At 37.5% G+C, this 72,089-nt stretch overlaps 1 protein-coding gene across 1 annotated transcript; it reads right to left on the reverse strand.

The window, feature by feature from the left end:
- Positions 1-19,781: 19,781 nt before the first annotated feature.
- LOC124277809 (relaxin receptor 2-like) lies at positions 19,782-30,709 on the reverse strand. The gene is given in 8 exon segments (XM_046713524.1): positions 19,782-19,934; positions 21,347-21,576; positions 22,095-22,933; positions 23,610-23,684; positions 24,146-24,217; positions 26,484-26,555; positions 27,109-27,113; positions 30,665-30,709. Coding segments are annotated over 8 exon segments (1,491 nt in total).
- Between the last annotated feature and the right edge of the window lie 41,380 nt (positions 30,710-72,089).

Raw genomic sequence — 72,089 nt, forward strand, 5'->3', positions numbered from 1 at the left:
ATCTCCTGGCTGTTGTACTGGGCTGAAAATACACATCGTAAACAGCGTGTCTGATTTGTGTTTCATGTCGCTTTTAACACTTTTCAAGCTAAATAGGGTTAATGCATGTACATAATCGATCGGTGAATTTGGCGAGACAGGAGAACTTTTGCACCATAAGGCTGCCATACATCGTGTGAGCAGTTCTAGGTGAGTGAGTTGTGTTTTACGCCGCTTATAGTAATCCTCACACTAAATGGCTTCCTTACCATGTATCCATATAGGGTCATCGGTATGAGATATTGCGTGGCGGGCGAACGTTTCAACTGAAAAGCTACCTTACCTACCCAGCAGGTAATGCAATAGGTTAACATTGCTTTGAATTGAATTCAGTTCTGGCACAATTCACAGGTATAGATCCGACAGTGGCCGAAACCAGGATTGGATCTCATGACCAACGGATCCTGCTACGATGAGTTGATGTAACTCCCAACATATCATGCATTACCTTACGTCATGGTGGAGGAACCAGAAAGGAAATTCAGGCACTGTAACCACGTCGGGGATCAAACTCGGAAATTGGACTTGATGCTGTGGGCAATTTAGTATTTTGAATGTGTGCTGTTAAACACGATATGAAAAGGGCTGAATGTTATCGAATGTGATCTAGTGTACTGGTGCTTTCTGAACACCCTGTTTTCTCCTACATCAAACTGACACACCAAGTAAAAGTTATACTATCAGTTCTCAGAGAATCCTTGGTCAAGCCCTGTCATTGTAAACGATCTAATGTTGGTTAAACATAAATGTTGACGAAGGGATTCTTCATACCACTTTACTGAATACCATCATGAACAATATAAATCACAAATGTGATCTTGAAATATGATTAGTTTTAATCTGCAACTGTGTTATTGGAATTAGTATCATCCATTCACCGTATTATGACAGTTGGAGACGTTATACTCTAGTCTACCACTGTGATACTACAATGGGATTCCTTATAATCGATATTTATCCCAACACATGCTACAAAATGTCATGAATACACCCTACTGCTCTGAATCTATTTCATAACTTTTTCTGGTAAAAGAGTGAGTGAGTTTAGTTTTACGCCACTTTTAGCAATACTCCAGCAATATCACGGCGGGGAACACCAGAAATGGGCTTCACACATTGTACCCATGTGAGGAATCGAACCCGGGTCTCGGCGTGACGAACGAACGCTTTAACCACTAGGCTACCCCACCGCCCAGGGACACCAGAAAGCCTCTCACGAGTATCTGTAGGTATAAAACCTCTTATAGTTGTAGGTTTTACATCTACAACTATGATAACTACCTCACTGTTTTATTGTCCATTGTAGACATGTATTTAATGATAACTAACTTGTTCTCATAGGGATATAGTTGCAATATTGCCGATGCCATGTGCACTTTTAACGCACTCACTCACATACAAGCATGAGCAGCGGAAGATGCTTTTCTTCGTGAGTACCTTATGTATGTAAGCCATAAATAGCCAAGTCACGGATCTAAAGAAGTGAATAATTCAAATCAACTGCATAATGGTATAATGGCAGCTGGTATATCGTTGACTGACCCACCGCCCGTCATAGAAAAGGTAAAGGCAAAACCTCGTTAGGATGAGAAAGCCACAATAACTCGGTGCGCCCAGTGGCTGCAAGAGTTGTATACTCCCCAGGGAGTTCAGATTGATAATGCGATGTGCCGTTGAGATTGACATCCAACGATCGAGGGAAAAAATACCAGCGCATTGAGCATGCACTAGTGCGTGGATATGTGCGCTATATAAATAAACTATAATATAATATAATAAAAAATGTATGTTAATATCATATGAATCTATCCCTGCAAATCAGCGATGTTCGCGAGAAGCTGCCCCATCATCCTCAAGTCCCACAAGTTGTAAAACAACCTAATAGTTTGTTGCTACAATGGCCTAAAAACAAACCAGACGAGAACACTCAGTGACTGGATAGCGCATTTGATTTATGTATTTCGTTAGAACTAAAACTAATAAATTATATTTATATTAAATAAGTGTTGACTACAAGAGCAAAGATTCTGCCCATGAAAAGAAAGGCAATTAGTACTTTCGATGCTGTGAATGGACAGTGCCGTGAGTCGTCATAACGTTTGAAACACTTTCTTGGATAAATAACACCCAAAGCGGCATAAAATTCACTCATGAGAACATACATCAAGATGAGTGAGTTAGCTGAGTGTGACACCAGTATTCCGTTATATCAAGGAGTATCAACTTTATGTAGAAAATAAACAGTGGGAGGATGTCGGAGGAACGTGATGAGGACTTCGCAAAAGCCACGACCAATGACATCGTGAGACAGATCTAGAAACATAACTGGGCCAAAACGTATTATTCGAATCACCGATCTTCAGTATATGTTTGTTATTTAACACCGCATTCAGCATTTTCCAGCTATATGACGGCGGTCTGTCAGTAATCGATTAGGAACCAGAAAATCCAGTGATTGACATCATAAACATCTACCTAATCAATTGAATGCGATCATCATCAACCAAGACAGCGCGCCCAACTAACCGATCCGTTAGTTGCCTCTAACGACAAGCATGGGCTGCTAAAGACTAATACTAACCGGGATCTTCACAAGAAGGTTTACAGACAAAGTACATGTACAGATAAACACTTACTGAACGGGTACATATGAAAAGCCATTCCGACATAAGGAATTGCACGACGATGATATGCTGGCACTGTTTCTCCGCACAGATATACATGACTTAACTGAAATAATTGACTATGATACATGGGAATACATAATACTTTCATTTTCTCACTTCGTATGGAATCTAAAGAAACATCTGATGTACATCTATTAAACACAGCCCTACTGCTCACAAATTGTACATTGTAAATTATCTATTAATGAGCAGTCTAACATATGCTTCCACTTTGTTACAAATGTTGTTCCATTTTGTTCAATGTATGTGATGTATTGTAAATAATCTATTTGCCTTTGTACGATTTTCGGATTCAACTCTGGAGGAAATAAAGACATTCAATCATTCATTCATTCACTCATTCATTCATTCTTCACGAGCAGGTTTACAGACAACGTACATGTACAGAAAGCACTTACTGAACGGGTACATATGAAAAGCCATTCCGACATAAGGAATTGCATGGACACCTCCAGGACCGGGCATAGCCTTGAAATGTTTGGGCTCATATTGATCCAGAAGGTCCACGGCAGCAAACGTAGACTTTAGGCTTGCGTTGAGAGTAGAATGTAAGGGACTACTGATGAGGTTCTTCAATACCAAATGTCTTGTGTGCTGGACTGCTCTTGTTAACAGATCTAGAGGCATGATTTACTGGAAGGAAAACGTCAAGGAAAGTCATTAAACTAGTAAACTATGGCGACATGTAAATATATTCTTGAAGCTGTTCGTTACAAACAGATTATTTGACTCTTCTTGATGACATGGTGAATAAGTAAACTAAAATTCAAATTGAATCAAATGTATTAAAATGTTAAAAGCATTTCAAAATAAACATTCATGTAGGTGTAAACTTCATCTGAATTTCATCTGCTAGTTTCGGAGACTTTAAAATCTAACCAAGGTGTTACCAAAAAGCATTATCTTTCAAAACGTGAGATGGGTTTAAAAGTATCTAAGTTATATCCCAAGGTGATGCAGATAACGTTTAAAAATCTTTGGTGAAAACCACCAGCAGTGTGTTCACAAACTCAGAAACATGATCAGGGCCAAAAGGAATTGGAACCCAAAATCATCAGTTTCTGGCCCAAGGGACTCATAACATATTGCCGCACATTATACCGGGACACTCGTCCCCCTATTTACGTTGAACCTTATTAGTATAATCCGAACCAAAGACACAAATAATACATGTTATCGAATCCTACGTACATATTCTGTTACAGTGGTATGTTTACATGTGAAAGATAAATGCCCAAGGTGTCATGACATTTGAAGACAGTGCTACTTACAGCTGTGTTTACCTTTAGGTTGTATCGTCAGAGGACTGTGAGTTTATATTAACATAACGAGTGGTGTGTGTTATTTAACATCCCCTTTCTTTTGTCCACTGACGTCTGAGGTCAGTCAGAGGTCTTGTCGTGGGTTGCCATGACGTCTTGACCATCTTACCCTCGTGTAATCACTAAGCCTATTAGAATACCCAAGGTCAGGAACCATTGGACAAGTCAATCCTCTGGCTAGAAGGACATGTACATGTTTCATATGACGTTTGATGTTTCCGTCGATCAATATGTACGTTTGTAGACTGATAACAAGCAAGTGTTCCTGAAATGAAGGATGAAAATCTCTGGCTGAGAATTCACCCGATGGTGAAACTTGTGGAAAGCAAGATATACATACAAGAGCAAAATGGCCTCTAAAAACGCCAAAGAAATATTTGACGTTCTGCCCTAAAATATTTACATTTTGTACCCTGTATTATTGTTTTTGTATTGCATTGTTTATTGTATTTATTTACTAAGAAGTTGCACTTATCAATGTGAGTAAGGTTACAAATTTCGTGATCGTTTGCTTGTTCAATTCCAAGAAAAATGTTACTTTATTTTCTTTAATAATCCTATTTATATTGTCTTAAGTCTTAGTTTAGCTTCAATGGGTATCTTGTATTGATATTCAAGAATACCGTTGATCACGATTTAGTAATTAGCAGTCGATGGACGCACAGATAATTGTAAACTAAACGCCTACAGTTCACACTGATATATGTTCATCAATGAAGAGTTGTTCAATATCTGACCTACCATCCTCGATGATAGATGGAGCGACATCCGAGTCATTTGTAGTCTAGTTTCAGTTCATTCCTCTCAGATCACGCCAAGGCCGACTCTGCATGCAACAGAGATCTAATATTGTTCATAATGTTTCATGGGTTTCATTGATATGTTCGAAGCTGGTAACTAAAGAAACAGGTAAGATGTTTTATGGATATAAAAATTACAAGCTATATTTCATAAAGTATCTATCCATTCTTGTTCAAAAATGCTCAAACAGCCAATTCCCTTCCACTGACTTACCTACCTACATCGACTGTTTCACACGTGAATTTATGCACAAATACTCAGTGACAAACCATATGATTGTGTGACTGGGGGGATGACGTCAACTTTTCAATTGTCAACTTTCATTTTATTTCGAGCAATATTCCAACAGTTTCAGTCCAGGCGTCTACATTTTACAACTACTAAGGTTCAATCGAGCATGCTTCTTTGATGCGAAGAATGCGTAACAGGACTTTTTGTTTTATCAAGGTCCAAGAAGGCCCAAGAGAACCCTTTCAAAGATGTCTAGAAGCATTGAAATGGGTTAAAAGGCCTGAGACACCTGTACGTCTTCAAAAAATTGATGAAAATATGACTGAAAATAGTAAAAGCAGTGGTGGATTAAATAGAGCTTGCGAGAAAAGCAAAATGCTAACAAAAAATGTGTTTCAGTAGCACTTTCACTGAAGTATTTACAAATAAAATGCGCAAAGATGTGATCATGCTATACACGAATGGTTATTTTCTCTCATAATAGAACCCGTGAAGATCCCGGTTAGAATTATTCTTCTGCAACCCATGCGTATCGCGAGATTAAAGTACTGTAAAATAATTGTCCTCCTGAGAGGGTACGTAAGTCCCAAAACATTCAAAGTAAATTAAACCGTTCCACTTTTTTAATCGTAGAATACCTGTTCTTTTAATGTATGGCTAGATTTGCTAAATTGCTAACGGCTGAAGGGATGGTGTAAATCCAGCTAGGGTCCATGTAGGAAGCAAATGTACTGTAAGTCCCCATGGTCCCTAGTGTGGTGATCTATCTTCAGTTGTTGGCAATATATAGCCTGTTTTTACCTTGTATTGTCATCTATAGTTAAACTGTTTTAGATCTAATTACTAGTTTAAAATTCGAATCTGTGATAATCTAGTTATTTTACTGTCCTTCGTTGACAGGTTTTTACAATTTACCATTAATTACTATGTATAAAATTAATTGTTCTCGTCACGATGTGGCTGAAATATTGCCGATGTGACGATAAATTTTAACTCACTCACTCACTTACCGCGAGAGGCGACTAAAGGGTCAGGTGGTCAGGCTCGCTGACTTGGATAACACAACCTAGTGGCTCATGACGTTGATCACTGGATTTTCCGGTCAAGTTTTGATTATTTACAGAGCACAGCCATATAGCTGGACTAGTGCAGCGTTAAAGAACACACGAATTAACAAATCTGTCGTAATGACTCAACTCTGTATTGACTTTTTCTTTCCAAATGGCTAGTGTTTCATCATCACAGAGGGTTAACCTGATTATCTGACCATAACAACGAAGGTCATCTCATTGATGAGTTGTTTGTTTTGATACATTACCTCCCAGGTGCCATGCGCGGGAGCTGATTAAGACCACAGCATGCTCGTTGAAGTTACTTCTAATCCTACTAATGTGATTACCCGATGCGTCATGAAGATGCGCAATGAACCTTCTAACCCAGCATGCCTATGTCATTGATCGAAAGATCCCTGCTTCACAATTAGTCAATGACGTGAGCAACGGAAAAACGTCGAGTTAGTAATGTGCTTCACTTAACAATAATCTTTTTCTGTTATTTCAGTTTTATTAAATCAGTGTAAACAAACAATTCATTAATGACAAATAACTATGTATCGATAGATTTATTAATATATTGCTTAGTTTGAACACACACCCTTCAAGACAATGTTGATTGAACATGCATGCAGTCCTTCATAAACGACTGTACCTGCCCTGACTTTAATCCTCCTTTGCATCATACCCGTTGGTAATGGTTTAAAACCATATCCTTTCGTCTAGACATGCGCTGCATCTAACATAACTGACACAATGGATCAAACAGAAGCAATACCAATCATTTATAAAAGGAAAATCATAAATATTGTAAGCAGTTCATTTACGATTCCCAAGTTACACATTTCTGTTTTAATTTGGAACAGGTTCGGCACCTCTGTCCTGACTGAACCCGAACTAGACGATTACTGTGATTGAATAACTTTAGTTTCACGATAGTCCAAGAACATCACCCCAGAGGAATCAATTCCACGGATCTGAAGAAAACATGAAGTCGTCGTGAAAGTTAACTTGTTTTGTCAAAGAAAATTTCAATGTACATTATAATTGTTCTTATTATATTTCATCTGTCATTTCGGAAATGTCATGAAAGATGGATTATGTGGTTCAGCGGGGTTATGAAAAAGGTCAAACACGACACCAATGTAAACATCTTGATACAGCTTCAATAAATGATATGATTCAGAATTCACGTATTCATTGGGTGCCTGCTTTTATGGGTTTATACCAGCATGAACTGTTTCTACAGGAAAGACACCTGAATAAATTTAAGAATGAATCCTTCAGTCGCAAATGTCCACCTCACTATACAACGACGAGATCGAGATTAGTGTGGCGTCGTATGTTTGACATGATAGAACCGTTAAAAACAAAAGCAAAACGTTTGCAGCAAACATTCCAATATGCCAACCAGAGCTTTGGAAGGGACCATATTTTACTGAACTGAAAACTATTACATTCTGTTGGTTTGATGAATAGACTGCTACCATAACTTTACTATTCGTGTATACATATTCGGACAATATGCCAGCAACCAATACGAGGAATGAATCGATATGTTCATGGTCTGTCTTTAGCGATGTGTTAGCCTAGTATTAAACTATAAGTATATATCTATAAGTATAAGAATACTCTGATACTGTCCACATTTTGCGAAAACACCTAGAACTGTTCCGACCATCACCCACTTTCTGTATTACATTGCATCTCATCACACCGAAGACCCGGGTTTGATTCCCCACATGGGTAGTATGTGTGAAGCCCATTTCTGGTGTCCCCCGCCGTGATATTGCTAGAATATTGCTAAAAGCGGCGCAAAGCCAAACTCAGTCACTCACTTCATTGCATCTACAGTGTATTGAGTCACACGATTCGAACTGATGTAAAAATATAAATAAATTCAGATTAATCATTGCTCAGGGTATGTTTCAACAATACAATGTCACTCTGCTCTTCCTGGTTGAACGATTACAGATACTCTAGCTGATGAGGATGAGGACAATAACTGATGTTTTACAATGTTATATATCCACGTCGATATCCACGTGACTGGAAACCCGCGGGTCGTGGTGGATAATGTGAGGATGATTAAAGAGATCGATTCATTTTTTAACGAAGTGTGTCAAAGCCACCTTGAATCAGTAATCAGCGCATGTTCTTTATGCAGGACGGGGCAGGGACACTGAACGATCAAAGGTATGTACAAAGAACTTCAATGGCTTTAAAGCTTCAGATACTGAGGCACAATAAGGGGAGAAAAAGAGAGAACGAAATCTTTGCTGAAAAAGCGTGCTCAAATGTACATGCTCAGTTGGAGACAACAAAGGCTGGAGCTGTTGGAATATTGCTTGACATACATGTGGCAGGAAAGTCAAATATTGAACAATTGATTTCATCCCTCATGTCATTCTTCATAATGCATAGCTCCAGACATTAGTAGTTGTGGCGCTTTCCCTGGTTGTATTTCGTTTCTAGGTACGTGGGTTAACATGAAGAAGTAGAACGGATATTGGCTATTTGATTATTACTGGACAATACCAGTTTATTAAAGAACAATTACAGAAACTTCTTTGCCACATTCCGCTATTTACATTTTGCCAATCTGACTCGTAAGAAAATCAGTAATTAAGTGGGCACACCGTTGTTTATGCTTCTTGACTAAATGTTCTGTCGCCAAATGTTGCATATAGGTTTGCAGTCAGGAAGTCCATTCCTTACAGCCTTTCCCAGTGAATTTCCGTATGATAACGTCTTTTATCACATATTGTGAATTTTACAGATATTCTTTAACATTGCACTAAGGCGTGACTCACTAAGTAACTTTTAGTGCAATGTTAAAGAATGGGAGTTAAGGTTAACATATTTTCCTGAACCTTTAAAGATACAGAAGTAACTTTATCGTAAGTAACCACATATAGTGACGTGTGCGCTTGAATTTTATTTTGTGAAATAATGGTATACGAAGTGGAACTTTTAAATGCCATTGAATGTGGTTCTTTTCAGTGATTTCTGAGGGTTGTTGTACTTAACGTTATGTCAATGGGTCATGAAGGAGAGCAACACATCTTCCAATCAGTTTTAGCATTTAACCATCGTCCTTTCTTTGTTACTAAGGCTGTGTTTAGGACGCCAATACCACACACTCAGTACATTGGGCTTGCTAGTTTGCAATACACGAGGAGTGCATGGATGCTGCATATTTCTTTGAGTGCTGCTGGTTCTACTGGTAGGGGACAGGCTTACCATCTTCACTTACCCCCGGAAGTTATCTCTGGTTTTCAGTCCTCCATTCACATTATTTTCACAGCTTCTTTGCCCTTTACACTAAATGGGATCTATTTCTGAGGATTGTCAAAACCGGGTACTCATTTGAACTTTACGTTAAATTTAGAGGTCATCAAATGCTCACTGGCATATTTACGTACACCGAGTCATGTTTTCGGATACATTAATGCTGACAACTATTGTACTGTAAAACTGGGGATAGTCAAAACGGAATTATTCCTTCTCACTGACGTTATATATTTCATGTCCTTTTCATACAAGTGGTGGAGTTAATTTCAAAGTTGAAAAGCTTTTTAAACAAATTTGGAATTGTTCTTATTATATTTCATCTGTCATTTCGGAAATGTCATGAAAGATGGATTATGTGGTTCAGCGGGGTTATGAAAAAGGTCAAACACGACACCAATGTAAACATCTTCATACAGCTTCAATAAATGATATGATTCAGAATTCACGTATTCATTGGGTGCCTGCTTTTATGGGTTTATACCAGCATGAACTGTTTCTACAGGAAAGACACCTGAATAAATTTAAGAATGAATCCTTCAGTCGCAAATGTCCACCTCACTATACAACGACGAGATCGAGATTAGTGTGGCGTCGTATGTTTGACATGATAGAACCGTTAAAAACAAAAAGCAAAACGTTTGCAGCAAACATTCCAATATGCCAACCAGAGCTTTGGAAGGGACCATATTTTACTGAACTGAAAACTATTACATTCTGTTGGTTTGATGAATAGACTGCTACCATAACTTTACTATTCATTCGTATACATATTCGGACAATATGCCAGCAACCAATACGAGGAAATGAATCGATATGTTCATGGTCTGTCTTTAGCGATGTGTTAGCTTAGCATTAAACCATAAGTATATATCTATAAGTATAAGAATACTCTGATACTGTCCACATTATGCGAAAACACACCTAGAACTGTTCCGACCATCACCCACTTTCTGTATTACATTGCATCTCATCACACCGAAGACCCGGGTTTGATTCCCCACATGGGTAGTATGTGTGAAGCCTCCATTTCTGGTGTCCCCGCCGTGATATTGCTGGAATATTGCTAAAAGCGGCGCAAAGCCAAACTCAGTCACTCACTTCATTGCATCTACAGTGTATTGAGTCACACGATTCGAACTGATGTAAAAATATAAATAAATTCAGATTAATCATTGCTCAGGGTATGTTTCAACAATACAATGTCACTCTGCTCTTCCTGGTTGAACGATTACAGATACTCTAGCTGATGAGGATGAGGACAATAACTGATGTTTTACAATGTTATATATCCACGTCGATATCCACGTGACTGGAACCCGCGGGTCGTGGTGGATAATGTGAGGATGATTAAAGAGATCGATTCATTTTAACGAAGTGTTATCCAAAGCCACCTTGAATCAGTAATCAGCGCATGTTCTTTATACAGGACGGGGCAGAGACACAGAACGATCAAAGGTATGTACAAAAAGAACTTCAATGGCTTTAAAGCTTCAGATACTGAGGCACAATAAGGGGAGAAAAAGAGAGAACGAAATCTTTGCTGAAAAGCGTGCTCAAATGTACATGCTCAGTTGGAGGACAACAAAGGCTGGAGCTGTTGGAATATTGCTTGACATACATGTGGCAGGAAAGTCAAATATTGAACAATTGATTTCATCCCTCATGTCATTCTTCATAATGCATAGCTCAGACATTAGTAGTTGTGGCGCTTTCCCTGGTTGTATTTCGTTTCTAGGTACGTGGGTTAACATGAAGAAGTAGAACGGATATTGGCTATTTGATTATTACTGGACAATACCAGTTTATTAAAGAACAATTACAGAAACTTCTTTGCCACATTCCGCTATTTACATTTTGCCAATCTGACTCGTAAGAAAATCAGTAATTAAGTGGGCACACCGTTGTTTATGCTTCTTGACTAAATGTTCTGTCGCCAAATGTTGCATATAGGTTTGCAGTCAGGAAGTCCATTCCTTACAGCCTTTCCCAGTGAATTTCAGATAACGTATGAGTATTTTATCACATATTTTCCTGAACCTTTAAAGATACAGAAGTAACTATATCGTAAGTAACCACATATAGTGACGTGTGCGCTTGAATTTTATTTTGTGGAATAATGGTATACGAAGTGGAACTTTTTAAATGCCATTGAATGTGGTTCATTTTGTGATAATCTAGTCATTTTACTGTCCTTCGTTGACAGGGTTAATAAATTTTGTGTATTTATCATGAATACAGAATTTGTTTTAGTCACGATATGGCTGAAATATTGCTGATGTGACTTTAAATCTTAACTCACTCACTCACTCACCCATGCGGGATTCGAACCCACACCCTAAGAGTCAGGCACCTAATCGCCAGCACACAAAGTCAGCCGCCTAACCCGCGACTTTCACGTAGCTCACTTCGTGTACTGGCGGATAGGTGCCTGACTCTGTTGGTGTGGGTTCGAATCCCGTATTGGACTCAACCAAACAAAAGTACTAGAATCTGTACTTTACTGAGAAAGTGTAATCCCAAATATAACATATGTTATATTTGACCACTTTCTATATGGCATTGTGTAATCAGAAGTGTTGCAATGTTTCTTTGCCACACAAAGAAACACAGCACTGATATGGGATCACCAGAAAACTTTACTGAACAGTTTTAATGATGCGCATATTTAAGAATATATGTCCCAAGCACAGATTGTTCTGTGTATGTTAGTCACGGGAATTGGTGACAAGGGTTCATCGCATACAACACTAAGGTCATCTATATGTAAGAGAATCCATATAATTCTGATTACATCAGTTTCCCTTAGCCGAGAAGACTTATCACCAATTGCCCTCACTCACTTATGTTTTCTGTACCGTCCAGGAATACATGATCATCAATATTCATCACTATCACAAATCAATAACACGTGGATGTCCTTTTCGATATAAAGTCAGAAAAATGTGTATACAGATCCACGGCCAACATCGACATCTTTAGACTTACGAACAACTTGTATTTGAAAAGAAATTTTCAATTTTCAAATTGGTTTATTTAACTGTTTAGTAATTGTAAATATTTTGTATTTTCCAGAATGTGTAAACAGATCCACGGCCAACATCGACATCTTTAGACTTACGAACAACTTGTATTTAAAAAGAAATTTTCAATTTTCAAATTGTTTTTTTTAACTGTTTAGTAATTGTAAATATTTTGTATTTTCCAGAATGTGTAAACAGATCCACGGCCAACATCGACATCTTTAGACTTACGAACAACTTGTATTTGAAAAGAAATTTTCAATTTTCAAATTGTTTTTTTTAACTGTTTATTTTGTATTTTCCAGATGCAGCTGAGACGATAATGCTACTGTTTTGGGTTGATTTCGAATTGAAGGTTCGGTAGAATATGTTTTGGACAGAAATTCGAGACTGGGTAATTACTGGCTTTTATTTAGAGTAAGGTATGACTGTAATATAATTCAAACAACATATTACAGGGATGTAGTATAATCCGGTTCTGGGAGAAACTAACATATCGACATTATTAGGAAATAATTAAGACGAGAGTATAAACTAGCTCACAGTACTACTCTAGTTACAGAAGTAGTTCGCTTAATATAATATGATCACTCATCCCCTAAATGGGCACCCAGGAACTTTTAAGGCAATATTCTGATTTATAATCAGTTAATGATCTTAGTTTAATCAGTTAATGATTAATCTTCGTTTTTGAAAAAGACGTTGCAGATTTCCTTAAGAACTTCCATCTGCTGTAATGTTCCAGTCACCATCGACCTGCAGACATAAACTAGGCCTGATGATGTCAGGCTTCTAATCATATACCCCCAGACCAATCGTTCTGAAAAGCACTTATTAAGTACCGTGAGGCAGACTCGGTTAAATATGTTGACATATAAAACCTTGGCCGACTTCGTTCAAACGATTACTCCTGGGGTATTACAAAAGCTGACATTTGTTACGTCTCTTATTCAAACATGAGTCTTGACTTTCAAAAGGAATGCGTTTTCGACGGTCTTCTTTGCCCAAATCAACACAGTACCTTAGGATAGCTCGTTACATTCTGGGATGAATCCATGCTGGATCTCGGTTAACGAGTTTCATCCTTTGACGTGACGAACAAGACAGCCTGGCAGTCGGGACTCTAATTTAAAGTGTTTATATTAACTTTTTTTTAAATCAAACTTTAGACCTATTTTCTATCATCGGAGCTCTATTTCCAGTAACTGCATGCTATGGAGTCTGATGTTTTTTCGATATAACAATGTAATCGTGTCACATCATTGGCCAGTTGCTGCCCTAGTAGTCGTGATGAATCTTCATGGAGTTCGACCCGTGAAGATCCAGGTTGGAATTGGAATCCATGCTTGTCGTTAGAGGCGACTAACGGGATCGGGTGGATAGGCTCGCTGACTTGGTTGACACATCTCATCGTATCCCAGTTGCGTAGATCGATGTTCATGCTGTTGACCACTGGATTGTATGGTTCAGACTCGAGTATTTACAGACCTCCGCCATATAACCTGAATATTGCTGAGTTAAACAACCAACCAACCAACCTGCCAATTTCATGGAGTTCACAGTCTGGATATTACCACCTCAAAGCGTAAACCTAAACAGTAGCGATACCTTATTCCCTTCAGAAACTTCTCATACGCAAAATGCCTATGATCATGTAATTATTGACACGGTGAATAACTCTGAAGGGCCTTGGTTTCAGTTAACGTCCCCAAGGTTAACATGTAAGGTTCTTTTAAACAAGAAAGGAAGTTGTGAAATATGAAATGTGATTAAAGATAGCGTCTTGGGAGCGCGTTGATTGCAGTGTGTTGCGTTTTACATCTCATTAAAGGTCGCACACTTTGATGTTGATTTAGCGGCATATCAAACGCTTAAGAAACGGGACGTAGGGGAGTATTTCTGTTGTCTTAGATCGGTTTGACGAGATGAACCTTCACAGGTTTCACATTATGTTTAAAGTTTCTAAAAGAACAAAGTAAGATTAAATATTTGAAAAGAGTTGACGGGAAGACAAAATCTTCGTTTAAGACAGGAATCAGAATATATTTCTTGAAATGATAACGTTGTAAACTGCCATGAAAATGTAATGATTGACAGAAAGCAAATCATGAAGATTGTACATCTTTCAATCCTTCATAGTGGGGCAAATTTAATCAAACGAATGAGTTGAGACCAGGTCGTTCTAACAGTATATGAGCTGTATAAAGGTGAGTTGGCTTGATGCTGGCGAAAAGATCTAAGCAATGCAGGTTTTAAGATCTGTGAACACGGGTACATCGATGACAACCAGTTTTGTAAACTAAAACCTTCTAACATATTTTTCATAGTTTTTCAGTAATTCATAAAGGTAGAGGGGTAACGTTTCGTTTGGCGGCTAGTGTATGTAGGTAAATAGATCGAAGCAGATGTAGATGAATAGACGGAGGTGGATGTAGGCCAATAGATGGAGGTGGATGGAGGTGGGTGGATAAATAGATCAGTGGGTGTAGGTGAATGAAGAGAATCGAGGTGGGTGATAATGGAGGATGAATAGATGGAGGTGGATGTAGGTGAATAGATCAGGGATGTTAATGAATAGATCGATGTTGATGAAGGTGAATAGATTGGAGTTTGATGTAGTGAATAGATGGAGATGTGGATGTAGGCATAGATGGAAATGGGTGTAGATGAATGGAGGTGGGTGTAGGTGAATGAATGGAGGTGGATGTTGTGAATAGATCAGTGGATGTTAATGAATAGATGGAGGTGGATGAAGGTGAATAGATCAGTGGATGTAAATGAATAGATTGAGGTGGATGAGTAGGTGAATAGATGGAGGTGGATGTTGTGAATAGATCAGTGGATATTCCAGAATATATCACGTGCGGAAGGACACCAGAAATTGATGTTCACACATTGGAGGTGGACCCAGGTGAATAGAATCGAACCCGGGTCTTCGGCAGTGACGTTAATGAACGATTTGAACCACTGAATAGATGGAGATTGATGAAGTGAACAGATGGAGATTGATGTAGTGAATAGATGGAGGTGAATGTAGGTGAATAGATGGAGGTGGATGTTGTGAATAGATCAGTGGATGTTAATGAATAGATCGAGGTGGATGAAGGTGAATAGATGGAGATTGATGTAGTGAATAGATGGAGATTGATGTAGTGAATAGATGGAGGTGAATGTAGGTGGATAGATCGAGGTGGATGTAGGTAAATAGATCAAGATGGGTGTAGATGGATAGACACAACGGGGTGCATGTGTATAGCTAGTTCGGGGTGGGTGTGGATAATAGATCAAGGTGGGCTGATTACGCTAATCGATAGACCGGAGTAATGTTGATCTAGCGGTATGGCTGGTTTGGAATTTTGCTCTACAGAACTGTACTCGTAATGTTTATTTATCGTTTATGTCAAAACAAACTCAAAATGACGTCACGATAAATGTGACGAGAGCCTCCCGCTAGAACATCGGCATTGCAAATTGTACACCCCAGACTCGACAAACAACAATGGGTATTTAAACAATTTATTAACCAACAATATACATAATCATGTCAACGTAACACATATTTATTATCGCTTCATGTTTCTCACCAGGCCTTTCAAAATATGACTGACAATGTGCATGTACAACTATTGCAAATTTCTTAATTAGATATGAAGCCAGTAGGCATGCCAGTTCCCCACAAATGTATCAATTGCGTGCTTTGACAGTCTTGTAAAAGCTAAATGAGATTCGAACGGTCAAAGAACGCAGTTCCGTCCTGATATTGTGTATATGTATACATTCCCCCATGCATTAATTCAACAACAATTTGTCATTTGTGGGAATGACCACTGTTATCGGTTTGTTTCCAAACACTCTACTTGTACTAACAATCATCTGATAATCTTGCACGATACTGAACAAGTGATGAGGCAGCCCTCAATTGTAGTTTCAAATTATAAAGGTGTATCCACAGATATTTTTATGTTTTCCTGGATGTCTTATAAAGACTTAACTGTTATTAAATCATTAGGTAGTGCTTATCGGTATGTACTTCAGATCTGTTCACCGAGATTCAAACACAAGAGAGAGACTGAACATTACCCCCAGTGTTTCGGTGCTATTTCAGCGACAGAGGCAAGACTGAAACAGTCAAACACAGTTGTGTCGAAGTCGAGTTATCCCAGATTCGATACCACAGAACAGTAATTAAATAGAGAAATACGAAGGGAAGAAACTTTAATTTGAGACAACCGTGAGTTCGAGACAACCGTGTTCGACACAACCGTGTTCGACTGTAACCACCAACCAAATATTGTTTAAGGCACGCTCATAGGCAAAAGTGACAAAGATCCCATAATTTATCTTACAACCATCTTGTGAGACAGACATGGGAAGGTATAGGTGACACTTTATTTCTGGCATGGATATAACATATTGAAGATACATTGAAGAGTCAAATATTCAAAACGCCGTATATCTTTAGACCATAAGCCCTCATATAATTATTAATCCTTGAGTTACAGATCCCTTTTAAACCGTATGAGTGAATGAAGTGGCTTACACGTTGCTTTGAACGACAGTTTTGTTATATCACGTCATGTGGTCAGCTTGACTTGGGAAGAAGCGATTCAGTTTCTGGATGTTCATCCTTTGCTGAAACCTACGGGCACGGATATGGCGGTGACAAACGAAGCGGCACAAGCACAGCTAACCAGGATTCGAACCCACTTAATTGATCCGCCTCAACTTAATTGCAATATGAGTAATACAAACATGTCACATATACGTTTGACGATGAGCACATAATAGTGAGTGAGTTTAGTTTTACGCCGCTTTTAGCAACATTCCAGCAATATCATGGCCGGGGACACCAGAAATGGGCTTCACACATTGTACCCATCGAACCCCGATCTTGGGCGTGACGAACGCACGCTTTAACCACTAGGCTACTCCACCGCCCTTAGTACATAATAAGGTTTCAGGTACGTTTATATAGGTTACAAGAATATCAAACGTGATTCCGTCAGTTAAAATAACTGCGTAACAAAATGAAAAAGTAAGATGTGGGGGCGGAGATAATGTCCAAGAATGCCTACCATACAAGCACAACTAGATGGCATCATGATTGAATTAGGCGCTTGTGGGAGGTGATATTGATCCGATTTAATTAACTTGCAGAAATGTACAGGCTGTCGGGAAGTGTGACACAACTGGAAGTACCATTATTGCTGCCAGTTTTAGCGAAATACAACAGAATAGTTTGAACCGTGTCACCTTGATCGATTATCAAATCATTTGGCTAGGCGCGCATATAAACTATAAGCATATTAACAAATTTCATTCTCCTTCATTTTCGTAAAACTGGGCTTTAGAATGCGGGCGGAAAGTACAAGTGATACATTGCAAGTTAAACCATTGAACCTGGATAACGTTCTGTCAAAATAAAAATCAGGATGAATTCGAAATTTGGATTCGAACCCACGCCCAGTGCGGGCTCGGGAACGGTTAAGTCCTAATGCGCAAATAGGCACATATGTACTTCTACGACAATAACAACTTTATCTGGAAGAAAAGTTTTCAAAGAATACGAAGGGAATTTTTGCATTTTAGATCTAACTTATGACGTGATTTGCCAAAAGTATATGTAAATATTTCATAAAATATTGAAAGGTAAGATACTTTGATATTATTATAAAACGTTTTCCTGCTATGACGATATTTGCCAAAATGGATATTGAAAGGTAAATATTTCATAAAACGTTTTCCTGCTAAATATTGAAAGGTAAGATACTTTGATATTATTATAAAACGTTTTCCTGCTATGACGATATTTGCCAAAATGTATATGTAAATATTTCATAAAATATTGAAAGGTAAGATACTTTGATATTATTATAAAACGTTTTCCTGCTATGACGATATTTGCCAAAATGTATATGTAAATATTTCATAAAATATTGAAAGGTAAGATACTTTGATATTATTATGACAGGTTTTCCTGCTATTAAGCCTTTAATAAGCTCATAATTTTTGAATTTTTGCATTTATGGATGTTACTTGTCATTATGACAGGTTTTCTTGCTACTAAGCCTTTAATAAGCTCATAAGCTTAAAAAGATCTTAAAAGGATCTCATACAAGATGGATAAAAGTTACATTGTGAAATGGCAATGCTATTTGTAAACTCTGTACTACACCATTTTCTTACGACGTAATGCTACGAACGCTTTGTAAATACGGTCCCTGGACACTTCTAGGAAACACGGGTTCTGCGACAAACCAAAGGAGCAATGTTCAAAATACCGCAGTTCTATATGAAACTGAACAATGTTAAATTTGTTTCCGTTTAATGTTGAAACAGAATTGTGAAGTATTCACGCCATGCTTTATGCGGAGTGATAACAACGTAACATAATGTGAGGATAAAACAAATAGATACAATGGTTTACTGGAAGTAAATGTTCCACACGTGTGTGACCGTCATGTCAGAATGATTGAAAGCCATTGTATAATGATGCTTTGTTATTTGTGCGTGTGAACTATGTGGGTGAAGCGATTTATCACTGTCAACCACTTGACATCACATTTCAGAACTTACTGGAAACTTTAGTATATGTTTGGGTTTGATCAGGACGTAGAACAGCCTGTTGAAACATTTCTTTGGTAAAAGAAGTTTACAGTACAACACAACATGTTCCAATGAACATATTCGGAAACTGATCCACCGAAATTTCAATTTCGTTTTGGTAATACATGAATAATGAATGAGGTGAGATATTGTTAGTGTCTAAGGTCTAAGACGCATGACCTGGGTCTCGATCCCAAAGCATTCGTAGCGCTACGGTATTCGTAAGTAAACAATAGAGTTGTGATAGGTCGTAACGTTACGAACGCTTCGTGGATCGGGACCCTGGATGATATGTTTACATCAAATAATCAGAGCAAATCGAATATAACGTTAGAATCAATTAGCAGTGTCACATTGTCAATACAATAATGCCTATTCTCAAAGGCAGCCCTATTTCAATATCCATATTTTCACCGGCCTCTTCAAGAGATACCATGCCATTGTCTTTTTGTTTGCGACAGGTCTCAAATCGAAAACTATTCCGTCATATGAAGAAATTGTCACAGCTGGATTCTTCCACCGTCGTCATATGCACCAATGTCATGTCTGTATATCATTACAAAAATAATAATCATTGTTTTCATTTTTCTTCTCAAGGAAAGGAATTCTGTGCATGACATCATCCCGAATGTGCGTTCTTGAAATCCTTTCGGAACCGTTAAGAAACGTCATTGTTGAACGGATCCGGACTCTTTCTCCGATTGGAAGTTGGGATTGATACAGCAATGGTTATATGGCCAATTTCACCGGTTTGTAGCCACTCGGAGCATACTGTTGTCCACTCCAGTTAGGATAGACAACTCGGCCGTGAGAATATTTGTACTTCATCTTGCCAGTCCATGTGTTATTGAGCCCGGATTCTCGGAGTGCGCACTGGTCAAGCTGAAATATGAGTTGTGTCATTATACACGAGAAGAAGCTTTTGCATAATAGAAACCTATGAGAATTCTGGTTGTAAAGAGCAAATAAATGGATCTGTTTGTCAGGCTCTGGGACCTGCTTGATTGCGTGTCAGATCCGTTTATTGACAGAACACTGTCATATAGCTGTGGCGTAAATCAACCATTTTAATCAGGAATCAAAATATTTTTAGAACTACGCCAAAGTTTATTATGTAATAATTTGAGAAGTGTTTGGTTCAGATGCGTAATCAGCGAACCAATTCTTGGCATTTGGACTTGATCATTCAATAATAATAACGCTGGGAGTATAAACGGAAATCAAGCTCAAAGACACATGAACAACGCACAAAGATATACAATTACAAAAACATTAAGAGTGAGAATGAAAGAGTGACTATGGTTTTACCCGCCGTTCTAACAATATCCAGAAAAGGGCTTCACACAAAGTAACCGTGTGGGAATTGAACCCGGTCTTTGAGGAGTGAACGCTTTAACCACTGGGCTACCCTACTGCCCTGTTAAGCATACTAATGTGACTAACAAAACAGTTTCTTGAAATGAAAGGAGACTATCACAACTTGACCTATGCATTTGTAAAATCAAATTAGATACATTTGATACCTTGGTTACGTTTACAGGCAAATGTGACTGCATTGTGGCTTTATCTATATAGCAGAAAGTACTAAAATGCCTCCTCTCATTTCTCAAGGTACATGATCCACAAAACCCTTCTTCTTCTTCTTATCTGAAATTTATCAATCTAGATCAATCTAAAAAACCTTAACATCCTCAGCAACAGCGAAACTGGCAACAAGGATCGATGTGTGCTATAAATCGAAAAAATGGTAACGAATATGACTCGACAGTCAACCATTTTATATGCGGAGTCTCAAAAATTTCAAAATATTATAAAACCGTTGACTTGACTTGCAATACTTTGCTGTACTTAGTTGTGGAATATCAGCATTGTCGTATACGCACACACAATGTGTATATGGTGTACGAATACTACCTGATCGAAATACCATTTTACTCCCTTGTTTGGGGAAGGTTGAACATAAATAATCTAAAATACAATCATCAGTAATATTTTTATATAAACTTAAAGTTTCAATATTTGGATAGTCAACTGACCATCTTCAAAATAGAAAATATTTGCATAAAGGATTAAAGTTCCTGTATGTGGATTGCCAAGTGACATCTTCAAAATTGATAATATTTTCATAAAGGATTAAAGTTCCCATATATGGATTGCCAAATAACATCTTCAAAATTGATAATATTTACATAAAGGAATAAACTTCCTATTTATGGACTGCCAAATGACCATCTTCAAAATGGGCAATATATAAATAAAGGATTACAGATCTTATCTGTGGATTGCCAACTGACCTCTATGTCCGGTATGCTCCGTCTTGAGAGCCTGCTCTTAGATGTGGAACTGTCCGAGCTGTTGAAGTCGAACATACTTCTCTTCCTCCACATCAGGTTGGAGAGGCTGTACAGAAACTTCTGTTTGAACATCGTGCAGGTGAGGGTGTAGAGGAGGGGGTTCAGAGCACAGTTGACAGGAAGGATGAACACGACCACCCAGCCGTAAAGGTAGCCAGGTATTTTGAAGCCTGCAAGATAAAAAACCCGAATAATAATAAAGAATTATCGATGGCGTTGGAATGAGAGTATGTTCCTGACACCTACATAATCGTGGGGAGGGTTGGGATGACTGGGGAGGGTTGTGATGGGGAGGATGAAACCGTGCATTCTTGCATTCCTGCCTTAGAGTGAGTGAGTTATCTTGTAGTGAATCGGGATTTTGCCATATTCCAGCAGTATCAGGGGGCACCAGAAAAGGGGCTCAGATATGTGGAGAATCGAACCCCGTCCTTTGATGAGACAAGCTCCCGGACACCCAACCAGCCCCATTATTCTTTCAATTGTACAGAGGGGGACAACAGAAATTAGTTTCACCAAGTGTACCCTTTTGAAATGTCAAATCCGAGCATCCTGTGAGACGAGCGAACAGCAGAAGAGAGGCATTAGGTTAAATGATCTTAAGGTCGTACTTGTATGCAGATAACATCGACAACAAACTGTCATTAAGGAATCTCTGCTATAAACACTTCTGTTTATGTGTCCTTACCCAGTAGTGCAGCCACTTTGAGAGCAATAATTGGAACCCAGCAGGCGAAGTCAGTGATTACAATGAAGAAGAACCTCTTCATCAGGGACCGTTCTTGATTCTCGTTGGTTGACCGGAACAACATACGTGATCTCCGTATGGACACAAACATCGCCACATAAGCATATGCGATAAACACGAAGGACACCATGTTTATTCCCAGGAAAATAAAAGCCGAGTATTCCCATCCTCTGTTGCGCGGCTCATGAAGCAATAGAGGGATACAGACAGCATTGTTCCTGTAGAAATACGTCCCGAAGTAGTTGAGGCCAACGATGGGAATGGTCGCCAAAGCGAGACTAAACAACCAGATGGATCCCATTAAAACATAGGCAAGCCGTAGGTGTCTCCTTCTCTCAGACAGAGGGTACATGATGCACAGATACCTGTCAAGGGTGATGACGGTGAGAGTGAGGACCGACACCTCGCTGCTTACGGTGCTGAGGAGGCCGCAGACGTCGCAACCCCAGCTGTCCCTCCATTGGTGGTCAAAGGAGAGGTAACGTCCTCTGTATCTCATGTCGTGGACAGCGATGACCATTAAGTAGATGCCCATCAGAAGGTCCGCCATGGAGAGGTTCTTGATGAAGAAGGAATGTATCTGGTTGTCTTCTTTCAGGATGAAACGGCCCATGAGGACAGCGCAGTTGCCGAAGCAGGCGAGGATTGCGACGATCCAGACGGTGACCCTGAGGATGATGTTTTCCAGGAGGTTCTCCCTGCTGGAGATACCGTCCCCGCGGGGTTCACACACGTCGATGTTCTTGATGTATACGCACAATTGAAATCGATCGAAGTATCTATAAAAAATAAATGTAGAAATAAAATAATAACATGATAAAAATATATTAAGCATTTACACCAGGTTAGTTGATTATGTACAGGCAAATGCATATTAACATTTTGTTGTTGATTAGGCAGATATCACTGAAATTGAGGGTGCAAATGAGAATGAACAGTTCTGCAAAAATGCCACAAATTATATTTGGAATTAGATATTTTCTTTCAGAATAGGCTGGGTTCGCATCGATAAGTTTTTCTAGTATGAAGGTACCATGAATTCCCTCAAGGAAACATCTGCATTTACAACATGTGTCAGATTTTTATACATTATGCGGTGGGGGTGCCTAGTAATTAAAGCGTTCTATCATTAGGTCGATGACCCGGGTTCGATTCCCCACATGGGTACACTGTGTGAAGCCCATTTCTGGTGTCCCGTGCTGTTACATTGCTCAATTAATGCTAAACGCGGCGCAAAACCTTTCTCACCCATTTATACATTAGACTAAATGCCCTGCCATGTCTAAATAAATTCCAAATAGCCTCCAAAAAGCCATCTTTAACGACTGAAATGTACAACAAATGGTTTGGCAAGACGACAAGTTCGTACTGACGCCCACCACTACCTTACCAGTAAAGTGAAGAAAACGGATTAATTTTGCATTGATCAAATTGTTTCTCATGTTCGGTACTCACATGTTCTTCAGTGTCGACAGATCGTCAAACGTCCCTGGCTGCACTCCATGGAAGTGAGTATTATCTCTCAAGTCTCTGAACATTGAAAAATGAAATTTACTTATTGTATTATATATTCCATTTCAAATCGTGATTCCCATCTAGTCATATAATAACACTCGTTCAAAGACGTATTATGTGTAAATTAGTGTAAACAAATTTTGAAAACCTTTTCAATATTCATAAGAAATCTCTGCCAAATGCAGAATCCATTGTGCGATTCTAACTATATTATGCATCCGTACATGAATCCCAATCAAATTACGACGAAAGCAGGTGAAAAGGTGAGCGTATCCCTCCCACCGTCTTTTCACCGTCAAAACCAATTATATGAATATGTAATCTTTGCGACCAGAAGTATTTTGTTTTGCATTTTGATATTAAACATGACGCGTTTAAGCGTATGTAATCTGTTTGGATTAGTATACCATACACGTTAGTGACATTGATGCAGTTTCAGAACGTGACCATCCAAAGGATTATCTTACTGTACGTACATTGAGGTTATTTGCTCCAAAGGTTTAAACACGCCCTTTATTATGTAGTTGAGGCTGTTGTCCCTCAGATTTCTGAAAGAGTTCACACACAAGTTTAGAATTCAACAACAAAATGATCTTCCTCTTTAAACGACCACAGCTATTGTTGAAATAAGAGTTATTAATATTTTTCAGTGTTTTAACTTTCATAACCATAGGGTATAACTGATTAATAATATGTACAATTTAGTATTGTGATTGCCCTTTCGTCAAAATGGAAAATTGCTTCCCGTTTCGTGCCAGGAAGTCATGGTCGTGGATTAATATACTTTGAGGGTTCCATAAAGTGAAAAGTGAACTGTTCAGAATTTGAACGCAGTTTAGATTATCTTTAACCTCAACCCGATCCCACTAAAACAGCGTTAGTGGTCAGCTATGTATTCAACCAGTGTTTGTTGATGATAGCACTGTACTCACAGTTGCGTGAGATTGGTTAGGCCCACCAATGTGTTCAGACGGAGGCTGGAAATGAAGTTTCCGAACAGGACTCTGCAAGGTGAAATATACAGGTATAACTATTGATGACCTGTGTGTCTAGGGTGACGTACTCCAAGCATATACTATACATCTTTGTAGAATGTTAAAGTACTACATGTATGTGAGATCATGTTCTCCAGGTATTGTGTTGATGTTCTCTAGGTATTGTGTTGATGTTCTCTAGCTATTGTGTTTATGTTCTCTAGCTATTGTGTTCATGTTCTCTAGCTATTGTGTTCATGTTCTCTAGTTATATGTGATAGTGTACCCAAGGTATGCACACTGATAGCAAAGATATATCGACCTAACACACTTACATATACATGAATGAGTACCGTTTTGTTAGCTTTTCCTCACACATATTGAAGTTCCAATCAAAACACGCACCTTGATATTAGAGTGAAAAGAGTTACGCCCCTTTCTACCGCTCACACGCCGCAAGCATCACTCCAGCCATTATGTCTAGCCTCGTGTTATAACGCACACTATTTACAAGGAAAGGAAAGCGGTACTTACAGATGTTTTAAGCTCTTCAGAGTAAGAAAGGAACTGGATTCTATAGATGCAATTCGATTTCGAGATATGATTCTGAAATTAGAATGAAAAACCTGATAAATGAACTTTCTGGTACAACACAAGAAAAGGCAATTACATACATACATTAGAATTTGTACAGTATTCATAACTGGTACAAAACACCAGTCGTTTTCAAAGATGGAAGCAGCTACGGTATACACTTTGCATAGTGAGTGATCGATACGTTCTTGGGAAGAGGAGTTTCAATTCGCTGATCAGAGTTGCGTCCCTTAGAGGTTGATAGGATCCGATGACGGGGTGATACGTCATCTTCTGGTGGATTTGACCAGGCTACTGTTGGATTTGACAACCTAAGCCCAGCATCACTTTGGACTCAACTCCCACATCTGCTGACTGTGTCGCCTTGCCGTGGGAGAAATCGACTTTGGACCAGACAAATCAATTGATTTCATCGATCAGTAACGATCGAAGCATCAGGGAACAATTACACTTGATCTCCAGTGTCTAACCATTCAAACATTTAGTGGATTCTCATCTGAAATACCATCTCTCAATACCAGAGGGAAATGGTTAATATACTGAGAAAATATACTCACAAAGTCTGTAATTGTCCCAAGTTGTTGAAATAGTTCTGTTCGATTTTGTCCAGGTTGTTGCCATCAAGTAACCTACGAGGGAAACAGGAGGAAGTTGCTAATTCTGAGATACGAAGTCTATACTCAATACAAATAATTACAACACATCAGTTTATTACCAACTTTAATGCATATCCCTTATGATGTTGGCTATATCGCTTTGCAAACTGATCAATTAAAATGTTTTTAAAGCTTCTGAAATCTATAACGGGTACTTTTGAGGTGTATGCGTTAAATCACATTGAACACAATGACAATACTATACTATGCAGAACAGATCTTAAGGTTCTTAAAGTTATGTTACATGTATGGACGATGGCGTTATGCCTTTCTACACGCCTGCTTTTGTACCATTTCAATTCAGTTAATTCAAAGCTTCATCTCGAAGCTCTATAGAGCGAGATGTAATTCATCAACGAATTGCACTGCAACATTCTCAACCTTACGGATCTATTTCGAAAATCTTTTCAAATCTGACAGCCCACCTGACTAATCTAGTATTCCGTGTCTGCATCGTCCATTCACCGTGATTGCTCTTGATTAACTTAATGCAACACAACTAATTCAATACTCGCGTCAGATTCAACATAGCAATACCATCTTGTTTCCATCAAGGTTAAATGTAGAATTCCCAATAGCTAATTACTTACAACGACAGCAAATTGCCCGTGTTAGCGAATGTCATCGGGACTATATCTCTGATGAGGTTGTTATCAAGCTTTCTGAAAACATGAAACATGAAGGACACATTGTATTATAATAGTAGAGTTTGGCTAATCAATTGCAGTGAGTGAATATCGTTTAACGACAGTCAGCAATATTCCTGCTGTAAAGCAGAGGTCTATACACATTCCTGGAATAGTCCAACCAGTGCCTGATATCAGTGGCTAATCACTGCGCCCATCCTTCTAGTCCCCAGATACGCTTTAAATGTTGGGAACGAAAAACTACATGTTTGGAATGTATGTACATGTACCAAAATGAATATTACAACCGATACGATTTGTGAATATTCTGAAGCTGGAAGTTATATTTGTTTGTTGTTTAACGCCGCACTCAGCAATATTAAAGCTATATGACGGCGGTCTGTTAATAATCGAGGCTAGACTAGACAATCCAGTGATCAACAGTATGAGCATCGATCTAGAAAATTGGGATACGATGACATATGTCAATGAAGCAAGCGGGCCTGACGACCCGATCCCGATACTTGCCTGTTAGGACAAGCATGGGTTACTGAAGACCAAATTTAACCAGGGCTCTGACTATGTTCACTGATTCTGAAAATTATAACAGGCAAAATATGCTAACATATAATCAGCATACACAGCCAGTGGTACTTACAAATGTTTTAGCTTTGTAAGCCTGTTGAAATATTCAGGTTTCAGAATGGTTAGACGGTTGTGGCTGAGATATCTGGAAGGAAAAACAAACCGTCCATCTTAAAACGTTCCTTTGCTGTTTTGCTTTGTTTGCTACGTGTACGTATTGGCCTGTTTGATACGTACATTGATGTTACTGTGTATTGGGTTTTACTGTACATGAAAGTTTATTCATCGATTACTCACATACATACATACATACATACATACATACATACATACATACATACATCAGATCCAAAAGTGAGTGAGTGAGTTTAGTTTTACGCCGCAGTCAGCAATATTCCAGCTATATGACTGCGGTCTGTAAATAATCAAGTCTGGACCAGACAATCCAGTCATCAACAGCATGAGCATCCATCTGTGCACTTGGGAACCGATGACATGTGTAGATCCAAAAGTAAAACCACCAAACGATCGACATGAAGTGGTCGAATAGTTAAGAATGTCTGCATCAACAATGTGTCCAACAGTCGTACATCGTATCTTGAATCTTCAAAGTGTCTCACAGAGTCTTACACCGTAACCTGTCTAACTCTTCAACCACTGTAACTTGTCTAGCTCTTCAAAGTGTTTGACACAGTCATGGAATGTAACGTGTCTATCTTTTCAAGGTGGTCTGACAGTGGTATAGTGTAATTTATCTATCTATTCAGGGTATCTGATAACACATGTTATATTTGAGATTACACTTTCTCAGTAAAGTACAGATTCTAGTACATTTGTTGGGTTGAGTCCTACGTGGGATTCGAACCCACACTCTCAGCCATCACGGCTTCCACATAGTTAGGTGCCTGACTGGTTAACGGATGGGACTCAACCCTATACAAAGTACTAAAAAAAGTTCTTTACTGAGAAAGTGTAATCCCAAACATAACATGTGCTACATTTGACCACTTTCTATATGGCAGTGTTCGTATCTGATACAGTTGTACAACATGCATTGTCGAACTCTTCAGCTACTGTATAGTCCGTTTGGCTCAAACGCGGACCGATGAATTGCAATCTAACTCGAAAACTAATAAACATATAATACTCAATGAAACGCTGATCATAATCAAAACATCAGACCAACTCTGTGATTTGTTTGCAGAATTTATAAAGTTATTGATTCATTAACCTGTGCTGTGCCGTCTCCATCCTTTCTCGCACACCTGGCTGTCCCTTTCTCTGCACTCCTCCCTCGTAACACATAGTGAACTGTGTCAATATTTTAATGATAGTTTGTTAAACAACTTTTTTATTTTTAGGACATAAATTCTGCAAAAACCTCACAGAGTAGGTCTGACGTTTTCATTATGATCAGTGTTTCATTGAGTATTTTATGGTTATTAGTTTTCGAGTTAGATTGCAATTCATCGGACCGCTTTTGAGCCAAACGGACTATAACTTGCAATTGTCCAGCTCTTGGAAGTTTCTGACACGGTCCAGCTACAGAATGCGTCAGACAAAACCCACACTGCCTCTTGTCTAGCTCAACAACCTGTTAACAACCATACTCTGTAAGATGTTTAAAAATCAATGTGTCTGACACACCATGACACACTCGCACAAAACATAACCTGTCTCATTCTACAATGTGTCTTGTACACACATCCAACGTAACAGCAGCCAATGCACAATGCATTGTACTTTTATCACGCATTCAATCAATTACAACTAATTCCCCCCCAAAAAATTTCATTTCCATGTATACTGACACAAAAATATTCAATATACATTATTCGTGCTCCCTAAAAATGTTTTATGCATGGACTGTCTTGAATTGGAGATCTGGCCCCGATTTCTCGAAACAAACTTAAGTTTTGACTCAAATTTCAAACTGAGTTTGACAATTTGAAACTGCTGAATTTTTAACTCAACTGCATTTTTTAAATAAAAAAATCCGAAACAACTTAAGTAATCTATCCACCAAACTCAAATTGTCTACGAAGTTTGAGTTTAATATTGATTTCAGTTTATTCTGGGAAATGCATTTTCCTGTGTTTTCTCAAATTTGAGTAAAAACTCTGACTTAAGTCAAAACCTCAGACTTAAATTTGTTTCAAGAAATCGGGGCCTGATCTTTTTCTACAAAATAACATATTGCTGAATGTCATGTCAAGACATATCTGCAATCTGTTGAACTAACATGCCCTTTACAAGAATTTGTTTTAAGGAAAAGCATATTCTAAAAGAGACAAATGGAATAGCAAGACGTCAAATTCTAGTTTCGCCTTAACACCTAAGCCCACACACAGGCCGTTACAAAGAAACAGCTGCAACCATCGATCAAACAACGCAATAAAATGATGAAGTTTGAATGTCAAACTGTATTGTTGAAGGACATGAATAGAATCTAATCTGATCAGCACAGATATGAGAAGGAAGTGTCCTGACCGATTTCCTGTGGAGATATGTCTTTGAGCTAGCGAGACTTTTTACTGTCTTCATTGTTGTCCTTCAAGAGAGTCAGAGCGCCCTACCACGGCTTTTTGGAGGACGCGGAGAGCGTCGTTTTGTTTGTGCTTTAGTGCCGCCATTAGCAATATTTCAGCTGTATGGTGGCTGCATGTATGATAATGGAGTCTAGACTGAGCAAATTAGTGATTGATATTATGAACGACAGAGGGATAGAGAGACACAGAGACAACCAGCCAGACAAGTAGACAGACAGACAGACACAGAGAGACTAACAACGACACAAAGACAGATATTATGTGATAGCTGCCTGTTAAACCATGGATGATGGAGTCACAGAGAGAGATATATACCGACAGAAAATGATGGCGGCCTGCCTGTAATAATATAATAAGCAAACCGTTGATTGATATTATGAGCTACAGACAGAGGCAGACAGACAGAGAGAGACAGACAGAGACGGAGTATGATGGCGGTATGTAACACAATGGAGTTTGTTTTGGACAGCACATCTAATTGATGCAGCTGCTCGGAAGTATTAACCCGTGAAGATGTTCAAGGCAAACAAGAAGTTGACATCTTCCTACTTTTAAAAATAACAGGCTGTTCTTTCAGCCATATTCTTTTAAAGTTAACAGTTATACAAAAGTATAGAACTATCAACTCTTCCTGCAGAGTAAGTAAAGAAAAGTAAGTCTAAGTCTGTATTCTAAGAGCACAAAACACATACACAAGAGCAGTATCTCAAGGTCTACATTTTCACACCCTAGGTACGCAATACAACTACCACCATACAACTTAGAGGTTTTAAATTATAATAAAACCATACCCTGATGCCATGAAGAGAATAATTTAGTTTTAGTCTGCAATCCAAACACTATCTCTTACTGGACGGTTGGTTGGTTTGGTTGGTTGGTTGGTTGTTTAACGTCGCACACAGCAATATTCCAACTATATGCGACGACCTGTAAATAATCTAGTCTGGACCAGATAACATAGTGATCAACAGCATGAGCATCGATCTACGGAATTGTGTCAACTAAGTCAGCGAGTCTGACCACCTGATCCCGTTAGTCGCCTGTTACGACAAGCATGCCATTGGGTTACTGAAGACCAATTCGTACCCGGATGTTCACAGGCCTTTTAGAAGGAAATGAATGACATTGTCCATATAAGGGCCATGCCTTGCACCTTCAATAAACATGATGTTCATAATTCATGACACTTTATGATACATGTGTCTCATACTTACAACTCTTCTACGTTATTGTTCTCGGGGAACATGTCTTGCGGGAGGTCTCTCAGCAGGTTGTCTGTGAGGTATCTGCAGGAAGAACAGGTAATCAGCGGGATGTCACAAAGCTCGAGGATAGATTCAACAAGTAACCTACTCCTTGTTAAGAGTAACCTTACTTAAAGAAGGTCATATCTCCGCGGGATTAATGTAATACAAACACGTTAACATATACCTTGGTTTTATTAAATTATACCATAAGAATAACTTTCTCATGATACCACTTAAGCAAATATGGATGGCGCACACTGACAATGCAATTATAAACCCTTCTCTTAGAATGGTGTTATGGACAGCGACGTATAACGTATGGTGCCTTCAAGCAACAACGCAACATGAGTTCACAACGTTATTATTGAGTTATTTTGTCTGAGAGCAACAGCCCTCGATCCCGAAGTCGCTCTATTATCGTTCTTCGCAGAGGACGCCGACGATCCGTAACCTATTGGATAACTTTGTATTGAGTACAGATTATACACAAAGGGAACGCTGATACTGATTGTGTGTCCGCAGGGATGGTGCCATATCATTTATATCATGTTTGTTTCTTTGCACAAGTACAGAAAAACATGTTCTCGATAACACATTGAAGTATCAAAGCAATAAAGGAGTTAGTAAACGGGCATTGTTCAATGTGGTTGTTGATATCTTGTAGTTGACACTCAAGCTAAATAAAATAACAAGCGCATATCCTTGGAGGAGAAATGATAATGGCGGTTTATCAGATTCAGACTACATTGGTTGTGTACTTTTCTGATAAGACCAAATGAAACTGAGAATTATCTGCAAGCTTTAAAGGAATTGGTGACTCGTTACACTTTCAACCTACGCACAACGGCCTTACGAAACCGAGGTAGAAAGGTTGTTTACAAAGCAACGTGAGATAACATTGCTGATAATTATTATGACATATATGTACCGTTAATACACGAGGTTCAAAGAGAATTGACGGAAGACCGTAACTCTATCCTGATAAGGACATGTGACGTTTATGAAGGTGTTCACTCGTTTGAATCTGAACGTGAGGACACTGGTTCAAACTCGGCCGTGTTAACTTCTCAACTGTCGTAATGTTTGAGTGACTTCAGAGAGTTAACCGCATTCAACCATTGTCTTGCAGTATCACGGCGGGGGACACCAAAACGTGATCTTCAAATATTGTACCGTTGCATTGTGGGGACCCTTGACCTTACAAAGACGAGCGAAAGTTTTAACACCCCCATCCAATTTGGCCAGATTGTTGCTTTCATCTGTTTTCAATCGTTCACTTCGACCATATCGAATTGGAGGCACATCCCCCATATCCCACATGATGTATACCAACGGATTGTGAAGTATCATTATGTTAACCCCTGAGTATGTATCCCACATGATGTATACCAACGGATTGTGAAGTATCATTATGTTAACCCCTGAGTATGTATCCCACATGATGTATACCAACGGATTGTGAAGTATGATTATGTTAACCCCTGAGTATGTATCCCACATGGTGTATACCAACGGATTGTGAAGTATGATTATGTTAACCCCTGAGTATGTATCCCACATGATGTATACCAACGGATTGTGAAGTATGATTATGTTAACCCCTGAGTATGTATCCCATGAAACATGATGTATACCAACGGATTGTGAAGTATCATTATGTTAACTTGAAAATGTATTCACACTGATGTATACCAACGGATTGTGAAAATGTTCCATGATGGGGTGATTACTCATTGAGAGTCAAACTATTGCATACAGGGTCGTTCCTCCTAGAAAATCCATAAATTATGAATGTCAGATTGAATTTAATGGAACGTACTTAAAAGTGTAATACATACATATTTACAAACATGTATACACACACCATACACACATTCATTCATACATACATACATACATACATACATACATACATACATACATACATACATACATACATACATACATACATACATACATACATACATACATACATACATACATACATACATACATACATACAAGGAGATGACGTTAAGAAGACAGTGGGTGAAACTTTTGTATTTGTTCAGTACATCTTTCATTATACATTATACTCACATCTTCCGTAGCTTTGAGCAAGTGTAGAAGGTTTTCCTCTTTATTTCTTCCAGATAACAGTGAGTGATTATTCTGAAAACGGATATGTATTCAGGTATTTATATACAAATACTATTCAAACACATTATACCTAAATGCAAAACAGATTCTACCCCCATCCCCTTTCTTTCGATGATACTCCGATTTTACCATGAGCTTTTCGTAAACGACACCGTTCTGATAGCTGGAATGAAGACCAACATTTATTTGCACAAGAACATGACAATAATCTTAAAAATCATGTCATTATACCACTCCTGTTTTATCTTCTCTTTCACATTAAATTTTACGTTTATGTCATCAATTGAATGTGAGGACGTTATATGCACCCCAGTTGTCTCAGAGTGTGTAAGAAGTTGAACAGACATGAGAAAACTCGGAGTGACTTACAGCTCCTCCAGATCCTCCAAGTCTGTAAAATCGCTGCGTGATACAACTTCAATCCGATTGCCCGACAAATCTCTGAAATGAGGTTATTGATCACCTGTTACATTACGTGTAGCTTAATATAAATATAATCCATTTGAAGATTCCTAGTGAGAACAGAATATTAAGTATTACATCTCAACGTTAAAGTCTCTGAAATCGTATACAACATCAGCTCTTTGACTTGACACATGTTTATGTTTATAAAGTGGCATATTGAGGCGTAATGGCTCATCTAATCACGTCTTATAAGTGTTCTGAGTCTTGCGACATTCTGGACAAGCATGTTGTATTCTGCATTTCGAGAAGGAGAACACGAAATATATCACACTGTATATACATATTACAAAACAACATAACTGGTATATAGTCTACTAAAGACTATACATGTATACAAATTCGAAGTACAAACAGATATTGTTCGTGAATCCAAATAAACACGACAAAAACATTTTTATCATATCAAAACAATGTTTGCTGAAGGCAGACTCAGTATTACGGTTCCGAATAGATCATGGGCAAGGGTATAGAAGTTACTATCAGATAGTGATGATACCAGGGCCTCCTTTCACAAAGCACTAAGGTGATCGTAAGTCACTAAGGTAACCTTAGTGCAATGTTAAAGAATGGGAGTTAAGGTTAACCTTAGCAAAGGTTGCTTCGTGAAAGGAGCCCCAGGTTACGAGACAAATCGAACTTATCCCGTCCCACTAGGACAGGAAACTGCCTGAAACTGACAATCACAGTTTCCGTGAGCGGAAACCTACATGACTCTGACATTACCCAGTTTCACGTAGGTTTCCGGAAATCTGGAATAGTTGTTATTTTTGCCGTGGCTGATGGCAAACATCACAAACACATGCAAAGGCAAGTTAATTGTCAGCCTGAAGAGAAAACTGTTCTGACCGTGCAACATATTAGTACTTTCCCATGAACTCTGTCTGTTTAATCTTTGTGAGACTAATCTTTATGCAACTAATGCGATGTGCCAGTGTGAGGTCGCACCTTTTACGCAGGCAACGTCCGACTGTTGGCTTCAATCTCAAGTCAAATCATTAAGCTACCATATTAACCAAACAGATGAAGAGAACAAACACGGTATCTGTTTGGAAATCCACTACATGGTTATACATAGATCATATTACATGGATAACCAATTGTTTCCTCTTCGTAATGGCGTTTCAGAACTACTGTGTAACCCTTCATCAGGTAAATATGTTAATTTCCCTTCTGTCAATTTATAACTCGACCATGATATATCGCACAGCCAGTGACCTTGTAATGGACATCTATGAATCATTTAAAGAGGTTATGTGGCTCTGCCAGCTATCAAACTTCTTTAACGAAAGGCTAAATCTATATATAATAAGCATTTTGATTGACGTTTAGTAGGAATAATTTGAATACATGACACCGTTTTGGATGGACAGGTTTGTTGTTTTTTTAAATTGACATTTGAGGTCTTGTCCTATCATCAATATAATAATACGGAGCATGCGCACTGCCAAATCTCCTTTATTTATTTATTTATTTATCACTTGTTATATGTATATATAGGGACCAACAAGTACCATATTTTAACGTCTTATGGTATGACGCGGTCGGGGATCGAACCCGCGACCTTCCGCTCTCCGGGCGGACGCTCTAACCACTACACCACGGAGGCGTCGTCACAACGAAGACACGAGTGTGATTCCCCAAATGGGTGCAGTGTGTGAAGCCCATTTCTGGTGTTCCCCGATGTGATATTGCTGGAATATTGCTCAAAGCGACATAACACTATACTCACTTACTCACTCATGATACAACATAGGGTTCATGGACAAATATATATCAACGAGAAGGCTGATGGGGCGTCGACTGGGTGGTTGTCCATTGTTGAATTCCTATCAAAGACTTCATCACAGCTAGTGCAAGAGAAGGGACAAAAGGCTTAAAGAACAATCGAGTGATTAATCGACGTATGCCACGAAGACAACGATTATACCGTATCATGACTGTGATATACGATTTCAGAAAGGAAATGATAGAATCACGATTGTTTCAAAATCGCCAGTGCATGCTTGCCATTATGGTCTTTGTGTTGGAGACACATCATTCACGTAACAGGTTGTGATGTCTGCCTGCGTCCACGTTGATTGTAACAACAATTTATACTTACGACCTCGTGGGCGACACCACAGAACAAACAGAAAAGGGATATATGATTCTGTTATCGTAGCCCAAGGCTCAAAAGGTGAAGGGATAATGTTTAATATTTAAGCAATTGCTTCATCAGAACGTCTCCTGCAGAGTAATGCTTTTAAAAGCGATCAAGGGGACAATTGTTTATAATTTAGACGCCATTGCTTGTAATCTGAACCACACAAGAAACACACAGCCCCCACGATTACATTATTGTTATAGCGGGAGATAAAGTGGACCACTTTGAAAAAACTTCTGTCTGCAATAGTTTTTACATTTCTTTCTATTAATACGTAAATGAATGAACGTATTTTTTTGTAATGAATATAATAATATGACGAAAGCAATTGGTAAATTCCAGCATCGAATAAAATGCGAAATTACAAAAGCAGATAGTTTATTACAATCATGGCAGTATCTAAGTTCCAACATCAGAAATGCTGATTTCAAACATCAGAAAAATGCGTGACTCCAATATCATATGAAATACGTCATTCAAGCAGTGAACGTCACAAACAGGAAGAACCTAAAGCATAAAAGCCTCAGGCTAAATGCGTCATTCAATCCAATGAAAAACACAATATATGATGCATCTCTATTTCCGAGCAATTGGATTACATAAAAAAATCTGGGGTCACAAATGTTAAGGGGCGGTGGGTAGCCTAGTGGTTAAAGTGTTGGCTCGTCCGCCGAAGACCCGAGTTCGATTTCCCACATGGGTACAATGTGTGAAGCCCATTTCTGGTGTCCCCCGCCGTGATATTGCTGGAATATTGCTAAAAGCGGCGTAAAACCAAACTCACTCACAAGTTATTTCTAATGTTGTTTTGAACTGTTTGTGACAAACTCCCGTTTTCTAAAAATCTATATCATAACTATTTGATAGTGGCACCTAAGCACAAGCTCATGATACAATTGGAAGCGTACAGCGAATTCTACTTCAACAGATATTTCGTATGATTGTGTACATAGTTTTGTCGATTTATGAATGATCCGCCAACTAATGATGTAGACAAACCCATCAGCCCCATTAACATATAAGAGAATATCTCTTTGCAATTACCTTAATGTTGTTTCACACTAACTTTATGATAACATAATCTATATCAGGACGAGTTCATTACCCCACATATCAGAATACCAATCTAATGTAATCTAATGCCTGAGTGGAATGCCAACATCTTAACGTGCGTTCCCACGGGAATAGAACCATCTCGTGTGAAATAATACACAAACACATTCTTTGACATGTATATATACTTCCTATACTGCCGATACGAGCAGATTTTGAAGTTTTGAATTTTAATTTGTTTAAAATGTATTTGAATTTAAGGGGTAATACGAGAATGGGGTGCATTTCAATTTGCTTCCGTAAAGTATGAACTGTGATAAGGGAGAAATACTAAACATCTGTGTGGAGAGGGGTTACTGTATTCAGTCTGTTTATTCATATTGACTCAGACTCAGACCACTGGGTTCAGTCACAGACCAGAGACCTCAGACCACAGACCACAGACCACAGACCTCAGTCCACCAGCCCCAGCCCTAGTCACAGTCACAGCCCACAGCCTGCCCGACCTTAAAAATGGCACGAAGACTCAATACCTTTTCAAAAGTGGTCAGATGTAGTGGCGGTGGTGACCAATAGACCACTGAGCTACGTGAGGACTCACATACCTTATTGATGGACTCAGGAAAACCTACAGACCTCTAGTGTTAGTTATGTCACACAGACAATGTAAACCCGTATACCAGTGACCTAAATGACGACTTGATGGACTACGGAAAACCTACAGACCTCTAGTGTTAGTTATGTCACACAGACAATGTAAACCCGTATACCAGTGGCCTAAGTGACGACTTGATTGACTACGGAAAACCTACAGACCTCTAGTGTTAGTTATGTCACACAGACAATGTAAACCCGTATACCAGTGACCTAAATGACGACTTGATAGACTACGGAAACCTTACAGACCTCTAGTGTTAGTTATGTCACACAGACAATGTAAACCCGTATACCAGTGACCTAAATGACGACTTGATTGACTACGGAAAACATACAAACATCTAGTGTTAGTTATGTCACACAGACAATGTAAACCCGTATACCAGTGGCCTAAATGACGACTTGATGGACTACGGAAAACCTACAGACCTCTAGTGTTAGTTATGTCACACAGACAATGTAAACCCGTATACCAGTGACCTAAATGACGACTTGATTGACTACGGAAAACCTACACACCTATAGTGTTAGTTATGTCACACAGACAATGTAAACCCGTATACCAGTGACCTAGATGACGACTTGATTGACTACGGAAAACCTACAGACCTCTAGTGTTAGTTATGTCACACAGACAATGTAAACCCGTATACCAGTGACCTAAATGACGACTTGATGGACTACGGAAAACCTACAGACCTCTAGTGTTAGTTATGTCACACGGACAATGTAAACCCGTATACCAGTGGCCTAAATGACGACAGGATCATCAAAATAGATAGTTCTGGATATTTATTCCTTTGACGTTTTTGTCTGTTCCAGTATTCTCAACCGGGGAGTGTCAATGCAATATTCCATTAAAACAGCGTCCCTGTTTCCATATACTGCTGTATCGCCTTCCCTGTCAAAGTATCTCAGCACCTCAAAAGCGTGAATGTACATCATATGTATGACGTTCATCAAGGCATCTAAGACCAACTTCATGGAACCTGTTACAGAAGAACATTTCCCCTCCTGTATTAGATACCCATCGGGCATTCCACTTCAAGGATCAAATACCAGGATCGAGCAATGCTGTAGGCAAAAGTGCACAAGATATGACAGAATCTTGTTCAAGAGCGTCTCCAACAAAGATGGGGGAGTATGCTCCCTGCTGACGTCTTCAAAATGTCGTGAGAGTACCATCCACGTAGATAGGGAGAGGAAAATACCATTCACGCCCTACAGTTTGTATGTTACCAAAACATCTGCACGCCCAACAGTTGTAAGTGTGCCTAAACCTTCTACTTCCTAAAGTTGGCATTCTTCCTTTACCATTCACTTGCTACACTTACACGTACTTCCTTACGGGTGGGAGGGATGTGTACAGGGGAGTATGAAGTTTTTCAATGTATGAAATGACACCTTTAAGGAAAGAGTATGCCAAATTTATTGCATTGTCCAACGAAAATTTTGCAAGGTCTAATCATAACACTCTTCTCTGTTCAATAATTATTTCATTCAAACATATTTTCCAAGCACTTGGTAAAATTAAGATTTCCCATACTAATGACCGACACCGAAAATACACCCAAAAATACAAATATAGAAATTTCAGAATCTTTTAAAATTGTTTTACCCGTAAGGAAATAAAGACAGGGATTACATTTGCCAAAAATATCCAACCGAATGACCACTTCTCCAGCCATAACTCTCGTAAGGTTTAAAGGTATTTGTCTGCCAATTAAGGGAGAATTACTTACAAGACTTTCACGTTCCTCGAAAGGCCCGACGGCACCGAAGAGAGCTGTGCATTCCCACATTTAAGAATGGTTCTGTTTCTACACTGGCATCCTTCCGGCACTTTATTTAATCCTGAAATAGAAGCACAATATGATGAGCACGACCTTCTAACTTTTATCTTCTGGGTATTAAGATAAATTGAATGTTATTCAATGAATAAGATTGCGTCCATTTATAATATTTAAGAACAGCGAACGTGTTATGGTTAACCGAAGGCCGGGCAAGACAACGTATATATGGTCTGCAGTCCCTGCTTCATTATACAGGAGGGATCGCGCTACAAGAACAAACGGATGGGAGCAATTGATCTGGTTTACATCCAAACTTGCATTTAAGGCCATGTGCCCACACATGGGCTTAGAAAATGCATTTCGGCAGAAAATTGTGTCTGAATATTAAGATTGGTTTTCCGCCAGATATTAAAGTCAGTAATAATGAATTGGCCCACCGCATACGTCTGTCAGCTCATCATCTTTAGCTGATGGGAGTTTGGAATAGATGATGTTCCAGTATTCGCCTTGGCCCTTGTCATCTGCAACAGAACCGACCTATTACATGATGAAATCAGTACGTTGTAAAATATGGAACATTGCTAGCTATTCAGATACTTTTACAATCCATTTGAAGACAATCTTCGTGAAATATGAACATAGATTAAGAGCTTTGTTCACACCATTTGAAGTCAATATTTCATACAGAAGGAGTTGTTTTACTTTGCACTCAACAATATTCCAGCTATATGACGGTGACCAGGTGATCAACAGCATGAGCATCGATCTACCCAATTGGGATACGGTGACATATGTCAATGAAGCAAGCGGGCCTGACGACCCGATCCTGTTAGGACAAGCTTGGGTTACTGAAGACCAAGTTTAACCAGGGTTCTGACTATCTTCACTGATTCTGAAAATTATAACAGGCTAAATATGCTAACATAAAATCAGCATACACAGCCAGTGGTACTTACAACTGTTTTCTGACCGCCCTAGTCGCCTCTTACGACAAGTATGGGTTGCCGATGATCAATTCTAACCAGGATCTTCATAAGTCACCCACGTATTAAACCAGGAGCCAGGTGTATTAAAGAAAGTCCTACTGTACGTTCTGTAGAATGAAACGTTATCCTACCGTCCATTGTTTCATCTGAACCATCCTTGCAGTCCTTCTTCTTGTCATTCTGTAGCGCGTTGTCCAGGCACTCTCCTGACCCACACCGGAACTGACCACGTGGACACACGATATCTTGCCAAGATTTTCTCGCGTTTATTGAGTCTGTGGATATAGATATCAATGAAGAGCATACGAAAAAGAAAGAAGAAAATATATATTAGGATAACTTGTATTTCACGTCAGTGGACCACCCGTATAGTAAATGAGGCACAGGATTTCGGTTCATTTAAGGGTAATCTTTGTCACCCACCTCTTTTGAGTGTCCAGTATCAGCAGAATATAAGCTTCTAGGGCATGTTTATAAAATTCACAAAATTGTCTTGTTTTATTTAATCAACAGAGACAAGAGTAGTAATTAAGTTCCTGAAATTGTTCATTTTACGTTTTTTGCGATTCTTGTTTTCCATATTACTACAAATCAAGGAATCTCCACTAATTATAAAATCACCACCATTGTACAATCCTGAAATATCGTATGCATGTGTCAAGGAATCACCATCAAATAGTGATGATACCGGCTGATGATACCAGATGACCCGTCACAAAAGACATCTATTCACCTAAACACAATAGCAATTCAAATCTCATACATATTATTTTGACCTGGAAATCGCGGTACGTTCAAGATATTCATTATGCGAATGCTTTTATGACATTTTTCTAATTTGTTGCTTTGATTTCTATACATGATATACCTCAATAACATCTGTGCTAATGAACTTTGATTATCCTCAGAAAAGATTGATTTTTGAAAAGAGTAAAATAGCTGTGAATTGAATATCAGTGTTAACATTGATGTTTCTAATTTGTTGTTTTGATTTCTATACATAATAGAAATACCATAAACAATAACATCTGTGCTAAGGAACCCAGTCTTGACGATCCTCAGAAAAAAAGATTATATTTTGGTGTAAAGGGGAAAATAGCTGCGAAATTAATATGAATGGTCCAATGAAAATCAGTGTTGACACCTTTTGTTCGCGAAAACAGTAAGCATGTCCTGCTCTAACAGAACACCTGTCATAACAATTTGGCCTATACGTTGAAGCATTTACTTCTCGGCGACCCACAGCAGTACTCGTGTCATGCCTGTAAACAAACCAGACAATCAAGTGATAGGTGAACCATACAATCTCGACCTCCGAGAGTGGCCAACTTCCCATGACCAGTCAAAACATACCTGAGAAACAATACCAAGACTCGTTTCCAGCACCACATACAACTCATGACGTATATCGGATGGCAACAACGTGTGGCATGGCCTTAATGGCGTATGTTTTGATGTTTGTTTTTCTTGCCCAAACTAGATGGTTTACAATCTGGAAAATTGCTTATCGTGACTAATGGAATCGAATGTTCAGGGTCACTGTCTAGGTTGATGTATGTCATCATGTCCCAAATGCGTAGATCGATGCTCATGATGTCAATCACTGGATTACCTGGTCCAGACTGAAATATTTACAGACCGCAGTCACATAGCTGGAACATTGCTGAGACTGTTTATCAACACACAAAGATACTGGAATAGTGCGGCACAAACCAGTATTCACTCCGCCATACGTCCGAAGAAGCAGGAATCGGAAATATTTTTCAGTGTGACAAAAAATTATTTTTACAGTTTAATTGAATAAGGAAATGCATTACTATAATATACATATTGTTGCCGTGATATTAACCTGCGGTGTGGGCGTATGGTAGGGCGGGTGTTGGGGAATCCTTTAAAGCTGGCGTGCCCTTTTGTGTTTGCTTGAAAAACATGAAGGTACGATGAAGATGAAGATGATCCTGGCAATAATATTCCAGAGCATCAAATGATTCAACTGTCGTTGTCAAGCAGCAACACTCTGTTGGACCCTAGTGATTCAGAGATGATTGTTTAACGCTAAAGTGATGTACTTTGGTCTGTGTGTTTGTTTGCCTGTCCTAACGATCGTGATGTAAACACGCCAAAATCAATTTGTGTTCTGTTATATCAGTCAGATAAATGACACTTTACTTAAATTGTTTACATTTGTTTATTCATCAAACCAAATGAGATAGTGGTATTTGCATATTAGTGAAATACAAGCTGTATATGTTTCTATAAACCACTATAACACATATGACTTAAGTAAAAGGGTCCTTCTTTCTAAAAAGCAGCGAGTGAGTTTAATACGGCTTTGTACAGTATTTTAGTTATGTTACTGTGTATCACCTTTTTGACCACCTTAATATCATAACGTGTGAGCCTCTGAATAAAACACACAATCTGCGTATCCTGGTACAGCGTATCAACCATCGATGAAGATCATTATCTCCTACCCTACAACCACCCCATCCTTCCTCTCTCCCCAATCGTGTACAAAGGTTTATGGAGAAAAGGTTCTGTTAATCAAGAAATGGAAGACACGCTGGTCTCTTATAAATCGACTCCAAAACAAGGAAAAACATTAAAAACACAAACGTTATCTACACATTGCATGTCAAATTAAAATTAAAAAAACAATACAAAACGCATAAAAATTCATAGTTCTCAAATCATTGTATATGTCAGTCTAATTATCATTTAAGTTTAAAAAATTGGAAAAGCAATTACTATATAGAAATGGATCTGTATTTGGGCCTCAGGTGGAACCAGCGAAAGTAGCCCCACTGACGACTTGACCTGGGCTTTGTCTAGAGTGTTGACACCACATGTTCTCAATGAGAGGTAATATTAATACCCAATTTAGGTTATGGTAGGTTTTGAAGTATCGTCTAATTTTTCATCTCGAAATGGCTATGTAATAATTAAAACTTAAAACGTTTTATTCCAACAAACAACATGTTTGTAATATGTCCACTCCGAAGGCTTTAAACGTCCAAGAATATTCTTCAAAACATCATCCAGAAATGACAACACCGAGGTAATGACATGTAGAAATAGTAGAAATAAATAATGATTAAATCGTCGCATAAATCGCAGTTACTCTGTCAATATCATCCCACACATTACTATAAAATTTTCATAAATTGTAATAGGGTATTTCAAACAAACACACATAATATCTGGATAGTAGAAATGCAAAAGTACTTACACAAGTTCTCAACGATCCCAAGCATAAGGAGACAGCTGCGTGCTCCCAGTCTCATAGCTAATCCAAGGTGTATGTGAGCCGTGATACCGCGGCGTGTGGAAAGCCTGCAACAGTGACGACACACGCCATCAGTGACGTTGTTGTAGACAAGATTAAATGATTGATCGAACCTCATTTATATACAGAGACACACGCGGATGTGTATTGTTTTAAGACAGTAAATGCTAAGTTGTTGGAGGGTGTAAGGGCGATTGTATATCCAGTGTTGGAGGTGGCTAATCGATACGATAAGTGATTAAGTGCAAACATACATCTTCTTTACGGAGTCAGAGTTTTGTCCATTAGGATTTGACGTGTCACCTTGCGGTACTCTATACTCGGTAATCAACATTATTTACATCTGTTTTAGTGCAGGATAGTTTTATTTCCCATTTAATCCATAATTTAATGCATCTTGTGTAACTTTAGATTATAACAACATGTAACAGTGGTGTTTTTTATGTTACATGTGGTGTTTGTGTTTCATTACATGACTTAATATTACGGGCAGTACCAAAGTATAGATTAAGGCTCAAGGACTCGTCCATCATTGTCTTGCATCTGGGTTATGGTCCAACACAACAACGGTCAGGTTTGATGTAACTGAAACTTAATGTCAGTGATTTTATCGTGGAAACTATTCAGTCGTGTAAAAATTCGACATGCATGCCTACAGATGTTGTTTAATTTAACATGAAAGGACAGACATAAACTTTCAGCCAAGCTGGCGAGATGTCATAAAGACGATTGTACATAAAATTTCCTTCAATCAAAAGCACGAAATGAGCACGATATCTTTAAAAGTGAGACTTTAAATTTGTTTGTTGGATTGTTTCCACAAAGGCGCAAAGGAACCTACACAGGCTATGGACGTGTCTATCACGGAGGGTTGTTTCATGTAGGAATCTTGTGTTTAATTTTCGAAAGTTTTAATCTAATATTACAATAGACATTTGAAAGATTGTTCTTCGTTATCAGTTCACTACACACGCAATGTTCACAGAATCGAATGAAAATACAAAATGTGTTGGTGTAGGTTTACAAATGTCAGCTTCATCGTTTCTAATTGATTATTCTCTCCGGAGTACATCAGCAAGACTGTTATGCTGAATTGATCGATATGTTGGTAGCTTACTGTGACGGACATCAACCTGTTGCAGATGGAGATAGCAACCATCCACCAATGGGTGATGAAGTCACTGAAAGACAGACCGAGGGAAGCCATGATAAGATTTGAACACATCAGTCAGCTGATACTCATCAGTATCACATACTGTAGTAGGCGGTGTGGCGATTCAATTACGACTAGCGGAGAGACAAATATGTGATATTAATTCTTGCTGAATGAATGACGTAGAGGAATCATGAGAACAAATACACCTGAGGACCCACCATTCTGTACTCTAAGGATTGCATTATTTTGTTCGTTTCAATTTAAAAAATTGTTCCAGAAATGTATTGAATCGATCGTTTAGTATCCCTATTTACAAACTTATGTAGTTGTTGATTCAGCACGCTGAACCGTAGCGTTGTCTTTGAAGAGAAGTGAGTTTAGTGTTACGCCGCACTCAGCAATATTCCAGCTATATGGCGGCGGTATGTAAATAATCGAGTCTGGGCAAGACAATCCAGTGATCAACAGCATGAGCATCGATCTGCGCAATTGGGAACCGATGACATGTGTCAACCAAGTCAGCGAGTCTGACCACCCGATCCCGTTAGTCGCCTCTTACGACAAGCATGGGTTACTGAAGATCAATATTCTAAACCGGACCTTTACGGGTTTTCAGAGAAGAAAGCCCAGAGGAAGTATTCTGTCTACGAAAACTCAGCGTCACGTGAATATAAGACAGATTTTAATCGCAGCATGCAATGTGAATCTAATTCTAGTGCAACGTGGGTATTGTCAACTAAAACGAAATAATATTGTGAAACTGAATATAGGTGAAATTAATGTTGTTGGATAATTATGTTTATTTCTTATAAGAGTTCTGATTTTTTTAAATTCTGAGATTGTTGCAGGGGGCTCCTTTTTATGAATGGTACCTATGGAGGAGAAAGTGGATACTGGGCTTAATCGTGGATGGAACGTCGGTGCTTCGATCCCCAACCATATCATACAAAACGCGTTAAACAATGGCACTTGTTGTTGCTTCGCCTGGCGCTCGGTATTTATGGGATATAGCAGTTAGAACCAGCATAGTGGGCGCCGTGCATTCACGTTAATCTGCAGCATCTCAACGGGCCGGCATTAGTCCGATTAGTACAAGCCGCCATGCATACACTCACACACAGAGACACGTATCGGCGTCAAATAATACTCACTCACTACTTGGTTGACCAGTGTTGACATCAAGAAAACACTTATTATTTAGAATAAAAGCGACAGAACTACTTCCATACATCCAGAGTACAAACTCAACTACACCGTAAGCATTTGGTTTGGAATTAACACTGAACAGTTATGATATCAGGATGAACCTCGACCGGGGCAAATCATAAGATACTGACTCACTCACTCATACATCCAGAGTACAAACTCAACTACACGGTAAGCATCCATCCAGAGTACAAACTCAACTACACGGTAAGCATTTGGTTTGGAATTAACATTGAACAGTAATGATATCAGGATGAACCTATCCTTTCCATCGGTGATCCCAATCACTGAGATAAGGTGAGAACTTAAGGTAAGGTCACAGTTCTTATCGAAGGGATCGTTGGTTAACTATGACAAGTATCGCACACGACACACGAAAGCAAGGCGTACAGGTAAAATATAGTTGGCTGCTTATGTGTGTAACTAATGGCTCGACATCATATTCAAAACTGGAAGCCGCTGTCGGTGAATATTTCGACGTCAAGTGACGTTAATACTGATGAAAATATAAAGTGCAATTCTGACCAGTGTTTCTTGCTTATGCTTGTTTGTTGTTAACGCTAGTTTGTTGTTAACGCTTGTTTGTTGTTAACGCTTGTTTGTTGTAAATGCTTGTTTGTTGTTAACGCTTGTTTGTTGTTAACGCTTGTTTGTTGTTAACGCTTGTTTGTTGTTAACGCTTGTTTGTTGTTAACGCTTGTTTGTTGTTAACGCTTGTTTGTTGTTAATGCTTGTTTGTTGTTAACGCTTGTTTGTTGTTAACGCTTGTTTGTTGTTAACGCTTGTTTGTTGTTAACGCTTGTTTGTTGTTAACGCTTGTTTGTTGTTAACGCTTGTTTGTTGTTAACGCTTGTTTGTTGTTAACGCTTGTTTGTTGTTAACGCTTGTTTGTTGTTAACGCTTGTTTGTTGTTAACGCTTGTTTGTTGTTAACGTTTGTTGTTAACGCTTGTTTGTTGTTAACGCTTGTTTTGTTGTTATTTGTTAACGCTTGTTTGTTGTTAATGCTTGTTTGTTGTTAACGCTTGTTTGTTGTTAACGCGTGTTTGTTGTTAACGCTTGTTTGTTGTTAACGCTTGTTTGTTGTTAACGCTTGTTTGTTGTTAACGCTTGTTTGTTGTTAACGCTTGTTTGTTGTTAACGCTTGTTTGTTGTTAACGCTTGTTTGTTGTTAACGCTTGTTTGTTGTTAACGCTTGTTTGTTGTTAACGCTTGTTTTGTTTTGTTAACGCATGTTTGTTGTTAACGCTTGTTTGTTGTTAACGCTTTGTTTGTTGTTAATGCTTGTTTGTTGTTAACGCTTGTTTTAACGCATGTTAATGCTTGTTTGTTGTTAACGCTTGTTTGTTGTTAATGCTTGTTTGTTGTTAATGCTTGTTTGTTATAAATGCTTGTTTGTTGTAAATGCTTGTTTGTCGTTAATGCTTGTTTGTTGTAAATGCTTGTTTGTTGTAAATGCTTGTTTGTTGTAAATGCTTGTTTGTTGTTAACGCTTGTTTGTTGTAAATGCTTGTTTGTCGTTAATGCTTGTTTGTCGTTAATGCTTGTTTGTTGTTAATGCTTGTTTGTTGTAAATGCTTGTTGGTTGTAAATGCTTGTTTGTTGTTAACGCTTGTTTGTTGTAAATGCTTGTTTGTCGTTAATGCTTGTTTGTCGTTAATGCTTGTTTGTTGTAAATTCTTGTTTGTTGTTAACGCTTGTTTGTCGTTAATGCTTGTTTGTTGTAAATGCTTGTTTGTTGTAAATGCTTGTTTGTTGTAAATGCTTGTTTGTTGTTAACGCTTGTTTGTCGTTAATGCTTGTTTGTCGTTAATGCTTGTTTGTCGTTAATGCTTGTTTGTTGTAAATGCTTGTTTGTGTTAACGCTTGTTTGTTGTTAACGCTTGTTTGTTGTTAATGCTTGTTTGTTGTAAATGCTTGTTTGTTGTAAATGCTTGTTTGTCGTTAATGCTTGTTTGTTGTAAATGCTTGTTTGTCGTTAATGCTTGTTTGTTGTTAACGCATGTTTGTTGTTAACGCTTATTTGTTGTTAATGCTTGTTTGTTGTAAATGCTTGTTTGTTGTTAATGCTTGTTTGTTGTTAACGCTTGTTCGTGTTAACGCTTGTTTGTTGTTAACGCATGTTTGTTGTAAATGCTTGTTTGTTGTTAACGCTTGTTTGTGTTAACGCTTGTTTGTTGTTAACGCATGTTTGTTGTTAACGCTTGTTTGTTGTTAACGCTTGTTTGTTGTTAATGCTTGTTTGTTGTTAACGCTTTTTTGTTGTTAACGCTTGTTTGTTGTTAACGCATGTTTGTTGTAAACGCTTGTTTGTTGTTAACGCTTGTTTGTTGTTAACGCTTGTTTGTTGTTAATGCTTGTTTGTTGTTAATGCTTGTTTGTTGTTAACGCTTTTTTGTTGTTAACGCTTGTTTGTCGTTAATGCTTGTTTGTTGTTAACGCTTGTTTGTTGTTAACGCTTGTTTGTTGTTTACGCATGTTTGTTGTTAATGCTTGTTTGTTGTTAATGTATGTTTGTTGTTAACGCTTGTTTGTTGTTAACGCATGTTTGTTGTTAACGCTTGTTTGTTGTTAACGCTTGTTTGTCGTTAATGCTTGTCTGTTGTTAACGCTTGTTTGTTGTTAATGCTTGTTTGTCGTTAATGCTTGTTTGTCGTTAATGCTTGTTTGTTGTTAACGCTTGTTTGTTGTTAACGCATGTTTGTTGTTAACGCATGTTTGTTGTTAACGCTTGTTTGTTGTTAACGCATGTTTGTTGTTAACGCTTGTTTGTTGTTAACGCTTGTTTGTCGTTAATGCTTGTTTGTCGTTAATGCTTGTTTGTTGTTAACGCTTGTTTGTTGTTAATGCTTGTTTGTTGTAAATGCTTGTTTGTTGTAAATGCTTGTTTGTCGTTAATGCTTGTTTGTTGTAAATGCTTGTTTGTGTTAACGCTTGTTTGTTGTTAACGCATGTTTGTTGTTAACGCTTATTTGTTGTTAATGCTTGTTTGTTGTAAATGCTTGTTTGTTGTTAATGCTTGTTTGTTGTTAACGCTTGTTTGTTGTGAACGCGTGTTTGTTGTTAACGCATGTTTAATGTTAACGCTTGTTTGTTGTTAACGCATGTTTGTTGTTAACGCATGTTTGTTGTTAACGCTTGTTTGTTGTTAACGCTTGTTTGTTGTTAACGCTTGTTTGTTGTTAATGCTTGTTTGTTCTTAACGCTTGTTTGTTGTTAACGCTTGTTTGTTGTTAACGCATGTTTGTTGTAAATGCTTGTTTGTTGTTAACGCTTGTTTGTTGTTAACGCTTGTTTGTTGTTAATGCTTGTTTGTTGTTAATGCTTGTTTGTTGTTAACGCTTTTTTGTTGTTAACGCTTGTTTGTCGTTAATGCTTGTTTGTCGTTAACGCTTGTTTGTTGTTAACGCTTGTTTGTTGTTAACGCATGTTTGTTGTTAATGCTTGTTTGTTGTTAATGCATGTTTGTTGTTAACGCTTGTTTGTTGTTAACGCATGTTTGTTGTTAACGCATGTTTGTTGTTAACGCTTGTTTGTCGTTAATGCTTGTTTGTTGTTAATGCTTGTTTGTTGTTAACGCTTGTTTGTTGTTAACACTTGTTTGTTGTTAACGCTTGTTTGTCGTTAATGCTTGTTTGTTGTTAACACTTGTTTGTTGTTAACGCTTGTTTGCTGTTTTCGCTTTTTTGTTGTTAACGCTTGTTTGTCGTTAATGCTTGTTTGTCGTTAACGCTTGTTTGTTGTTAAAGCTTGTTTGTTGTTAACGCATGTTTGTTGTTAACGCTTGTTTGTTGTAAATGCTTGTTTGTCGTTAATGCTTGTTTGTCGTTAATGCTTGTTTGTTGTTAATGCTTGTTTGTTGTAAATGCTTGTTGGTTGTAAATGCTTGTTTGTTGTTAACGCTTGTTTGTTGTAAATGCTTGTTTGTCGTTAATGCTTGTTTGTCGTTAATGCTTGTTTGTTGTAAATTCTTGTTTGTTGTTAACGCTTGTTTGTCGTTAATGCTTGTTTGTTGTTAACGCTTGTTTGTTGTTAACGCATGTTTGTTGTTAATGCTTGTTTGTTGTTAACGCTTGTTTGTTGTTAACGCATGTTTGTTGTTAATGCTTGTTTGTTGTTAACGCATGTTTGTTGTTAACGCTTGTTTGTTGTTAACGCATGTTTGTTGTTAACGCTTATTTGTTGTTAACGCATGTTTGTTGTTAACGCTTGTTTGTTGTTAACGCATGTTTGTTGTTAACGCTTGTTTGTTGTTAACGCTTGTTTGTTGTTAACGCTTGTTTGTTGTTAACGCATGTTTGTTGTTAACGCATGTTTGTTGTTAACGCTTAATTGTTGTTAATGCTTTGTTTGTTGTTAACGCTTGTTTGTTGTTAACGCATGTTTGTTGTTAACGCTTGTTTGTTGTTAACGCTTGTTTGTTGTTAACGCTTGTTTGTCGTTAATGCTTGTTTGTTGTAAATGCTTGTTTGTTGTAAATGCTTGTTGGTCGTTAATGCTTGTTTGTTGTAAATGCTTGTTTGTTGTAAATGCTTGTTTGTTGTAAATGCTTGTTTGTTGTTAACGCTTGTTTGTTGTAAATGCTTGTTTGTCGTTAATGCTTGTTTGTCGTTAATGCTTGTTTGTTGTTAATGCTTGTTTGTTGTAAATGCTTGTTGGTTGTAAATGCTTGTTTGTTGTTAACGCTTGTTTGTTGTAAATGCTTGTTTGTCGTTAATGCTTGTTTGTCGTTAATGCTTGTTTGTTGTAAATTCTTGTTTGTTGTTAACGCTTGTTTGTCGTTAATGCTTGTTTGTTGTAAATGCTTGTTTGTTGTTTGTTGTAAATGCTTGTTTGTTGTTAACGCTTGTTTGTTGTTAACGCTTGTTTGTCGTTAATGCTTGTTTGTCGTTAATGCTTGTTTGTCGTTAATGCTTGTTTGTTGCTTTGTTTGTGTTCACGCTTGTTTGTTGTTAACGCTTGTTTGTTGTTAATGCTTGTTTGTTGTAAATGCTTGTTTGTCGTTAATACTTGTTTGTTGTTAACGCATGTTTGTTGTTAACGCTTATTTGTTGTTAATGCTTGTTTGTGGTAAATGCTTGTTTGTTGTTAATGCTTGTTTGTTGTTAACGCTTGTTCGTGTTAACGCTTGTTTGTTGTTAACGCATGTTTGTTGTAAATGCTTGTTTGTTGTTAACGCTTGTTTGTTGTTAACGCTTGTTTGTTGTTAACGCATGTTTGTTGTTAACGCTTGTTTGTTGTTAACGCTTGTTTGTTGTTAATGCTTGTTTGTTGTTAACGCTTGTTTGTTGTTAACGCTTGTTTGTTGTTAACGCATGTTTGTTGTAAATGCTTGTTTGTTGTTAACGCTTGTTTGTTGTTAACGCTTGTTTGTTGTTAATGCTTGTTTGTTGTTAATGCTTGTTTGTTGTTAACGCTTTTTTGTTGTTAACGCTTGTTTGTCGTTAATGCTTGTTTGTCGTTAACGCTTGTTTGTTGTTAACGCTTGTTTGTTGTTTACGCATGTTTGTTGTTAATGCTTGTTTGTTGTTAATGTATGTTTGTTGTTAACGCTTGTTTGTTGTTAACGCATGTTTGTTGTTAACGCTTGTTTGTTGTTAACGCTTGTTTGTCGTTAATGCTTGTTTGTTGTTAATGCTTGTTTGTTGTTAACGCTTGTTTGTTGTTAACGCTTGTTTGTTGTTAACGCTTGTTTGTTGTTAATGCTTGTTTGTCGTTAATGCTTGTTTGTTGTTAATGCTTGTTTGTTGTTAACGCTTGTTTGTTGTTAACGCTTGTTTGTTGTTAACGCATGTTTGTTGTTAACGCTTGTTTGTTGTTAACGCTTGTTTGTTGTTAATGCTTGTTTGTTGTTAACGCTTGTTTGTCGTTAATGCTTGTTTGTCGTTAATGCTTGTTTGTTGTTAACGCTTGTTTGTTGTTAATGCTTGTTTGTTGTAAATGCTTGTTCGTTGTAAATGCTTGTTTGTCGTTAATGCTTGTTTGTTGTAAATGCTTGTTTGTGTTTAACGCTTGTTTGTTGTTAACGCTTGTTTGTTGTTAACGCTTATTTGTTGTTAATGCTTGTTTGTTGTAAATGCTTGTTTGTTGTTAATGCTTGTTTGTTGTTAACGCTTGTTTGTTGTGAACGCTTGTTTGTTGTTAACGCATGTTTGTTGTTAACGCTTGTTTGTTGTTAACGCATGTTTGTTGTTAACGCTTGTTTGTTGTTAACGCTTGTTTGTTGTTAACGCTTGTTTGTTGTTAACGCTTGTTTGTTGTTAATGCTTGTTTGTTGTTAACGCTTGTTTGCTTGTTTGTTTTGTTAATGCTTGTTTGTTGTTAATGCTTGTTTGTTGTTAACGCTTGTTTGTTGTTAATGCTTGTTTGTTGTTAATGCTTGTTTGTTGTTAATGCTTGTTTGTTGTAAATGCTTGTTTGTTGTTAACGCTTGTTTGTCGTTAATGCTTGTTTGTCGTTAATGCTTGTTTGTTTGTTAATGCTTGTTTGTTGTTAACGCTTGCTTGTTTGTTGTTAACGCTTGTTTGTTGTTAACGCTTGTTTGTTGTTAATGCTTGTTTGTTGTAAATGCTTGTTTGTTGTTAATGCTTGTTTGTTTGCTTGTTTGTTGTTAATGCTTGTTTTTGTTGTTAACGCTTGTTTGTTGTTAATGCTTGTTTGTTGTTAATGCTTGTTTGTTGTTAATGCTTGTTTGTTGTTAATGCTTGTTTGTTGTTAATGCTTGTTTGTTGTTAATGCTTGTTTGTTGTTAATGCTTGTTTGTTGTTAATGCTTGTTTGTTGTTAATGCTTGTTTGTTGTTAATGCTTGTTTGTTGTTAATGCTTGTTTGTTGTTAACGCTTGTTTGTTGTTAACGCTTGTTTGTTGTTAACGCTTGTTTGTTGTTAATGCTTGTTTGTTGTTAACGCTTGTTTTAATGTTGTTAATTGTTAACGCTTGTTTGTTGTTAATGCTTGTTTGTTGTTAACGCTTGTTCGTTTAATGCTTGTTTGTTGTTTGCGCATGTTTCGCTTGCTTGTTTGTTGTTAACGCTTGTTTGTTGTTAACGCTTGTTTGTTGTGAACGCATGTTTGTTGTTAATGCTTGTTTGTTGTTAACGCTTGTTTGTCGTTAATGCGTGTTTGTTGTTAACGCTTGTTTGTTGTTAATGCTTGTTTGTTGTTAATGCTTGTTTGTTGTTAACGCTTGTTTGTTGTTAATGCTTGTTTGTTGTTAATGCTTGTTTGTTGTTAACGCTTGTTTGTTGTTAACGCTTGTTTGTTGTTAATGCTTGACGCTTGTTTGTTGTTAATGCTTGTTTGTTGTTAATGCTTGTTTGTTGTTAACGCTTGTTTGTTGTTAACGCTTGTTTGTTGTTAACGCTTGTTTGTTGTTAACGCTTGTTTGTTGTTAACGCTTGTTTGTTGTTAACGCTTGTTTGTTGTTAACGCTTGTTTGTTGTTAACGCGTGTTTGTTGTTAACGCTTGTTTGTTGTTAATGCTTGTTTGTTGTTAATGCTTGTTTGTTGTTAATGCTTGTTTGTTGTTAATGCTTGTTTGTTGTTAACGCTTGTTTGTTGTTAACGCTTGTTTGTTGTTAACGCTTGTTTGTTTTAATGTTTGTTTAACGCTTGTTTGTTGTTAACGCTTGTTTGTTGTTAACGCTTGTTTGTTGTTAATGCTTGTTTGTTGTTAATGCTTGTTTGTTGTTAATGCTTGTTTGTTGTTAATGCTTGTTTGTTGTTAATGCTTGTTTGTTGTAAATGCTTGTTTGTTGTTAATGCTTGTTTGTTGTTAATGCTTGTTTGTTGTTAAATGCTTGTTTGTTGTTAATGCTTGTTTGTTGTAAATGCTTGTTTGTTGTAAATGCTTGTTTGTTGTTAACGCTTGTTTGTTGTAAATGCTTGTTTGTTGTTAATGCTTGTTTGTCGTTAATGCTTGTTTGTTGTAAATGCTTGTTTGTTGTTAAACGCTTGTTTGTTGTTAATGCTTGTTTGTTGTAAATGCTTGTTTGTTGTAAATGCTTGTTTGTTGTAAATGCTTGTTTGTTGTTAACGCTTGTTTGTTGTTAATGCTTGTTTGTTGTTAATGCTTGTTTGTTGTTAATGCTTGTTTGTTGTAAATGCTTGTTTGTTGTTAACGCTTGTTTGTTGTTAACGCTTGTTTGTTGTTAATGCTTGTTTGTTGTTAATGCTTGTTTGTTGTTAACGCTTGTTTGTTGTTAATGCTTGTTTGTTGTTAACGCTTGTTTGTTGTTAACGCTTGTTTGTTTGTTAATGCTTGTTTGTTGTTAACGCTTGTTTGTTGTTAACGCTTGTTTGTTGTTAACGCTTGTTTGTTGTTAATGCTTGTTTGTTGTTAACTCTTTGTTTGCTTGTTTGTTGTGTTAACGCTTTGTTTGTTGTTAACGCTTGTTTGTTGTTAATGCTTGTTTGTTGTTAACGCTTGTTTGTTGTTAACGCTTGTTTGTTTTAATGCTTGTTTGTTGTAAATGCTTGTTTGTTGTTAATGCTTGTTTGTTGTTAACGCTTGTTTGTTGTTAACGCTTGTTTGTTGTTAACGCTTGTTTGTTGTTAACGCTTGTTTGTTGTTAATGCTTGTTTGTTGTTAATGCTTGTTTGTTGTTAATGCTTGTTTGTTGTTAACGCTTTGTTTAATGTTAATGCTTGTTTGTTGTTAATGCTTGTTTGTTGTTAATGCTTGTTTGTTGTTAACGCTTGTTTGTTGTTAATGCTTGTTTGTTGTTAATGCTTGTTTGTTGTTAATGCTTGTTTGTTGTTAACGCTTGTTTGTTGTTAACGCTTGTTTGTTGTTAATGCTTGTTTGTTGTTAAATGCTTGTTTGTTGTTAACGCTTGTTTGTTGTTAACGCTTGTTTGTTGTTAATGCTTGTTTGTTGTTAATGCTTGTTTGTTGTTAACGCTTGTTTGTTGTTAATGCTTGTTTGTTGTTAATGCTTGTTTGTTGTTAATGCTTGTTTGTTGTTAATGCTTGTTTGTTGTTAATGCTTGTTTGTTGTTAATGCTTGTTTGTTGTTAACGCTTGTTTGTTGTTAATGCTTGTTTGTTGTAAATGCTTGTTTGTTAATGCTTGTTTGTTGTTAACGCTTGTTTGTTGTTAACGCTTGTTTGTTGTTAACGCTTGTTTGTTGTTAATGCTTGTTTGTTGTTAATGCTTGTTTGTTGTTAACGCTTGTTTGTTGTTAATGCTTGTTTGTTGTTAACGCTTGTTTGTTGTTAACGCTTGTTTGTTGTTAACGCTTGTTTGTTGTTAATGCTTGTTTGTTGTTAATGCTTGTTTGTTGTTAATGCTTGTTTGTTGTTAATGCTTGTTTGTTGTTAACGCTTGTTTGTTGTTAACGCTTGTTTGTTGTTAACGCTTGTTTGTTGTTAACGCTTGTTTGTTGTTAACGCTTGTTTGTTGTTAACGCTTGTTTGTTGTTAACGCTTTGTTTGTTGTTAACGCTTGTTTGTTGTTAACGCTTGTTTGTTTAATGCTTGTTTGTTTGTTTGTTGTTAACGCTTTGTTTGTTGTTAATGCTTGTTTGTTGTTAATGCTTGTTTGTTGTTAACGCTTGTTTGTTGTTAACGCTTGTTTGTTGTTAATGCTTGTTTGTTGTTAATGCTTGTTTGTTGTTAACGCTTGTTTGTTGTTAACGCTTGTTTGTTGTTAATGCTTGTTTGTTGTTAATGCTTGTTTGTTGTTAATGCTTGTTTGTTGTTAACGCTTGTTTGTTGTTAACGCTTGTTTGTTGTTAACGCTTGTTTGTTGTTAACGCTTGTTTGTTGTTAACGCTTGTTTGTTGTTAATGCTTGTTTGTTGTTAAACGCGTTGTTTGTTGTTAACGCTTGTTTGTTGTTAATGCTTGTTTGTCGTTAATGCTTGTTTGTTGTAAATGCTTGTTTGTTGTAAATGCTTGTTTGTTGTTAACGCTTGTTCGTGTTAACCCTTGTTTGTTGTTAACGCATGTTTGTTGTTAATGCCTGTTTGTTGTTAACGCTTGTTTGTTGTTAACGCTTGTTTGTTGTTAACGCTTGTTTGTCATTAATGCTTGTTTGTTGTAAATGCTTGTTTGTTGTTAACGCTTGTTTGTTGTTAATGCTTGTTTGTTGTAAATGCTTGTTTGTTGTAAATGCTTGTTTGTTGTAAATGCTTGTTTGTTGTTAATGCTTGTTTGTTGTTAATGCTTGTTTGTTGTTAATGCTTGTTTGTTGTTAATGCTTGTTTGTTGTAAATGCTTGTTTGTTGTAAATGCTTGTTTGTCGTTAATGCTTGTTTGTCGTTAATGCTTGTTTGTTGTAAATGCTTGTTTGTTGTTAACGCTTGTTTGTCGTTAATGCTTGTTTGTTGTAAATGCTTGTTTGTTGTAAATGCTTGTTTGTTGTAAATGCTTGTTTGTTGTTAACGCTTGTTTGTCGTTAATGCTTGTTTGTCGTTAATGCTTGTTTGTCGTTAATGCTTGTTTGTTGTAAATGCTTGTTTGTGTTAACGCTTGTTTGTTGTTAACGCTTGTTTGTTGTTAATGCTTGTTTGTTGTAAATGCTTGTTTGTTGTTAACGCGTGTTTGTCGTTAATGCTTGTTTGTTGCTAACGCTTGTTTGTTGTTAACGCATGTTTGTTGTTAATGCTTGTTTGTTGTTAACGCTTGTTTGTTGTTAACGCTTGTTTGTTGTTAACGCTTGTTTGTTGTTAATGCTTGTTTGTTGTTAACTCATGTTTGTTGTGAACGCGTGTTTGTTGCTAACGCTTGTTTGTTGTTAACGCTTGTTTGTTGTGAACGCGTGTTTGTTGTTAACGCTTGTTTGTCGTTAATGCTTGTTTGTTGTAAATGCTTGTTTGTTGTAAATGCTTGTTTGTTGTTAACACTTGTTCGTGTTAACGCTTGTTTGTTGTGAACGCGTGTTTGTTGTTAACGCATGTTTGTTGTTAATCGCTTGTTTGTTGTTAATGCTTGTTTGTTGTTAACGCTTGTTCGTGTTAACGCTTGTTTGTTGTTAATGCATGTTTGTTGTAAATGCTTGTTTGTTGTTAACGCTTGTTCGTGTTAACGCTTGTTTGTTGTTAACGCATGTTTGTTGTTAACGCTTGTTTGTTGTTAACGCTTGTTTGTTGTTAATGCTTGTTTGTTGTTAACGCTTGTTTGTTGTTAACGCTTGTTTGTTGTTAACGCATGTTTGTTGTAAATGCTTGTTTGTTGTTAACGCTTGTTTGTTGTTAATGCTTGTTTGTTGTTAATGCTTGTTTGTTGTTAACGCTTTTTTGTTGTTAACGCTTGTTTGTCGTTAATGCTTGTTTGTCGTTAACGCTTGTTTGTTGTTAACGCTTGTTTGTTGTTAACGCATGTTTGTTGTTAACGCTTGTTTGTTGTTAACGCATGTTTGTTGTTAACACATGTTTGTTGTTAACGCATGTTTGTTCTTAACGCATGTTTGTTGTTAACGCTTGTTTGTTGTTAACGCTTGTTTGTCGTTAATGCTTGTTTGTCGTTAATGCTTGTTTGTTGTTAACGCTTGTTTGTTGTTAACGCATGTTTCTTGTTAACGCTTGTTTGTTGTTAACGCTTGTTTGTCGTTAATGCTTGTTTGTTGTTAATGCTTGTTTGTTGTTAACCCATGTTTGTTGTTAACGCTTGTTTGTTGTAAACGCTTGTTTGTCGTTAATGCTTGTTTGTCGTCAATGCTTGTTTGTTGTTAATGCTTGTTTGTTGTTAACGCTTGTTTGTTAATCTGTCAGCACTATTCCGTATGTTTGTTTGTTGTTTTACGCCGCACTCAGCACTTTTCCAGTAAATAATCGAGTCGGGAGCAGACAATCCAGTGAGCAACAGCATGAGCGTCGATCGACGTATTTGGGGTTTGGTTTGGTTTACTCGGCAATATTAAGCAATCGGGCCACGATGACAGGCATCAGCCAAGTCAGAGAGTCTGACCATCCGATCCCGTTAGTCGCCTCTTAAGACAAGCATGGGTTGATGATGACGTATTCTTACCCGTCACTGATCAGTGAGTGCGTGTGGCATGCCGCCGCTGTGAAAAGTATTGTAAATATATCACAGCATGGCAGGAAAGGTCGAAGTGGTCAGTTTCGTAGGCGTTTACCATTTATCTTACCAAATCAAATCTGTAAATATGTGATTTGATCCATGCTCATCGGATCCTGTTTCGCTCAAACAACGGAACTCTGACAATTACAGAGCCATAGCCAAATATGTCATTTATTTTGTGACCGAAATATAGGATTCTTGCATGTCTTTGGGCCTGACACAGCGAACTGCAGCGCATTACACTACTGCACCACGGTTTCTTGTGAAGTGAGTGAGTGAGTGAGTTAGTGTTACGCCGCACTCAGCAATATTCCAGCTATATGGCGACGGTCTGTAAATAATCGAGTCTGGACCAGACGATCCCGTGATCAACAGCATGAGCAATTATCTACGTCATTGGATACAATGACATGTGTCAACAGATCAGCGAGCCTGACCATCCGATATTAGTCGCCTCTTACGACAAGCATGGGTTACTGAAGATCAATATTCTAACCCGGATCATCGCGGGTGACGTTAACGGTCACTGACATACATAACATGAGTGTTTGATCTGGAACGTGTTAATATACAGCTTCTCACGAACAGGTCATACATTTATGAATATGTGCATGAGAAGTGACATTGAGAATACATTGCACACCGACGTCGGGGTCGACCCTGATTCAATGCGTCAAGGACATTCTTAACGTTTTTTATCACGTATTCGCCATGTATCTTGCTGAATAAGCTGATAAATGCGCAGAGACGTCAAAATCGAACAATGCATTTACTTGTCACATGATGAAATACGGGGATGGCTTAACATTAGCAGGAAGATGTGTGCTATTTACGGACCGAAATAATGTACTTCGCATTTCGTGTAAAATTATCGATCATAATTTTACAGCTTCTTCTCTATAAACTAAGCCTGTGTTTTCAAACTTTGTAAAATTTTATTTTTAATAATTATTTTATATCATAAATGCGCATACTTAATACGTTATATAACTTCTAAAATTGTCTTGACCGAATTCTTGACACGAGGACAGTTAGTTTACTTGCGGAGATCATATGTATTTCCACACGTGAAACATGTATGACATTTATGAAGCATAATCGTGACGTGATTCCAAAATTGACAAAAAATTATAATTGATGAATCCACATTTTGAAAACCATCTTGCGGGAATATTCTGATTGTGCAGAAAGTGGTTTTTGTATCTAGTTCTCTTCACCTCCGTTAACAATGGTTGCATAGGCCAAAATTATAAAACATCGCATGATCATAAGTTGAAAGAAATAGGATTTGGCCATAATCCCAACTTCCGGAAGATAATATGTTTTCACCCCTGAGCCATACATATGTAAAGCCGAACTTGCATTACATTTTTTAGTAAAGATTAGGTGAATAGCTTATAAAGAGTTCAAACGAGAGGCACATATAAGGTAACTGCTAAGAAATGTCAAGTTACGTGAGTTAGGGGTCTGCCAACCTTTACGTTGTGGGGTAGGATATGTTTATAAAAAATAATTCGTTCAAATACTTTGCTGGATGTTGTGAAAATAATGTTTCTGCCTGGTATACTGTTTTTGGCTTCTCAACGCAGTTCTGACTGAATAATATTGTATCAAATATACAAAAGAAACAAAACTATGTAAAGTTTCATAGAATTCGTACAACAGAGTCAATTGTACAATTCCGACTAAATTCTAAGTATGTCTTTGTGTATCTGAATGAAGTAGTGTTGATACCAGGTGCTGGAAAAACGAGCGTATCCTGCTCCTCCGGTGCATCCGTAACAAACACATGCAAATGCGAGTCAAGTGTTCAGATGAAAAATAAACCACCTCGGTAATTGATAAGGTTCAAGTCACAATAAGATACTGCATCGACATAATGTTTTTCAATGACGCGTCAAACTTGGAAATGCTGGCCAATATGGTATATGTTAAGTTGAAAAAGGTGTACACGACCTCAAAATGACATGAGGTTGTGAAAGAAAAAAATTATATTAAATAAAAATACATTTTATGAATAAGACACTATGTACATATGTTAAACAGTCGGTCATCACACCGAAGGCACACGTTCTATTTCCATGGGTAAATGAGCGAAATCAATACAGCCAAAGAACTCCGTGATACTGCTTGGATATTCATAGAAGTAACGTAAAACCACTCACTCACTATTCCCTCACAGAACCAGTTATATTAATTTATCTTAAAATACCATCTTTGTGACAAAATCGTTTTCCTTCAGATGAATAACGTTTCAATGATGTTTTTGGGACTAATAGTTTGTATATCATATGAAACTCGAAATGGATGGGATTTTGTGTGAAAATGAATTATGTTTCACATTTACTGCGGTGGTACAAGATCAGCCAGGGGTTGGTCTGGTTTGTGTTGATTTGAAGTCAATAGTGTTTCTGTATGAAGCTAATGTGCTAAATCGATCGAAATGTAATCAGCAAGTATCCTTGTACTGCGATACAATCTGTCAACATAGCATCCAATTAATGCTTGTGATTGTTTGACTTAAAATACATTTGCATTTATTTGCGTATAAGAATAAAAACGATGTTCACTATGTGTACATTTGAGTTATTAGATTTGAGTTATTTTATCACGAAGACTTCAACCAAAGTTCACACAGGTGGCCAGATTAATTTGTTTGGGTCAATTTTGGAATCACGTCAAGATTATGCTTCATAAATGTCAAACATGTTTCACGTGGGAAATACACGTGATCTCCGCAAGTAAACGAACTGTCCTCCTCCAATGAAAATGATATATAAAAATATAAAAATATCTGCCAACATGTTTTTGTTCTGGAACAGTTTACATAACAAACTTTACTGGCACCTATTGATGCCGAAGCACGATGTATTTGTTACGATATTATTATATTATTATTATTATTATTATGGTTATGATACACATTATTGTGGTATGTACTTGTCCCATTTTTTTATATCCGGATAAAAACCTTCACAAAAAGTGTTCATGTTTATCGTAACCTTAAATATAGTTACAAGCAACGATGTGGGCTCCTCGGCTTTAATTCTATCTAGCCTATTGTGTTTGTCACATATTTGATGAAAGTTGTAATAGTTTTAGCTTATATGAATCATTTCACTGCTAGATACATCACTGCATCACTGGAGATACATCACTGCAATCAGTAGTTATAATCGACACCAATAGCCCACTTGTACAGGTACATTTTGATCGAAATCGGATGGTTGGTTTGAGAGTTACGAGTGTTTGAATTGTATTTGAGGGTTAGAAATCGCCCAAAACGGAGCCAGAACACGTTTTTGACAGGCGAGCGGATCTTCCAAATACAGCCGGGGTCGCGGGGGTCATGTACCTTTTAAGAAGTTCCGGAGAAGAAATAATTCCCTCTTTATAAGGCTGTATCTCAGTTGTTCTTCTGGACTCACCAAGACTGGACATCATCTATCATCTATCAATTTAGAATTTGCACAATTTAGGAGCAAACTACTCAGAAAACTGCTGAAAAACATGGCCAAAAACTGAAAACAAAAATAACTGCCAAACGGTACAATTTAGCAACTTGACCCGTCAGGCAAAATTGTTGGGAATAGGAATGTGCATGCATCTGTACAAGCGATTTTGAAGTGTTGGAACAATTAGTTCTTGAGATATTTGCTGACAAACTTTGAAATTGTGGAATTATCTTTGAATAATCTCCCCTTTGTTATTGGGTCTAGAGCCTAGAGAATTTTAAGGGGAATATCTACACCTCGGTGCGCATCTGTGTGATTTTTTGTAAGCGATTCGGAGCATTGGTTCAGAAGTTATGTTTGGTTCAAAAATCGGCGGAATAAATACTACTACTACTAATAATAATAAATGCTTGAAACAAGGTCAAAGCCACCAATCCTTTAGCTGTGCCAGTCCTTTCCTATTCCTTTGGAGTAGTTGATAGGACAAAACAAGACATCCAGAGTCTTGACCGCCTGACCAGAAGGATCATGTCTGATAACAGAGCCCACAACCCTCGCTCCTCTCTTAACCGTTTATACATGCCAATCAATTCTGGAGGTCGGGGTTTGATTAATGTGGAGGCTCTTCATGAGAATTCTTTTGTGTACTTTTGCTCATATTTATTTATCGGATGATCCTCTGGTGATGCATGTCAAGATTCATGATGAAAGCAAGGAATTCCACAGCTATTTTAAGCGTGCCAAGGTTGTTGGACAGAATCTGAAATTTCAGGTTGATTTTGTTGATGGCGTTGTACTGCTGGACGGTACAGCGATGGGAGTAAACCAGGTGAAGTCCTTCACAAAGTCTGCCCAGAGTCGGTCATTTATGGAGAAGCTTTCTGAGAAGCCATTGCATCGTGTGTACATGCAGTGTGTGGAACAGAATAGCAATCCCACCGACTCCTTCGCCTGGATGAAGTCGGCTGGTCTTAAATGTGAAACTGAGGGCTTCCCTTTTGCAGCTCAGGACCAGTCAATTCCGACTCGCAATCGCCTAAATGTGATTCTTAAAGAAAATATCAATATGAAATGTCGACTTTGCAATGAATTCACGGATACTGTCCAACACCTTGTCAGTGGATTCCCTTCCTTGGCACAAACATCATATCTTGATGGCATGGCTCGTTGCTTTTACTACCGTCTCCGACATGCTTGTGGCTTTGACTCCGAGGTCCATCCATGGTACGACCCTGAACATGTCCAGGGCGTCATGGAAAATGATGCTTTCAAACGTCTCTGGAATAGGCCCATATACAGCCTCAGAAGAATTCCAGCCAACAAACCTGATCTTGTCCTTTTTGATAAAGCCAATGAATTTATATATATCATTGAACTTTCTGTCCCTTTTGACACCAATGTGATTGGCAAGATTAAGGAAAAGCATGATAAATATGCGGACCTCGCCTTTGAAATGTCTCGCTTGCATCCCAAGTACACTGTCGTCAGGCTCCCCATTGTTCTCGGTGCCCTTGGTTTGGTACCTCCTGATCTCTTGGCGCAGATCAGGAGAGTGCCCGGGTTCTCCACCGGGAGCACAGCCCTTCTGACACTCTGGGTAATGCAGAAGGCTGCAGTGTTGGGGAGCCTTCATATTCTCCGGAAAGTTCTTGGTGAGTTCGACTAGGCAGCGTTTCCTGGGAGAAGTCCCATTCGCTGTCTGGGCTGCGTGTAGAGGGGGCGAGGGCCCTGAGCTGATGATGAGCCTTACCAGCCTGACTGTGCCAGGATCACCCGAACCCTCTCTGCTGCATACTATCTTTAATCTGTAAAACATAATAATAATAATCATCCGAAAGATTACAATAGGTCTCTTGCCTAGAGGCAAGGAGCCCTAATTACAAAGAGTGCGGTGACATATTGAACATTTTCTGTTTTGAGTCTATGGAAACTGGTCGCACGGAATTTTGCAATCGGTGTATGTTGATAATGCAGTGGCAATGTATACTTTAAAGAAAATATGCGTTTTAGTCTTGGCATTGCTTCATAAAAGGGCGGTGCGGTGGGGTAGCCTAGTGGTTAAAGCTTTGGCTCGTCACGCCGAAGACCCGGGTTTGAATCCCCACATGGGTACAATGTGTGAAGCCCATTTCTGGTGTCCCCCGCCGTGATGTTGCTGGAATATTTCTAAAGCGGCGTAAAACCATACTCAGTCAGTCAGTCATAAAAGGGCGCGTAGCAATTAAGCAAATATTTAATGTAGTATTTTTACCCGCGAAGATCCGCGTCAACATCGGTCTCCATCAAACCAAGCTTGTAGTAAGATCGAAAGAGACGATCACGGTATTGTATTGGTTTATACATGCCCTCGTATTCCAGTTGCAAAGATGGAAGGCAATCAATACATGGTCTGGCTAAGACTTGATCAGATACAGGCCGCCGTTTTATACCTGGAATACTGCTGAGCACGGTGTTAAACAAATAAATAAACATTTTCTGTTGTAAATGTGTGAGATTCAGATGTAAGTTTACTAATGTTATTACTCCTAATTATTTCAGAACTCATTTCATTTCATTTACCCACGAATAATGGAGTAATGTACTGGAAAATATATGCATATGTTACGTTGATCAAACGTAAAATTTGAATATATTACAATAACTACATTGTAATCATCATTTTCTCACATGGTAAAAAAAAAATAACGTTGAACATTTGTTGTATATTCCCGTAGCTTGTTTGTGGATTGTCTTGTCCGTAATTGACTATTTGCAGATCGTCGCCATATAGCTGGTATTTTGCTGAGTGCGACTTTAAGCAATAAATACAAACAAAACAAATCAGCGTTAATGTAAATGATTGCTGACCATGTCATGGGCGATTATTACTTCTACATTTAAGCGCAAATATATTTCAAAGATGACACAAATTATCTTCAAAAAGCAGACAACACTGTACGATTCATTGTAAAATAGTGACGATACCAGTTGTTCGCAAACAGGTGAGCAAAGCAATTTTATCGTTGCGTGTCTTGAAAGTGTTCAGAAAGGTCACCAATGAAGATCCTGCAAACTTATTCATTTCTCAAGCTTAAAGTCTCTGATTTGTCTGGTCCAGACTCAACTATTTCCAGTCAGCAAATAACATAGGAACACATCTGACTGTGGCTTGAAAGATCATACTCTTATCCAAAAGGGCATGCTTTCTTCGAGAATGACAAAATGGATCGGTTTCACGCAGCTCTTCTGCAAAGCCATCCTTGTGTCTTCTTGTTTAATGCCAATGTGTCCAATCAACAATGAACAGAGATGGATGTTCAGATGAGGACCAGAGTATATCTATGTGTAATGTCATGGCTAGCCGTAAGCCCAATCAAAGGTCTTCTCACGTAATCATTTGACTACAATGTCGCATTATTTACGGAGGAAAATGCATGATTCCATGGCGGTTCTTTCGCATATTTTGCGCCCTATTATTAATATTGACATATCGGCACAGTTAACATGAAGGGAAATGCTAGTTCAATGCAATACTTATATATAATGTAATATTTGTAGGGACAATTTGTACATTTCATGGATTTATAAACATGAAACAAAAGTTTTGTCAGTTTGGTGAGGCATACTGTGATGTTAGAACAAATTATGAAAACATGCATGGCTCTGTGAAATTCTTTGGATTCATTATACACACCACTGACATAGTAGAGATTTATTCTAGCCTTACATCTGACATAAAAGAAGAACACAGGTGTATATCTTGAATTCATGTTCATTCCTATGACCAACCCCTCACCTTTCCTTCAAACACATTATGTCGATTAAACATGTGGACACACACACAAATACACACACACACACACACACACACACGCACGCACGCACGCACCCATGCGCGCACCACATATACACACACAAATACACCAAAAAAATATCACCAACGACAAAATGCAAAATAACCCCAAAACAAAGCAAGTAAAACAAAAAGAAAGCTGTGAGCGAAAATTAAGATTATATCCATAAAATCTGAACATTTGAATGAAATATATATAAATTAACAAACAATAATAATATTTGCAATATAAACAGCCTAATGAAAAATATATTTGAACCAAAAAAACAAATTCCAAACTTGCCCCACTTTAGGGAAAGAAGATCCTGAGTCTGAAGTACTGATAATTAATATGCTGTGCCCATACCAAAACATTCTTTCATCTGCTTAAAAGTCTCTGAACGTTATGTCACGTTACAGGGGCGTTGTGAGAACGTGACATAATTCATGTGACATGTGCTATACAACGTGACACACATCATACACCATAAATGTCATCTTTCAGATTTGAATGACATTTACAGTGTGTAAGCCTTTGATGTGGTCGGTGGCCCAATGCCAGTATGAGAGTTTAATGTCCAGAACCACTTGAAGTTTCTTGACGAGAAACGAGAAAATGTTGATAATGCTACGTATATAAACTAAGATGATAAGAATATAACAAAGTATATATCTAGTACATAAATGTAAAGGGGCAGCACCCATACCAATCCTCACATCCGCCCATTTTGTGGGGGGATCGGTGTGTAGGGAGGTTTTCATTTTTTGTATGATTAGGAAATGCAAATATGAGAGCCACCAAGACGCTCCGTTTTCATTAAACATTAACATACTTTCATACACTTAGACCCTTTGTTAATCTTTGTGTTTGAATGTATCACAATATATGCAAACTGACATAACGTAAATCATAGAGACACCATAATCACCTACAGAGTTTGATGGTCCTCTTTGTCTGTTGTTAAACGCGGCACCCAGACATCGTCCAGTTAAATAGCGTCGGTCTGGAGCAGACAGCATGAGGATCGATCTACGTAATTGGGATACGATGACATGTGTCAACTAAGTCAGCGAGTCTGACCATCTGAACCCGTTAGTCGTCTCATACGACAAGGATGAGTTGCTCCACGGGTAATTTGTCGGGTTAACCACATGTATATTTTGTTTGGGTCAAACTGATACCGATGAATCACAATCTAACTTCAAATCGGTTCAGGGCAGAATGTAACGAAACACATCAGATCAACTCTGGAAAAAAAGGTTTCATAACGTTTGACTTCAAAATAATAAAATTACTTAACAAACTATCATCATTTTGTTTTGGTTTTCCATGTGAAGTTTTACGAGGGTAAAGTAAACCGTTGCATGAACAGCCTCAAGGGCGTGCAGCACGTGCAATTGTGACGTCACATCAAGCAAAGCCAATCGATTTATTGACAAGGTACATGAGACAAGGAAATTCACCTTTGACATCAAGTCCATCAATTTCAAAGTTTATGACTTTTTCAAATGCAAAATTAATCGGTATCATTTTGACCAAAACGGACTGTAGACATGTATTTCATAATGAATAACCAATGAAGTAGTAACATTAGTTTCTTACGAAACTACTGGAGCTTAGGTACGAATGAGGTCAACAGCTTGGTTGATTTCCAAACTGTGTTTATTTCTAAACATAAATAAATAGATCCCAGTGTATTATTCAAATGTGCTTGTTGTTGAAAATATAACTTAAATCTTGGCAACAAACGTTTAGTTTAGACATAGTGCATAATTGAATACAATGTTCAGTAAAAGGGTTCATATTCAAAATTGCTTCTGGTACGTATTGTCCAATTTTCACTCGTTTTAACAGGGTAATATGGAACTCATCATAACACACATGTTTTAGTTATCCTTTTAATAGTCAGTAAAATTATGTTAATCAAAATTCTCCTCTGGAGTTCATTCTGTTTTTCAAATACGTCACTTCCTGCGCTGTCGGTAGTGCAAAGATTCAGGGAGATAATTAGAACATGAATCGTTATAAACTTACTTAGCGAAAATGCCAGGCGAGTATCATTTATAATGAAGGCTTAAAAGTACACCTTGTTAAAGATAAGGTAAATTCATTACAACTGAATTACATCCAAGGCACTTCACTGAAGAAACTGGCTGTGTTAATTATAAAGCATATATATCTTGTATGTAGTACAACTGAATTGGGTTTTAATACCCATGGCATGTTCAAGGAATAATGTAGGTGGGCAAAATAGTTGTCTGTAACAATATGATCAAATATAGAATATAGTATAGAAGTCAAGCCATCGTTAATTAACCCACATTTCTCCAAACATCTGTATGTGTTAAGATCTATTTTAGTTTTCCTGTTTACACATATACAATAAATCACGGTTATAGCGAACCCAAAGGGACCACTTGCGTTAGTTCGTTATAATCGTGGTTCGTTATATGCATTTCGACTAAAAAAATCAGTAAATGGCCTTGACAAAAGACTGTTCGTTACATCAGTCTGTTCAGTATAAACATGTTCGTTATCAACGTACCTTTCTGTAAATATGTTAGTTGTTCTGTTGCAACAACATAGAACTACATAACAAAAGTGTTTGATTAGAAAATGCTAATTACAAAATGTAGGCTTCAGGAGAAAGCCAAAGGACAATGCATAAAGACAATATTAATGTTTGCTGAATTTAGTTTCTGGTTTGGTGATGGGAATAAAACGAACAAAACTTTTAATAAGAAGATAAGCAAGTGCAGAAAACAGAAACAGAGACTCGAACAGATATAGACGCTGATAATTCTAGAAACATGTCTGTGCCTCAAATCCCCAAGAACTACTGATTACCCCCTCAATGAATACGGCTGTGTAGATGAAAACTGTAATTCGTTCATCAGGAGTATATTTTTCCAACGGCGTAGTAAGAGCTATTACCAAACCATGCATTCACTATTACGAGTTCTTCCGCTATTCAAATATGTTTCCTATGATTCAAAGTAGCCATGCATTCAGCCTGTGCATTTAGTAATTATCACAATGAGTATGGTATGTTTCGTTCCGCGCCAAACGGAACCCGCATCAACTGTGCCAGGAATCTGTGGTTTTATCCAAAGATTGCGTTGAGAGTGGAGATAATAGCCCACCATCTGAAGCCCCTCTTTACGCACTGTGTGGGTTGTGCCATCAGTTGTTTTACTTCGTCAAGTTTGGTTATTCTGATTTACGTCAGTCGTTCAACGCTAACGTGTTTGTAATGGTTGTGTCTTCTTTATGGGAGTGTTAAAGAGTTCTCAACTGCTAAGGATCTTAAGCCCAAGGGGTTCCGTTCTCTGGTATGGTACTTTCATTTATGACCATCGCGGTGGTACGTGTCAGGCGTAGCTCATGTTGAAACAAGCCAGTTAAATATAGACATAGTACATTAGATGCTCTTTAAAAGGAGTTCCGTACAAGAAAGTGCTTCAATGGATGAAAAAGCAGTCTTGAACATGGCGTCTCATGATGATGTCAAATGAATGTAGAAACATGTTCCTAATGGTTTTGTTTTAAGTATATTCCCAGCACCAGGCTTGTAAATAGTTCTTACATTTCAGTTTCCACTGTATCCAGATTAACCTGAATAGGTCAGAAGTGTATTCGACTTCGTTTGTGCTGTGAATAAGGCTTTAAATAGTTCTTACATTTCTACATGCATATCCTATTAACCTGATGTAAAGTATCAGACTTCGTTTGTGTATGTTGGTCGTCATTTTACATTTATGCATATCCTAATCTGTAACTATCAGTGCAGTATGTAGGTCTTCATCATCTGTGTATCCTGATATCCTAATATATATGACAGTATCCTAATCTATATGACGTGTGTGTACGTTCTTCTTCGTCATCTCATCTATATATCCTAATCTATATGTCAATTCTCTCTACATGTATATCCTACATCTACATGTGTATATCTTTGCGGTATGTTGGTCGTCATTGCCTCCTGTATGTATCCTGATCTGTTTATCAATGGGGTATTGTCCTTCTTATCTCCCTATATATAATAATCTATATATCCTGATCTGTTTATCAATGGGGTATTGTCCTTCTTATCTCCCTATATATAATAATCTATATATCCTGATCTGTTTATCAATGTAGGCATTGTCCTTCTTATCTCCCTATATATAATAATCTATATATCCTGATCTGTTTATCAATGGGGTATTGTCCTTCTTATCTCCCTATATATAATAATCTATAATCCTGATCTGTTTATCAATGGCGTATTGTCCTTCTTATCTCCTATATATAATAATCTATATATCCTGATCTGTTTATCAATGGGGTATTGTCCTTCTTATATCCCTTTATATAATAATCTATAATCCTGATGTTTTAATCAATGTAGGCATTGTCCTTCTTATCTCCCTATATATAACAATCTAAATATCCTGATCTGTTTATCAATGTAGGTATTGTCCTTCTTATCTCCCTATATATAATAATCTATATCCTGATCTGTTTATCAATGGGGTATTGTCCTTCTTATCTCCCTATATATAAAAATCTATACATCCTGATTTGTTTATCAATGGGGTATTGTCCTTCTTATCTCCTGTATATAATAATCTATATATCCTGATCTATCAATGGGTCCTTCTGATCTGTTTGATTTCAATCGTAGGTATTGTCCTAAAAAATCTATATATCCTGATCTGTTTATCAATGGGGTATTGTCCTCTCCTATATATAAAATCTATACATCCTGATTTGCTTATCAATGGGGTATTGTCCTTCTTATCCCCTATATCCTGATCTGTTTATCAATGGGGTATTGTCCTTCTTATCTCCCTATATATAAAAATCTATATATCCTGATTTGCTTATCAATGGGGCATTGTCCTTCTTATCCCCCTATATATAATAATATATATATATATCCTGATCTGTTTACCAATGGGGTACTGTCCTTATTTCCCTATATATCCTGATGTATATGTCGGTGTTTGTGTTGTCCTTCGTCATCTTCTCTATATATGCTGATCAATATGTCAGTGGTGTATGCTGGCTTCTTCACACTACATGACTACCCTGACCTACATCTATATATCAATGTAGGTCCTTTGATATCTCATCTATATATACTGATCTATACATCAGCGTGTGTAGGGTACGGTATCTCCCCTACATATCCTGATCAATATATTGGTGTGGTGTGCTAGCTTTCATTTCTTTCACTATATATCCTGACCTACATCTATATCAGTGCGGTATGTTGGTAGTCATTTTCTCCTCCATAAACCTGATCTATATATCAGTAAGTGTGGGATATTGTTATCTCTCATATACTGATCTATATATCAGTAAGTGTGGGATATTGTTATCTCTCATATACTGATCTATATATCAGTAAGTGTGGGATATTGTTATCTCTCATATACTGATCTATATATCAGTAGGTGTGGGATATTGTTATCTCTCATATACTGATCTATATATCAGAAGTGTGGGATATTGTTATCTCTCATATACTGATCTATATATCAGTAAGTGTGGGATAATCAGTAAGTGTGGGATATTGTTACCTCTCATATACTGATCTATATATCAGTAAGTGTGGGATATTGTTATCTCTCATATACTGATCTATATATCAGTAAGTGTGGGATATTGTTATCTCTCATATACTGATCTATATATTAGTAAGTGTGGGATATTGTTATCTCTCATATACTGATCTAGATATCAGTAAGTGTGGGATATTGTTATCTCTCATATACCGATCTAGATATCAGTAGGTGTGGGATATTGTTATCTCTCATATACTGATCTATATATCAGAAGTGTGGGATATTGTTATCTCTCATATACTGATCTATTTATCAGTAAGTGTGGGATATTGTTATCTCTAATATACTGATCTATATATCAGTAAGTGTGGGATATTGTTATCTCTCATATACTGATCTAGATATCAGTAGGTGTGGGATATTGTTATCTCTCATATACTGATCTATATATCAGAAGTGTGGGATATTGTTATCTCTCATATACTGATCTATATATTAGTAAGTATGGGATATTGTTATCTCTCATATACTTATCTATATATCAGTAAGTGTGGGATATTGTTATCTCTCATATACTGATCTAGATATCAGTAGGTGTGGGATATTGTTATCTCTCATATACTGATCTATATATCAGAAGTGTGGGATATTGTTATCTCTCATATACTGATCTATATATCAGTAAGTGTGGGATATTGTTACCTCTCATATACTGATCTAGATATCAGTAAGTGTGAGATATTGTTATCTCTCATATACTGATTTAGATCTCAGTAACTGTAGGATATTGTTATCTCTCATATACTGATCTATATATCAGTAAGTGTTGGATATTGCTATCCCTCATATACTGATCTATATATCAGTAAGTGTGGGATATTGTTATCTCTCATATACTGATCTATATATCAGAAGTGTGGGATATTGTTATCTCTCATATACTGATCTATTTATCAGTAAGTGTGGGATATTGTTATCTCTCATATACTGATCTATATATCAGTAAGTGTGGGATATTGTTATCTCTCATATACTGATCTAGATATCAGTAGGTGTGGGATATTGTTATCTCTCATATACTGATCTATATATCAGAAGTGTGGGATATTGTTATCTCTCATATACTGATCTATATATCAGTAAGTGTGGGATATTGTTATCTCTCATATACTGATCTATATATCAGTAAGTGTGGGATATTGTTATCTCTCATATACTGATCTAGATATCAGTAGGTGTGGGATATTGTTATCTCTCATATACTGATCTATATATCAGAAGTGTGGGATATTGTTATCTCTCATATACTGATCTATATATCAGTAAGTGTGGGATATTGATAGCTCTCATATACTGATCTAGATATCAGTAAGTGTGAGATATTGTTATCTCTCATATACTGATTTAGATCTCAGTAACTGTGGGATATTGTTATCTCTCATATACTGATCTAGATATCAGTAAGT

Source organism: Haliotis rubra, unplaced genomic scaffold (assembly GCF_003918875.1).
Source record: "Haliotis rubra isolate DU_JTF1 unplaced genomic scaffold, ASM391887v1 Scf228, whole genome shotgun sequence".
Taxonomy (NCBI): Eukaryota; Metazoa; Mollusca; class Gastropoda; order Lepetellida; family Haliotidae; genus Haliotis; species Haliotis rubra.